General features: G+C 38.2%; 2 protein-coding genes and 2 non-coding genes across 7 annotated transcripts; 2 read left to right on the forward strand and 2 right to left on the reverse strand.

Moving 5' to 3' along the window:
* Positions 1–3,720: 3,720 nt before the first annotated feature.
* On the reverse strand, positions 3,721–13,903 carry LOC130935351 (general negative regulator of transcription subunit 3-like). Of its 4 annotated transcripts, none has more exons than XR_009067857.1 (17): positions 13,629–13,903; positions 13,389–13,520; positions 12,783–12,920; positions 12,624–12,674; positions 12,209–12,298; positions 11,972–12,118; positions 11,259–11,366; positions 10,784–10,864; positions 9,721–10,416; positions 9,168–9,329; positions 8,403–8,550; positions 7,758–7,900; positions 6,780–7,064; positions 6,545–6,679; positions 6,287–6,468; positions 5,264–6,075; positions 3,721–4,097 (listed from the first exon to the last, which is right to left on the reverse strand). XR_009067857.1 is itself a non-coding variant. In XM_057865054.1 (16 exons), the coding sequence occupies exons 1-16, from the start codon at positions 13,719–13,721 to the stop codon at positions 6,009–6,011; spliced, it is 2,676 nt and encodes an 891-aa protein (XP_057721037.1). In that variant the 5' UTR covers positions 13,722–13,903; the 3' UTR covers positions 5,249–6,008. The 4 variants fall into 4 exon arrangements, 1 of the variants encoding a protein (XP_057721037.1); XR_009067855.1 differs by having other exon boundaries at positions 8,385–8,550; XR_009067856.1 differs by having other exon boundaries at positions 3,721–4,141; positions 8,385–8,550.
* A 14,111-nt stretch (positions 13,904–28,014) lies between these two features.
* Positions 28,015–29,079, forward strand: LOC130934483 (uncharacterized). Its single transcript, XM_057864049.1, has one exon. The coding sequence runs from the start codon at positions 28,015–28,017 to the stop codon at positions 29,077–29,079; it is 1,065 nt and encodes a 354-aa protein (XP_057720032.1).
* Positions 29,080–53,837: 24,758 nt separating this feature from the next.
* LOC130938645 (small nucleolar RNA R71) lies at positions 53,838–53,945 on the forward strand. Its single transcript, XR_009069804.1, has one exon. It is a non-coding gene; the product is annotated as a small nucleolar RNA R71 (small nucleolar RNA).
* A 16,903-nt stretch (positions 53,946–70,848) lies between these two features.
* LOC130937528 (small nucleolar RNA R71) lies at positions 70,849–70,952 on the reverse strand. The gene has a single exon (XR_009068743.1). It is a non-coding gene; the product is annotated as a small nucleolar RNA R71 (small nucleolar RNA).
* Between the last annotated feature and the right edge of the window lie 1,137 nt (positions 70,953–72,089).

The following is a 72,089-nucleotide window of genomic DNA, read 5'->3' on the forward strand; positions in this document are numbered from 1 at the left end:
TAAAAGTTTAGAGTTATTTATATAAATATGAAATAAAGTGAAGGTTTAAATATAATTTTATAAAATATTGAAGTCAAAAATAAAATATTAAAGAATTCATGGCTTAGAAAGTAATTAATAAAAGTTTGAAAATAAAGTTTTATAAAATAAGTTTTAAGAGTATTATAAATATTATTTTAAATATTTGTTTAAAATTACTCATTTACATTAGAGTAAATTATTATTACAAATTATTATTTATCAAGATATTATTTTATAAGAATATTATTGTATGAATTATGAAAAATAAAACAGAGTGATAAATAAACAAGTTTTTCTAGAAGCTTTAGAAAGACAAATCTAAGTTAAGAATCTCATGATTCCCTATTCATAAAACATTTAGGGAAAGATAAGGAAAGAGTGTGAAGATAGTTTTTTATGTTAAAAATAAGAAATTAAAAGAATAATGAGAAAAGAAAAGAAAAGAAAAGAATATATTAGTTAAAAGAACTTCTGCCACAGGAGAGCAGAGAACAAAAAATTAAAAGAATCTAAAGAACCTCTTCCACATGAGAGCAGAGAATAGAAAAGAAAAGAAGGAAAGAATGAAAAGAAAAGGAGAGAAGCAGAGATGATTGTTTACCTGCTGAAAACGAGCAGAGACATGGTGGTGAGTCCACTGAGATTTCCTTTCCAGAGATACATCGGCCAATCAAGGGGATAGTCACACCTGTAAGATAGAGGTTGCTTACAGAGGTTATCGCTACATACATTGGCTAGAGAGAGCCTCACCTGTAAGACAAAGGTTGCTTACAGAGGTTATGACGCTGGAAATTGAACTCAAAGAAAGATTGCTGAGTTACGTCAGGAGCGTGTCAAAACCGACAGATGAGCTCATTACCTGCACTAGGGATAGACATGCATCATACTTGTTTGCACATATTTGTTTGTGGGTGTAATTTTCTGTGATTGTGGGTGTGCTAAATGACTGTTTGAATTCTGTGTTCTTTAATTGTTGAATTAGATGGTACCTTGTTGACTGTTATTGCTGACCAAGTATATATAAAATGAACTAAACTTCTAACCCCGACCCTACTAAGAACTCCTCAGTTCTTACCCCCTATTTTCGCCCTCTTTTAGCTACAGGTGTGAAGGCTCATTACGAAGCGGCGAGAGCACAAAGGAATATGTTTATGAGTTGAGTTGTTAGTATTTGTTTTTCTCTCACCTCATTAGTTAGAGTTTTATTTACGGCCTGGCTGGAACACCGCGACGGGAGTACCTGCAAAAAGTACCCCGACACTCAAGTTAAAATAGAGCTTAAGAGAAGTAATAATAAGAAAATCAAAGTGAGTTTCATGACCTGATTCTTTCCAACTTATTTGCTTGCTTATATAGACACGTAGTTTGTTCGGTTGGAGCTTATAGTAATACAAATGGGGAGTTTATATGCTAACGTGGCGCTCATACGTTGAGCCTGGGAATTTATTTGCTTAGGTGTCGTCACTAGAAATTTTTAGAATTATATTTATAAAAGATAAATTATTATTTGCTTAGGTTGTTATTTTTAAATTTTAAATTATTTGTTTGGATTGTTTTACTTAGGTTGTTATTTTTTAAATTTTAAATTATTTTATTTAGGTTGTTGTTTTTAAATCTTTATCTTTATAGTAATACAAATGGGGAGCTCATATGCTAATGTGGCGCTTATACATTGAGTCTGGGAATTTATTTGCTTAGGTTTCGTCACTAGAAATTTTTAGAATTATATTTATGAAAGATAAATTATTATTTACTTAGCTTGTTATTTTCAAATTTTAAATTATTTGTTTGGGTTATTTTACTTAGGTGGTTATTTTTAAATTTTAAATTATTTTGTTTAGGTTGTTATTTTTTAAATTTTAAATTGTTTTATTTATGTTGTTATTTTTTTAATTTTAGCACTATTTTTTTAAATTTGTTGATTCTTCTTTAGCACTATTTTTTAAAATTTTGTTGATTTATTTTAAAAATTGCAGCTACGTCCTTTAATATTGCAGTTACATTAATTTAGAATTTTAAAAATTGTTAATATATTTATTTACTTTATCTACAAATTTAATTCAAATTTAAATTAAAGTCAATCAAATTTAAAAAATTTTAGCTATGAGTCAACTATAAAAGTATAAGTTATGAAACATGTATAGCACCACAATTCAAAGTACATCAATCTCTTTTTTTACATATATCCAAAATTGGCTCTTGTGTTTTGATTCGTGAATTTGCTAAGAGAAAAAATATCTTACCAAATAAGATATTTTGGTGTTAGACTCAATGAAAGTAACTTCAATACTACACATTATGAGTATGTGGTTAATTTAAATCAACGTACCAATGTGCACATACTTCCAGAATCGTCAAGTATCCCACGATATGGATTTAATTTTGTGAGTTTTGACACTCTCAATGCTTTTGGGTACGATTACACCTATTTAGTTTGTAAGTTTATTATTTTAGAAAAAGTATAATTTATTTATAAATTTATTTATTTTATTGATAATTTCGACTGTATTTTTTTTAATAAATTCATTGACAACAAACTTTTTTTTTAATTTTAATTCATTTTAGATGTTATTGGATATTTTGATGGAATTGGGAGTGAGATTTTAAGGTTAAAGAAGATGTTGAACAACTGGAGGAAGAGCATCTCCCTACCTTGAAATTCTGGGAAAAAGTGATAAAATGGAGGTTGAGACAAGAGACTCGAATTTTGAAATACCATATTGGTTTTATGGCAGGTAGATCTACCACGGAAGACATATTCTTGTTAAGGAGAATGATGAAAATGACCCGGAATAACAAAAAAAATCTACAAATTGTGTTTATTAACTTAGAAAAGACAAATGATAGAATACCAAGAGAGGTCCTATCGAAAATTTTGGAGAAGAAAGGAGTAAGAATTACACATATTCGTGAAATTAAGAACATGAACGAGGTTACAACTAGAGTTTGAATCCAAGATAGTGTAACATAGAAATTTTCTATTAGTGTAGAATTACATTAATAGTCATCTCCAAGCTCATACCTATACCTTTTTACATGGGTTTTGAAGGTACTTACTGAGCGCAACCAAGAACCCATACCATGTTGAATGCTTTTTGCAACTCATTGAGCCCAATCAAGAACCCATACCATGTTAAATGCTTTTTGTAAATGACATCATCCTTATTGGATAATCGCAAGAAGTTTTAAATGACAACCTAGATTTGTGGAGATAGGCCCGGAAAGTATATGATTTGCTCACAACTCACGCTAGGTCAAAGTATATGGAGTATAAATTCAGCATAAGAAGAAACACTAGCAAAGTGAAAATTGGGGACATCATACCACAAGTAAAGTGGTTTAAGTGTCTCGGATGCATTATTCAAAACAATAGAGAAATAGAAGAGGGCATAAATCATATGATTTAAGCGGATTGGTCAAAAATGAAGTGCTTTGGGTTTTATACAAGATTTTGAGAACCAAACCGATCATCAAACTATTCTAATTACTAGTTCATTGGTTTACTGGTCCAACCAGTGGATCAATCGAAAAAATCGTTTGAGTAGAATAATAAACTATAAATTTGCAAGTATTAAGTTGACGGTATAGGGTAATATGAAATTTTTCTAATGAAGTACAATTCCTCATCAGTACACAATGTTAAAAGAAATATCTAACAAGAATAAGAAGAATATCAAATGAATTATTATAAATCCAACTAAAAAATAAACATAGTACTTGGATAAATAAATTTGATAACATTATTAATAACAACGTTGGTAGTGGACTAGTGCTAGAAAGGCTTTCACCAAATGAAGGTGCATATAGGCTTTAAGAGACAATAGACGTGGGTTTGTGTAGCAGCATTTTGGATGAGTTGCTTTTAAGATCATTTAGTGAAACTAAACTTTGAATAGGTACAATACAGGCTTCACCAAATGCTCATAACACACAAAGACAGTTTCTCAAGATACATAAATAAGTGCTCATCCTCTGAAAATAATCATCTAAATTGGTATAAGGCAGGAAAAAATGACCATAAGTCTCTTTACCCAAGTCAAAATAAACAACCATATCTGAACTCAACAATCAGCATTCTGCACCAAACATTACAAAACATTAACCAATAATCACACTAAACCTGCAGCCAGCAATTACAAAACAGCAACATTAGTACATTATAAAACATTCCAAAACAGTAATGACACTAAACCTGCATAGTAAATAATCTCAAAGACGATGATTACCAATATCCAGCAAATAAACAATAAATACACAACAACAATTTAGCAAATAAACAAGAACATGACCTAAATAGAAAATCCAACAAATTAAGTCGCAGCAACCTAACAATTTGGCAAATTAAAACAACAGCAGCCCAACAATTTAGCAAATTATCAACTTAACAAGTTCAAGAACAGAAAATCACAACAAAAACAAAAAAAAAATTAAAAGTAACACAAGAACACAAGAACAATTAGCAAATTAACAAGTTCACAATAACAATTAAAATCTACCAGAAGAACACTAATGCAAGTGGAATCATCATGCTAATATGTTTTCTGCAAAGATGTTATTTGTGCAGCTAAAATTTCCTAATTACTATGATCCAATTATTCTAATTTCACATGCAATCAACTTACTAAGTTTCTAAAAGCTAACAATTATAAAACCAACCAGAAATATGGTTAAAGCATTTCATCAAACATGTTGAGTGCGGTAAAATTTATCATCAAATACAATCAATGAGCAAAGCCAATCAATCAAGCACTGATTGAGCATTCTGTTCTGATTCTGTGACTGGAAAGCAACAAATTCAAGTACAGCAACAAATTTAACAAATCCTAGTAAAGTCCCGATTTACAACAAAAAGGCAAATTTAACAACAGAAATTTAAGAGCACAACCTGTAACAGAGTAATTATACCGGTAACAAAGTATTAGTAAATTTGCCACAATCAGAACCAAACTTGAAACAAAACCATACATACAGAACCATGCATACAGAACCATACAATCAGAACCATGCATACAAATTTGCAAATTTGTAAAATTTCAACCATTAGCAACCAGCAAATACAAGACAGAACCAAAAGAAGAATTGAAGAACCAACCTTCAGAACCAAACTTGAAACAGTTGAAACCAAGACCAAAGCAGACTTGAAGAAAAATGGAACAAAAATTGAAGAAGACCTAAGAACATCAATTTCAGAACTAAGGCGAAAAAGAAGAAGACCAGAAGATGAAGACGAGAAGCCACTAACCTGGGTCTGTGCCGAGAAGCCAGCTAAGATGAAGAGCCAAAGACGAACCTGCCGAGTTACTGGGTTCCGGACACGGGGAAGAGGAAGAAGCGGCGGTGCTGAGGACCTGGGACGGCGGTGGCGCCGAGGACTTGGGTTAGGCGGCGACGATGGAGGGCTAGCCGGCTAGAGTTCCTTTGCTTCAAAGAAACATGAATGAATGAATGATTGGGGGAAGAGGGGGGGTTGGGTCACGAGTGGATCACTAGATCCGTTTCATTTTTTTTTTCTACAAATTAAAAAACGGTGTCGTTTTATCAGAACCGGCCGGGACAGGTTTTCAACGGTTTTTGTTCGAGCGGTTATAGGTGCAGGACCGAACCGCTTGCATCACCGGTTCCCGGTTGAACTGGTTCGACCGGCCGGTCTGGTCCGGTTTTCAGAACCATGGTTTCATATGCCACAAAAAATATCTTCAAAACTTAAGGGTAAATTCATCGTACTATCATTAGATCAGCTATGTTGTCTAGAACCAAGTGTTGGGCGGCAGAAGGAGAACATGAACATAAGTTCAGTGGGCCGAAATGAGAATGATTACATGAATAAACAGCCATACACGTATGGCAGAATAAAGAACAAGGATATGAGAAAGAAAACAAATACTTGGAAAACATAACAAGCTTATAAATCAAACAATTATATTTGCTAAAACCCAAGGAAAAAAAAATAAAAACCAAGACATTATTACTACTTGAGTCTGAATCCTCTATACAAGAAGCTCGTCTTCAAGATAATTATATTCAAAAGTGAATTCAGTTTTGATTCTTTGACACCTGAAAAACAAAATCAACATAATTCAAGGGTAACCACAAAGGCAGTTAAAAAATGCAATCATTGCAAATGTGATAGAAACCTAATAAAAGCTGCTACAAATTCTATACTCATTTTATTTTACCATCCAATGATCATGTTTTAAATTTCAAAACAGTGTACGTATATATGCCCAAAGTGATTGCAAATAGTATAATAATTAAGTCTACATACCACCCATGTTGAAGGTCATCATTTGCAATATGGAAATCGAAGTATACGTATGTTCCTTGCTCATATTCATCTGTAGCAACTTTGGGCTCTTCATGACGCTGAAACCATGTGTTATACATTTTGTGGTATCTCCAGGACTGTTTCTTTAGTTCCTTTGCAGCCAAATACTGCTGGTAAGTGTTCTGCGTAAAATAACAGATATAAGCCCCACATAATTGACTCATAGAATAACATTAATCACCGGAATGTTAAAAGTACCTGTTGATAATAAAATGCATAGAACAATGTATCAGTGCCAAATGGTTCAAGACCTACTCTCTCCCAAAAAGCAGGATTATTAACAATAGGAGCCTGTGTCTGAGGATAACTAGAAGGTGTTATCGTTGGGTGCCTCTGCAGAACCACAAGAAAATGGGAAAACCAGAACTCATTATATGGCCATATGATAGATTATGCAGTGAACAGGAAGATGAATATGATTGGCAATGCAGACAGGAGTATAAGCTCTAGGACGTTCTGAGTCTCTGGGTAGAGGAAGTTTGTAGTGTGCTGCCTCAAGCATTTGCAAATTGTATAATTGATCACGCACTCCACTTGGATTAATACTTGAACTTGATCCCATGAAACTATCACCAATGGCTCCAAGATCCGTGCCATTTCTTCTCCCAATGACACCAAGGTTACCAGTAGGTTGATTGGGTTGTAAAGGTTGGCCAGGAGACAAATCAATATCTCTGGATGTTTGACCAGCTTCTGCAAGGGAGACGGATACCCCTGCCTGTAGCATAAACAAAAATAGCTGGCTTAGGTCATCCTTAAGTTCACTACACATACACATACACATACACATACACACACACACACAAAAACAAAATATCCTTTCACATCATGTGCACAGAAATCAATCCAAATGAGTCTTTTTCTATATGCAAGTCAGAAGAGTACAAGTAAGCATATAGCTCTCGCCCAGCTTAACTAGGCCATACAACTGGTTTTCAAATCAGAGGCTATCCAGAAAAAACTCCATATCCTTCAAATATATATAAATTTAAAATTCACTACCTCCTTAGGTAAGCATTAATCATGATTGTAAGTTAATGAGTTTTAGTTTAGCCCATTCCTTGTGCATTATTCTCCTGAAGCTAGTTCCAAGGGGAAACAGTAAGGGTATATTCAGCTCTATAGCAGCTCAACTCTCCCAAGCCGAAGCCAAAATTCAGCTTAACTTTTTCAGCTCCCCTCCCTTACAATATCCTCTCTAATCAAATTGCACCAAATCTCTACTCTCATCTGTCTCCACAACCAGACATTCCATTATGCACATTAACACTTTCATGATTACCTTAGCAACTATTGGACTCATTTTGTCTTACAAGCACAGAAAAGTACAAAACTTAATGTGCTTTCATATGTAATGTAAAAGGATGATATATCTTAAGAATATAAAAGATTAAGAAGTTAGCCAGCATACTGGAGAATCTGCAGCAAATGTTGATTTCAAATCATCTTCACTTATGAGACTCTTGCCAACCCCAGTACTACCAGTAGATTCAACAGCTGAATCATCAGGAAAATTCTGATGTTGTAGATCTTCAATTTTAGAATTGCCAACATCTGCATAATAGAAAATCTAGGAATTAGGATATGTTCCTCAACTTTCATCATAAACCAATCTTGGTATTTTGTTCTGGATATGTTAAATAGGTTTTGATCTCTTGAAACAAATATGTCCACATGTTGAAGTTGATATTAATTCAGTTAACAGTATCGTAATTTGCAGATTCATTCACAGCCTAATACAAAGACGTAATTTCCACTTGATCTCAACGATCAGGTAGGAACTAGAACACGTCATGGTATTGGCTGCATTTCAAGAACAGTCTTTTTTCAGAGATCAACTACTTGAATCAAATGACTTCCAGGCTTATTGTAAACCATGTCATTTAAATATAAGTTATTAAGGGTTTTGTCCACAATTTTTCTTAGTATTGAAACAAGAGAACAGAAAAGGAGGAAAGTAGTCTGACTAGAAAAGGGAATAAAACTTATACATCAAAGCATAATATAGTATAGTATTATGTACAAGTAACACAAACACCTGCATCTTTGGAAACACCTGACATCAATGACTGTTGACTAGATGGGGAATGGACCGAATTGGGTGGCTGTTGTAGTGTAGTAGTTGAAATACCACTAAAACCTGGTGACTGGACTCCAAGGCCAATAGCAGATTGAGAAGAAACAGAGGAACCTTGGGAGTTAAACTGCAAATATTGTAGCATGTCATGCAAAATATATTTTTATCATATATAAAGTCAGGTCATAGAAGGAACTGTGGATTATCATTTAACCAAAATGTAAAACTATAAATATATACAATTGTATATAGAATGGAGCTAAAACAGGATATACATCTACAGAATTCTTTAAAGGATTTTTAAATAAATGAACTTAGGCATGAGACGAACTATCTAGTTGTACATTTAAACAAAGTAAAGCTACCAATCTTCCTACTTTTATGCAAATTTTTCCCATCATTTCTCAAACAGAAGGGAAGGGGAAAAACAAAATAAAATAAAAATCAAAACCAACCCCGCATCCAACAATGTAGGGCTATAAGAATCCCGTGTTAATGCAAGGTCTGGAGAAAGGTCATACCCAAAGGGTGTAATGTAAACAGCCTAATTTAATTGTATCAGTAATTGGTTCCACGGTTTGAACCCATGACCTTGAGGTTACACGAAGACAACTCAACCATAGATTCCATAGATGTAGGTAGTTATTTTTAAAATTAGAATTGTAAAGATGACATTGTTGGAATAGAAAAACTAGACACGACATCTTTGGAACAAGCAAGAAAAGTCCAAAGCAGGAGAAATACCTGTTGCAAAAGTGGATTTTGCTGCTGGGCAGAAAACTGCTTAGGATTTCCTCCAAGAGAAGGCATAGTAAGCAGGGTGCTGTGCCCCTGCTGCTGCACTTGCTGATACTTCTGCAAAAACTTTTCCCTTTGATCTGGAGCTATTTCAGTTCTTTGACGAATCTGCACATGAATATCAAAATGAACCAGCACTGTAAGAGGTAAATATTCAACATATACAATAGCATGCTACATAAACAACCCTTCCATTCAACCAGTCAACAGCAGGAAGAAAAAGAATGTACCTATACTGAGTAAAAGTTTCTAGGCCTAGCAGTGTACCTAGCATGTGATAATCTTAAAATATTCATTCAGATGTACAGATTCAGATTTTAACTTTGAATCTGACACAAAACTACATGTCTATTGGTACTCAGCAATCAATATTATAACACATTCTAATTGCACATACTTCTGGCATAAATGAATCTCTCCTACTTTGAAGCCACACAAAAGCTTGCCAAAGAAAAACATATGACCACCATATAGCATACTAAAATTTAAGACAATTTACCGCATCACTTTGGTTCTGGAATGGACTTCCAGGTCTCCATTGCATGCCAGGAACCACAGATGGGGAGAAAACTCTACTAGATACAGCTGCAGCCTCATTAATGACATTAGAGTCAGCTGAGGCAGCTTCATTAGCCTTCCCAACCTGAGGCAAGATCAATCTGCTATTACTTAATGGAGATACAAGAGGCTGCACCATCCCACTACTTCCACCAAGTCTATCATCAGCTGCCAACATGTTCCTCTTAGTTATTTCAGAGGCTGAAGGGACTGACCCAAGGGTTCCATTGTTAGAAACCATGTTCCCAGCACCAAGAGGGATGCTAGCTGCTGCTTGATTTGAAAGGTTGTTTCGGCTAATGCTCCTTAGTGCTGCATCAGAAAGCGATGGGGATGGTCTCTGGCCAGGGAAACTATTAATCTCTTCTTCCTTCAAAGAGGAAGATTGATTCGCAGAAGGTGAATTCGCAGCATTAGCATTCTCCATGGGACTCCGAACTGAATTCAAACCAGAAAGGACCGATCCAGCAGCTGGTGCACTGGACAAATTATGCGTAGAAACATTCACAGAAAGAGGAGTAGCATGGTTGCCAGCTGGTGTGGAAGTAGCAGAAATAATTCCACTAACTTTCGCAGGTGGAGTTCTTGCACCAATATCAGAATTGCTATCCTGGGATGCTGTGTCATCAGCTTGCTCCTGGAAGAAGAGGAAACACCCTGATGATTAGAAGTCAAAGTTTCCTGGAAATAGAATCAACAATATTGTTCATCAATTTAAAATGGCAGATGCACGCTTGTTTCTACACCCACTAGGTGAGATACCAATAATTATCTGAATATCTTAACTACTATTACTCTTAGTTAGACAGATGCTTTAAGATCACATCATCAAAATTGCTTATAGGCCACATAAAAAGAACGGGATAGCCCTTTTTTTATGGCATGAAAAAAATAACATCCTAACATTTAATCCTCAAAAGTTTTCTGAAACCATTCTTATGTTTTCATATCAACAACATTGACTCCTGCATCCTTCCATATAAATATAAACATGAAATACATACAGATGTTTGTGAGGCAGATGCTGATGCTGATTGTGATGCTGAAACAGCCAAAGTATTCTTCAAGCTGAGACTAGGAGTAGCCTACCAGAAAACAAAACAAATCAGGAGTTCCAAAAGGAATTGTTCTTACAAGTTAAAGGGAATGTTATAGGAACCTAGGGTCAAAATAACCTATAAAAACAGGGTAACTCAGTGCATTAGACTCCCACAATTAAGAGGTTCATGGAGGGTATCTTGTAAAGAGTTAACCACTTCCGAAATTAAAATCCGCATCACCCATCAATTAAATGTAGACTTCTATAATACATTACCATCATAAACTGCATAGCCCAGCAAGGAATCCAGCAAAATTTGCCAACATGAAAAAATTAATCAATGACCCAATGTGGTAAATTGAATCTACATATGCTTCAATATGTATTACTTAATGATCCCTTGTATACTTGCAACAAAACAATCATGAGCAAACAAATACCTTAGATATGCCAGGGGGGAGTGTAACAAGATCTTCAAGAGTCTCCACCTTATCTAAAGGCAATGAGCTGTATAGTTCATCAACATCGCTGAATTCATCAAAGTCCTCCTGCAGAAAAATGAAAAATAGAACAAACAGAAAAGTTGCAATAAGTCGTTCACTATTGCAAATTGTCGAGCATTATGGTATGATATGTTCAGGTGGTTAAGTTTGAAGGGAAACAGAAGGTTAGGTTTTCATTGATACAGCAACAAACACAACAAACAACTACTGAGCCTTGTGTACTGGATGAGGCCAGCTAAATAGCCTCAATATTTCTTCAGTGCCATACTCCTATCAGGAACCATGTCAACAGTCTAAGAAAATTGAGACAAACAGCTGCAGCAGCAGTAGCAACAACGACAACAAGAAAGCCTTATCTTTCTAGGTGGAGTCGGTTACGTGGATCAAACAACGTCATTGTGCCCTTTCATAAAATGATAGTGAAGAAAGTTGTAAAAATGTTTATAAAAATGAATACATAAAGATCGGAAGGTTAAATGACAGCATCTCATTTTGAGTCATCTTCAAAAAACAGAGCAATGTTAATTCAATCCCCTCCAAGCAAAGCATCTCTATCAAAGCATAATACATTAAGCACTCACTCCAAAAAAAGACTAAATTAACAACCAAATCAGTGCCCAACTTTTTTAGGTATGATGAATTAGACAAACCTGATTACGCTCTACATAATCATCCAAGAAATCCTTGACATCATTAATCTGCTCCGGACTTAACTCATCATTGTCTAATAGCCTCAAGATAAATTCACATTTCTTTATATGAGCCTTGTGCCGAGTAATTGATGTCTCTAGATGCGTCTGAGAAAGAAGAAAAACATGACATGATGTAAGTGACCGTTCAAAAGGTCAACCATCATTTTAACAGAACAATGTATGAATGTTTCATACCAATCTAGGTGGCCTGTTCTTTCCTTTCTTGACAGAAAGCCCTTCAAGCTCAGCTTCAAAGTTGTCAATCTGAGATTCTAACTCCCCAACCTACTCAAATATTTTAAAAAAAATGATGATGAGAGCCAGGCACATCATTCAAATTAATATTTTATGAAATTTAAACAACATATCATCAAAGAGAAATGCAACATAAATTTCCAATAAACAGTCAACCTACACAAGAAATTTTATCATGTTGCAATAAGCATAGATATTGGATAATAGATACAAAGCAAACAAAGCTGAGAATTAGCTATCCAACAGTAAGAACACGATGGCAGAAAAGCTATAACCACAAACAAGTTTTAGCCATACTTTGGACGCAAGCACAATAAGCAAACTGGAAAATTATTCAAAGGAATTGACTTCATACCACATTGTTCAACCAATCCCTTGTCTCTGATTTAGCCTTCTCTTTTGGATCCTGTGAGAAAATAGCAAAACACAACGCTCAGCACAAAGAAGGCATAACAAGTAATACAAAACTAGAAAAATAGCAAAGGAGCCTTTTTTTTGGCATAGTCACACTTACAGTCTTAGGCTGTTGACCTAAGCCTTCCTTAGAGAATGCTTTGGTCTTTGTCTCCTTTTCACATATCTTAAACCTTTCCATTTCACGTTCAATTAACTTGCGGGCATCCACTAGAGCTTGCTCATAAGATGCACTAACCTATATCAAAATGTGACAAAAAAGGGAAACCATATTATATTATCACAATGAACCGAGGCAGCACAACCACCAAAACACAAGAGCCCCCATCCCCGCAAGAAAAGGGTATGCAACAAAGCAGGGCAATATACACATTATTATCATTTACTCAATGGGTTCAAAATGACACAATCATACTCATACCGACATACATCCACTGCATGTGAGTTCCTTGAAATCACATCACATCACATTCATCTAAAATTTCCAAGGTTAACTCATTTCACCAACTATCATAATTCAGCTATTCAACATATGTATAAAACCCTCATTGATTAAAAACCCAAAACACTGAAGGAATTAACATTCCAAATAAAACAGCATAAATTCGGCATATCGGTGCGAAATTAGTACAACAAGCACCATTTTTTATTTTTTGTATATTCCATTTAGTATAAAGGGAATTTGAACATGCAGTATATCAAGCACCTTCTTGTCCTTGATTTCGCTGGACTGAATCCAAGTCTTAATTTGGTCCCTGTACCTCTGAAGCTTCTTAATCTCCTTCTTGAGGTCTGCTTCAAACTTCTCCTTCTGGTTGGCATTATCTGTGTCGTAAACCTAACACAACCCAACCAACGCCGCCATTTCTCGCGTGAATTTTCGATCAGCAAAATTTAAAAAGAAAATTAAGATTTTAAATTTGACCCAAAAAAGAAGAGGTAGGACCTTGTTCCAGATACTATCAAAGACTTCAACACCTTCCTGGACTTTCTTGAGAACGCGATCGATCTCTCCCTGAAGCTTCCGACTCGCACCCATTGATTGTGACTCTCAATTCCACAATTCGCTCTATTTCCCCAAATTTCCCCCAATTGAAGCTTTCTAGAGTTTGTTTCTGCGCTCACTTGCTAGTTCAGACTCAAAGTTCAGTGATGAGTGGTGACGCGGAGATTCTACCACGTTTGGTTATTTCTTTCTCTTCCAAGTTTGGTTATCTTCTTTCGTCACGGGATACACGTATAGTCGGGTCGGGTATAATTAAATTGGAATCGGGCCTAAGTTAAATGGAAAGTTTAGGTTAATTAAGGATTCAGATTTTAGTCCACTTGACTAAATATAATTCTATCTTGACTCTAACCTCATTACAATTCTTAAAAGACCTCTTGATTTGTGTATTGGTGCATTAAGTTTTTATTGATTGTTAGATGAAGAGTAAGCCTTAGAAAGCAAGATTAGTAGAGAATTGAGAGAATTGACCCTACACACTTGAGAGTTAGAATGATATACACTACCAGTAAGGGTTCAATGCTTAATTCTATGTTTCCTACTTTCATGAGCTATCTTCTTCTTGCAAGTTATTTGTATTGTATTTTGTGATTTGAATTAGTGAAATTCAGTTCATATTTGTTCTTGAAAGATTTATTTACTTTTTCACTAAGTAGGTAGAATCATTTTAGCATGTAGTTGCATTCACATTCATAGGTTGCATTGCATGAGTCCTGCATTTCCCTACTCATTTATTTTATCTCCTTAAGTTTAGCATGAGGACATGCTAATGTTTAAGTGTGGGGAGGTTGATAAACCACTATTTTATGGTTTATATTGTGTTTAATTGAGTGGTTTTATCAAGCTTTTCACCTACTTATTCATATGATTTCCATGTATTTACAATTCCTTCCTAAAAATATTCTATGATTGAAAACTTGCTTCCTAAAGACTTTTTAGTTGTATATTTTTATTTTCCTTCGTACCATTCGATGCCATTATCTGTGTGCTAAGTGTTTCAGGCTTCATAGGGCAGGAATGGCATAAGGAATGAAGAGGAAGCGTGCAAAAATGGAAGGAACACAAGGAATTGAGGAGATTACCAGCGAGAAGTCATGCGGTCGCATGACTCACGCGACCACGCGAAATGGAAGAAATCAGAGTGACGCGTTCGCGTGCCTGACGAGACCGCACAGATTGGAAGCTACACAAATGACGCGAATGCGTGGACGACGCGCACGCGTGGTACGAGAAACGCTGAGTGACGCGAACGTGTGGACGACGCGGACGCGTGACGTGCGCAATCTGCAAAATTACAGAAGTCGCTGGCACAGATTCTGGGCCGCATTTCAACCCAGTTTTTGGCCCAGAAACACAGATTAAAGTCAGGGAACATGCAGAGACTTAAGACATGAATTCATATCATATCATAATTCAATTTTAGGTTTTAGATGTAGCTTTTAGAGAGAGAGGTTTTCTCCTCTCTCTTAGGATTTAGGATTAGGATTCCTCTTAAAGGATTTAGGATTTCGACTCTTCATCAGGTTCAATGTTCTTTTTACTTTATATTTCTCTTTTACTTCCAGATGCCTTAATGCTTGTATTACTTATGTTGCCTATTTGGCTTATGGACTTTTCATGTTAGGATTTTCTTAATTAATATAATTTGAGGTATTTCAGACTCATGATTGTTTTGCTCTATTTATGATTTATTTTACATTTTGGCTTTGGTTGATTAATTGGTAACTCTTGAGTTGTCAAACTCAGTAGTGATTGAAATGGGCAGATTTTAATTGATCTAGATCGCTCTAAAGCTAGTCCTCCCACAGAGATTGACTAGGACTTGAGGATCAAACTAATTAGTCCACTTGACCTTCCCTTGTTTAATAAAGGATAACTAAGTGGGATTAAAACACAATTCTCATCACACCTGATACGGATAACTAGGATAGGAATTCCAATTCTAATACCTTGCCAAGAGTTTTATTAGTTATTAATTTATTAATTCCTTGCAATCTATTTTTCTCTTGCTCAAATCCTTTCAAAACCCCCAATTTACAAGACTCATAACCAATAATAAGAACATAGCTCCCTGCAATTCCTTGAGAAGACGACCCGAGGTTTGAATACTTCGGTTATCAATTTATTTAGGGGTTTGTTACTTGTGACAACCAAAACGTTTGTAAGAAAGGACTTTTGTTGGTTTAGAAACTATACTTGCAACGGAAATTTATTCTGAATTCTAGACCACGCAAAAGTTCTCTCTTCAAAATGGCGCCGTTGCCGGGGAATTGCAAATGTGTGCCTTATTATTGGTTATTGTAAATATTTTTCTTTTACTTGTTTATTTGTTTTTGTTCTTCCTTCTTATTTCTGATAACTACTATGAATTCTCACCCCTCTCGCTTTGAGTTTGGTTCTACTTTTGTTGCAAGGAATGGAAGCTATAACAGAACTATGCATCAAGGTCTAAGCAATCAAAGATGGATGGAGCCAAGAGGATCTGATCACCCCTTTAGGCAACAACACCCTCCTAAATATCACAGACAAAGACCATTCTACAATGCATACCAAGCTGATAAATATGGTGGACCGCCTAGTAGCTACCAACAAGCCCCACCATATGCTCAAAGACCATCCTCACAACATAACTTCGAACTACCACACTCACAAGCTTCTTTTCGCCATTCGCCACCATATGATCCTTATCCGCCCCAACGCCAATCTAGTTACTCCCAAGAACCACCACTCCCCTATGCACCATGTCCATATCCATCAAGCCAAGAATCACAGGTTCGCTTCAAAGAATCGATAGACCAATTTAACGCAACCCTTCATCAATTGGAGCAAGTAATAAATCAATTATCTTCCAGACGTTCAGACACTCAACAGACTCCTATGGCTTCATGTGGGGAATCTAATGAAGAACGCAGCACGAAAAAGACACTAGAAACTCCAGTGGACAACATAGAGCATAACTTCGTACTGGAACAAGTAGAGAACACTGTCATTGTAGAAGAAGAAGAGTTGGTTGAAGATTTAGGAGATGCTGAACCTCCGCAGGAATCCAGAGTTGTGGAGAATTCCGCCAAAGAAATTACAGCTGATGCTAAGGAGGATAATGCACAACCCCCGAAGCAGATATCTTATGAAGAATTGGATGGAATAACCTAAGACGCATGTTTTCTTGATGATGACAATCACAAGTCAAGTTCTCGTAGCAATGAACTTGCATCCGCAAGTGAATTCTTTGAGATAGAAAAATCTTCCCCAAGTGAATACGAAGATGATGCAGAGGTCGACTTTTCTCAACCTCCCAATTATGACTCAAGTGATGAGGAAGATATCGAAGACTTTGATCAAGACATGGTTGAAATTGAGGAAATTTGCAAAGACATGGAGGAATTCACTGAAGACCACAAGGGAGTAGGTCTTAAAGAACTACTGGAAACACTGATCCCAAGGCCATTACCACCCAACACAAACTTCAAGTGGGTAAAATCCTTAACTTTCATCTTTACTTTTCCACTTGAATATGGTTTACTTGAAACAGATGGCCAGCTTAGAGCTCTTTGCGGCTTTAAGAGCAAAAGGGAAATGGCTCGCACTCAGAGCTGGTATGTGAGATTCAAAGAGGTTCCACACTTCAATTTGAGGTGCAAGGATTGGTGTCAAGCTCAAACGTATGGATCTCGGAATCTGTTTGGTCATTGTAGTGGGAATTCAGATTACTTATCACCCGGCTGGAAAAATACATATCAAAACAAAGACGGGTGTAAAAGTAAAGTTTGGGATCCTGGAATCTATTCTGCCATTCAACACTCCAGGAGCCTGCAAGCCTGTTTGAACTCACCTAAGGGCTTTACGTACCTTGTTCAGGACCCCGGAGGATGCTGGCATTTCAAACACTGGTGGAGATTTCTGGACGAATTCAAGCATAGGCCACCATAGCAGGAAGCTTATCAAATGTCCAACTTAAGGAGTTTAACTAAAAGTGCTGGGTGGGAGACAACCCACCATAGTATGATCGTTCCCTTTCCATTTTGCTTTGTTTTTGAATTTTGTTTGAACCTGGAATTTCTGCATAACATTCATTGCATTTTGCATTCTGCATACTGCATAAAAAAAAAACACGCACGCGACGTGTAAGCGTCGCTGACGCGTCCGCGTCACAAGTGCGTTGGGAAGAAAATAAAAGTGAACAGAGAGTCACACGAGAGCGTGGCTGGAGGCGTGCGTTTGGCACAAATTGGTCCACGCGACCGCGTCGATGACGCGTCCGCGTCACCCACGCGAACGCGTGCCTCAAAATCGACGTAAAAAGGGTGTATGGCCGAAAGTTGAGCTAGAATTGGGCTGGACTCGTGCTAGAAGCACAAGCCTTGCCACGCGTCTGCACCGTTTTCAAATTCAGGCCATCCACGCGATCGCATCAACCACGCGATCGTGTCACCCAAAGATTTGGCAATATGCATTTCAAATAGAGAGTTGCGCGACCGCGAGGCTGTCCTCGCGCTAATGGCACAAATCGATCCACGCGACCACGTGGATGACGCGTCCGCGTCATTTCATAGAAGCGCTATCTGCGTGAACGCGTCACTCACGCGTCCGCATCACAAGCGCCGCACAACTTATCCAGATCAGCCAAATATCTTATCTTTCCTTCCCCAAATCTAAATCTTTTCTTTTCCTTCTTATTTCTTTCTTCCTTCCTTTCTTTTTCTTTCTTTTTTTTCTTTTAATTAGTGTTGGAAATTTATTTGGGTCATTATTTTGCTTGTGGATTGTTAAGAAATTGTTTGACAATTATATATCATTTTTTTAAGGGTGCTTGCATGTTCAATTTAATACTTTCCATACCTTATTTAATATGCATGCTTTGTGTTTGTGAAAAAGCCTGTATGGCATTGCGCATTCTTAATTATTCTATCCTTCTACTCTAATGCCTGTTTTTCACAAAATCCTTTCGAATATTTTATTAATTGAATATAATTGTCAATACAAATGTTATTGTTAGTTTCTCACGACTAATAATACATTATGGCTTTTAATGCTTGATCTAAGCTCTCATGCCTTTTGTCAGCATGCCAATAAACATCTTGCATCTAATTACCTCAATTTATCATGCCCTGTTTCCATTGTTGTCCTAATTTCATGGAATCGCGACCATGTGTTAACGACATTCTTCTTTATTTTGGCATGATTATTACTCGTACTGCCCTCTCCCTTGCTCTATCCCTTTGACTTCATGTCCCTTTCTCTTCTCCCTTTTCAGGATGGCCACCAGTAAGGGTAAAGAGAAAGACTCTACAACGAGCACCGGCTGAGGAACCACAACCCCCGCCCACCTGCACATCTTTTCATGCACCGAGGACGGTGCAATCTTTAAGTGTGGGGAGGTCGATACCGATCTCCACGGGTTAGTTAGTCCCTTCTCAACACCAATTTTTGTTTTTCATTGTTGCATTTGCATGTTTGATTGCATGTTTGTTTAATTTTGTGCATATTTTACCATTACTTGGTTGAAGTAATATTTTCTTTTTCAAGAAAACTTTTTATAGTATTTCACTAATTTAAATTAAAAACTTTTTGAAAAACTTGTTTGAAGAAATATTATTTTGGAACATGATTTAGAGCTCGAACACACAAAACCAGTGAGATTTTGAGCCTACTTGATTGGTTGCATTTTACCAACCAATATTTTATTTTTGGTGTGTGTTTTTCTCTCTAAAATTGTGATCTTTGTCTTGCTTGATTCTATATTTCTATTATTTGATGTATGCATGCACTTACATGATTGAGGCCTTGTTTCACTGAGCTTACATACCCATATGGCCTTACCTTTTATTATCCTTTGCAAACCAATGTTGAGCCTATTTTACCCCTTTGTTCTTTACTTTAGCTCATCACTAACTCTAAGCAAAAAAATAATAATGTCCTTAATTTGAATCCTTGATTAGCTTAGACTAGTGAAAGTGCTCATGAATTAAGTGTGGGAAAAGTGGGTTTGGAAACGTTTGATTTGAGAATTGAGTATGTTAGACTTTCTGTGAAAATGCGAAAAATGTTAAGAACATGTTTATGCATTCAAAACCTTAATCATATGCATTGACAACAAAAATTATTAAGAAAAGAAAAATAAAAAAAAGCAGAAAAATAAAAAGGGGACAAAATGCCCCAAAGTAAATGGCAATAGCAATGCATATGTACTGTACTCAAAACTTAGAATGCATAAATATGTAGTAAACGCAGTTAATGGGTAGTTATTGATTTTATATTACATGGATTGTCCTAAGTTAGGTGGAAAGTTTAGGTTAATTAAGGATTCAGATTTTAGTCCACTTGACCAAATACAATCCTACCTTGACCCTAACCCCATTACAACCCTTAAAAGACCTCTTGATTTGTGTATTGGTGCATTAATTTTTTGTTGATTGTTAGATGAAGAGCAAGCCTTAGAAAGCAAGATTAGTAGAGAATTGAGAGAATTGACCCTACACACTTGAGAGTTAGAATGATATACACTACCAGTAAGGGTTTAATGCTTAATTCTATGTTCCCTGCTTTCATGAGCTATCTTCTTCTTGCAAGTTATTTGTATTGTATTTTGTGATTTGAATTAGTGAAATCCAGTTCATATTTATTCTTGAAAGATTTATTTACTTTTTCACCAAGTAGGTAGAATCATTTTAGCATGTAGTTGCATTCACATTCATAGGTTGCATTGCATGAGTCCTGCTTTTCCCTACTCATTTATTTTGTCTCCTTAAGCTTAGCATGAGGACATGCTAATGTTTAAGTGTGGGGAGGTTGATAAACTACTATTTTATGGTTTATATTGTGTTTAATTGAGTGGTTTTATCAAGCTTTTCACCCACTTATTCATATGATTTCCATGTATTTACAATTCCTTCCTAAAAATATTCTATGATTGAAAACTTGCTTCCTAAAGACTTTTTAGTTGTATATTTTTATTTTCCTTCGTACCATTCGATGCCGTGATCTGTGTGCTAAGTGTTTCAGGCTTCATAGGACAGGAATGGCATAAGGAATGAAGAGGAAGCGTGCAAAAATGGAAGGAACACAAGGAATTGAGGAGATTACCAGCGAGAAGTCATGCGGTCACATGGCTCAAGCGACCGCGCGAAATAGAAGAAATCAGAGTGACGCGTTCGCGTGCCTGACGCGACCGTGCGGATTGGAAGCTGCACGAATGACGCGAATGTGTGGACGACGCGCACGCGTGGTACGAGAAACGCTGAGTGACACGAACGCGTGGACGATGCGGACGCGTGACGTGCGCGATCTGCAGAATTACAGAAGTCACTGGCACAGATTCTGGGGCGCATTTCAACCCAGTTTTTGGCCCAAAAATACAGATTAAAGTCAGGGAACATGCAGAGACTCAAGACATGAATTCATATCAGATCATAATTCAATTTTAGGTTTTAGATGTAGCTTTTAGAGAGAGAGGTTCTCTCCTCTCTCTTAGGATTTAGGATTAAGATTCTTCTTAAAGGATTTAGGATTTCGACTCTTCATCAGGTTCAATGTTCCTTTTGCTTTATATTTCTCTTTTACTTCCAGATGCCTTAATGCTTGTATTACTTATGTTGCCTATTTGGCTTATGAACTTTTCATGTTAGGATTTTCTTAATTAATATAATTTGAGGTATTTCATACTCATGATTGTTTTGCTCTATTTATGATTTATTTTCCCTTTTGGCTTTGGTTGATTAATTGGTAACTCTTGAGTTGTCAAACTCAGCAGTGATTAAAATGGGCAGATTCTAATTGATCTAGATCACTCTAAAGCTAGTCCTCCCACAGGGATTCACTAGGACTTGAGGATCAAACTAATTAGTCCACTTGACCTTCCCTTGTTTAATAAAGGATAACTAAGTGGGATTAAAACCCAATTCTCATCACACCTGATAAGGATAACTAGGATAGGAATTCCAATTCTAATACCTTGCCAAGAGTTTTATTAATTATTAATTTATTAATTCCTTGCAATCTATTTTTCTCTTGCTCAAATCCTTTCAAAACCCCCAATTTATAAGACTCATAACCAATAATAAGAACATACCTCCCTGCAATTCCTTGAGAAGACGACCCGAGGTTTGAATACTTCGGTTATCAATTTATTTAGGGGTTTGTTACTTGTGACAACCAAAATGTTTGTAAGAAAGGACTTTTGTTGGTTTAAAAACTATACTTGCAATGGGAATTTATTCTGAATTCTAAACCACGCAAAAGTTCTCTCTTCATTTAGTCTTTAGTAACTTAGTTAATGGAATAGGTATAGTGAGTTGATAAAGTTAGAAGATCTACATTGGTTTCTTTGGTATACCTAGGATCATTGTATACTTTGTATAATTGTTTGTAATTACTTAAGTTAAATAAATAAAATAGGTACCTGATGCGGATTTCAAAACCACAAACAATGGTTGAGTGATTTATTTAGTCAAACAAGCAGAAAATGAAGTTTTGGTGTTCGAAATCATTAAACAATAACTCAGAGATTTAGAAGACAAACAGTGAAATTGGGTGAAAAGCATGTGAGAAAAATAGTTAAGGTTTCAGAGATGTTTATTTTTCCGGATTTATATTTCTTACCAACTACTTTAATCATACAATATTTAATTCATGGCAAACTGTAATTGAAACCCTAATTCCTTAGTGAGCTAGTCTCCTCTAACCCAATCAACCACAAATTTCTTGGTCACTTAATATAGATTAAACAGTTAGGTTCAATTCTAGTTTATTAACCACAAAAACCCTAATTACCCAAATATAAAAGGATTATATGTCACGTATCCCGTTAAATCCAAGCAATTAGTGATTTAGGAGGAATTACTTTCAAGATTTTGTCCAAGTAAATTACTTTTCTAAGATTTAATAAGAACTTAAGTAGAACAAGGGTTATCTTCCAATATACCCTAATCCCTAAGATGAAGAACGAAAGCAATTCCTTGAATTCAAATCAATACATTAATAAAAGTAGAATAGCAATAGTATTAATCCATGTAAATAAATGGAGTTCCTAACCTCAACCAAGGAGATTTATTTGCTCATTACTCAGAAAAAAACTAGGGTTCAAAAGTGTGTGACAACTAGAATGAGGTAGAAGAAGAGAGAGTCCGAAGGATTAGATCTTATCCCTTTTATATCTAACCTAATTTGGTTTGAAAATAAAATAAAATAATAACTACTAAAACCCAAAAAATTATATTTGTAAATAAAAATAATTAAAACAAAATAAAATACAATTAATTAAAAGCCAAATCTACTGAAGAAACTCCTTTGATTGAACTTGGATCCGTGTTACTGGCGCTAAATGCCAAAATCAGCGTTTAGCGCCCCAGGTGGCAAAAATCTTCCAAACCTTACTGTCTTTCTGGCGTTAAACGCCAAGCTCGGCGTTTAGAGCCCTTCGAGGCAGAGAGCTCGCACATTTTATGAGGCACCTGGCGCTAAACGCCTAAGTCCGCGTTTAGCGCCAGCTTGACAGAATGGCTGCACGCAATCCAAAGTGTTTGGGCGCTAAACGCTAGATGCAGCGTTTAGCGCCAACTCAACAGAATCAAAATTCTTCTCTTTTCTTCAACACAAGCTCTATCAAACTGATCCAAACTTCACCTGAAATAATCAAAACAATAGAACGATTCAAAGTAGCATCCAAATAGGTTTCAAACACTAAAATCCCAATAAAACTAAATAAATTCATATCTAAAATAATAAAAAAATAAAGAAAAAATGCTCACGCATCACAACACCAAACTTGAATTGTTGCTTGTCCTCAAGCAATTAAAACAATATAGAACTGAGAAGTAAACTTGCCTAAGAATTGGGTCTTCAGTTAAGCTCCTATCCATTCACTGAGTGGGGTTGATGACATTGTGATCCTGAATAGTTTCGGCATCTCACTATCCTTTGAAACTCAGAAAATGTCAATGTCCTTCAGAACTAGAACTCGGATAATATTATGAACCCTTTTCCTTTTTAACCTTTGATTAGTCCTTGAACACAGCTTTTTCTTATCTTTTCTTTGGTACTTTGCACCTTGAGCTTAGCCGTGACTTCTAAATATTTTGTCTCAAGTTTAGCTTGACAAAAAATACCACAAGCATTTAACTGGGAACTCTTTGAGTTCTAATTTTTCTTTTTATATTTCCCAGTCAGTGGTGCTCTGAGCCTTTGGCATACTATTTATTTGCACTTGGTCTCAATTCTTAGTGTTTTGTCTCAAGAATTCCTTGACACATTCACACCACAAGCATGTGGCTAAGAAAAAAACTCTTTGAGCTTTTAATCACATTTGATCTTTCTAGCCATTAATGCTCAGAGCCTTGGACCTTGCTCTTTAGTTTCTTTTTTTTTGCTGTTTATTTTGCTTCAAGGACTAATTTCTCATTTAATTTAGAGAATCCATAATACTTGTGTAAATTTTTATACCTCAAGAATCAGCATTCTCAACTTCAAGATCAATTATGCACTATTCTTTGCGTACATTCAGAGCCACAGATAATACCACCACATCAAAGTAAATAAGACAATTCAAAATATATAACTCTCAAGTTCTCATGTAATTACGTCACTTTTCTTTTTCTTTTTCTTTTTCTTTTTCTTTTTCTTTTTCTTTTTCAAGCTCTATGAGCAATACATGAGACAACTTTTTGAAATAAGCATAAAATACTAAAGTAGTTAACTAAGCTACAAAAACAAGAAATACTACTACTCATACAAAGGATTTAAACAGAAAACAGAAAATAAGATATAATAACTGAAAAATAGAAAATAGGAGAAATAACAGATAAGAAACTCAACCACCTCAGTCATGGTGACTGCTCCCTCTCGAGAATCCTCTCCAAGCTCCAAAATCACGCATCAGTTCCTCCATCTCTCGCCGTTGGCTCTACTACGCTCCACCATCTGCTGAAGAAAGGCAGAGTGGCTCTTATGGTCTACCCTTAGCTAATCAATAAATGATGCTAGATGCCCAATGGATGGTCTCAGGTGCTTCTAATAATCTTGAGGAGGGAAATAATGACCTTGAGGTACCTCAAGCTGCTCTTATTGAGGAGGCAGAACTGGCTCCTGAGGCGGTGCTCGGGTATACTCCTTAGCATACTCCATACCCCTCCTAATGATCAGCCTCTCGATGTCAATGGGGGTGTCGCCATCAATGCGCACTTGAGGGGCGTCACATAGGCGGAAGATGATATGGGGAAAGGCCAGTCTGGCAGAAGTAGATGCCTTCGCGTCAAAGTTGTATAACTCCTGAGGGATCACGCGATGCATCTCTACCTTATTACCGAGCATAATGCAGTGAATCATCACTACTCGGTCAATGATAACCTCGGACCGGTTACTCATAGGGATGAAGAAGTACTGAATAAACTCCAGCCATCCCCTAGAAACTGGCCTCAGATCATGCCTCCCCAACTGGTATGGTTGCCCCTTAGCATTACGCCAACACTGTGCTCTAGGGAGGCATATGTCAGTGAGGATCTGGTCTAATCTCTGTTCACTATTGACCCTCCTAGTATAAGAGTAGGGGTTCTCTCTAGTCGGAGATAACTGAAATAGCTCCCTCACCCTCTCTGGACCAAACTCCAAGATCCTCCTTCTGACCATGGTGCGCCAGTTCTTTGGATTGGGGTTCATGCCCTTGAAATACTTGTAAGTCACCCAAGTATTGGCATAGAATTTCTAGACCATCAGATGTTCCACTGCAGTCACAGGGTTGCATAGAACTTCCCAACCACTCCTCTGAATCTGCTCCCGGATCTTTAGATACTCATCCGACTGTAAATCAAACTTCACTTTCGGGATCACTTTCTTCTTGCTCAAACTGACTGGGTAGGGATGGGGGTGTAGGTGGGCCCAACATGTTTTTAACTTTTCAAAAATTTCACCCTTTTCGAAGTAACCATTTCCGCGCTGCTGGCGCTAAACGCCCACTTTAGCGTTTAGTGGCGTAGCGTTTTTTAAAAAAAATTGGGACCAGGGCTCGGCGCTAAACGCACAGGTCCCCGAGCGTTTAGCACCGAGCAAACATAAAGGTTTTTTAAGTTGGTGTCATTTCTAGCGCTAAACGCCCAGCTTGATGTTTAGCGCCATTGAGACAGTAGCTTTTTCTTGAAATTCGTATTTGTTGGCCCTAAACGCTCATGTTCGCGTTTAGCGCCAGTGTCGACATAAAAACTCCTAGGATTGTGTGCCATTTTGGCATTAAATGCCCAGCTTGGCATTTACCACCACTCAAACAGAAAGTTTCCCTTGAAATTTGTGCCATTTCTAACGCTGAACACCCAACCTAGCGTTTAGCGCTAGAGCACCCGAATCTCTTCTTCCCCAGGGTGTTCTGTCTTCCCTTCTGATCCCTCCTGTTCCTGTTTCAAACACTTTGCATGACCACAAACATAAATAAACCAAGGAAAACTATGAATAAAAATTAAAAGTAAGTGAAAATAAAAATGAACACAAAATCAAAGGAATAAGGATTGGGTTGCCTCCCAACAAGCACTTATTTAACGTCACTAGCTTGACGGTTGAGGCGGGATTGATCATAGTGCTTCAACTCTTCACCTCTCACCGTGAATTGTCTCTCTGTGTCTTCATGGATTAGCTCAATATGTTCAAGAGAAAAGATTTTGCTCACTGTTTGAGGCAACACTGGACTTTGAGTCAACACCACTTTCATCCCTGGTGAGAAATCTTTAATAGAGATCTTCTTATTTCTCTGTCTCCTGGGCACTTTCTTCTTAGAAACTTCCTCCTTGGTGGATGTTGCACCCCCAACACCAAACTTAGGGTTGATATCAGGGGCAATTGTATTGATTCCCATCAAAGGAGGTTTAAGCTGCAAACTCTATTTTACCTCATTAAGGGATTCTTGGAGACTTGGATCAGTGAACTCATTCTTTATACAAGTGCTTTCTTCATTTGAATGATCTATGGGTTTAAAAACCTTGAAGGTCAACTGCTCCTCATGCACCCTCAACACCAATTCACCTTCTTCCACATCAATCATAGCTCTCCATAGGAATGGTCTTTTTAGGATTATGGAGGCGTTTTCATCCTCCCCCATGATCTCCTTCTTTCTAGTATTCAAAAAATTAGTTATTTTGAAGAGAACATGGATATATTTTAAAATACATATAATGTTGAAATGTGAATCTCTATTATAGTAATATATTAAAATTATTAAAATTAAGTTTATATTAATAATTGTTAATAATAATATAACTAAGGATAGTATTAAAAATATAAAAAAATATAACATTTTTTTGTTTTCTTGCTTATGGAAAAAAAATTTAGTGGAACTGACATAAAATTTTTCTTTCCTTCCTATTTTTTTATATCAAAACAAAAGAAATTACAATTTTTCATTCATTTTTTTTCTCTCCAACTAAAATAGTATTAAGAACCTGTGATTTATGTAAGGCCCTTATAACCTAGTACAAATTAATATTTCCAATAAGATTGTTTCTTTTAATAAATATTTAAAGACAATAAAAAAAAAGTAGATACATCCGTATCGCTGGTCCTCACTTAGAAGCCTATGATATATGTAAGGCATCAATAACTAGATTCAACTAACAATGTTCATAGTATCATAATGGTTGCACCGTATAGGAAATGGTATATTCAATGATGTATCGTAGAATCCTATTGCAACCATTGAATAAGGACAAGATTAATCAATTTATCTTTCAAAAAGTCCCCAATCATCATCCATGTGGAGCTATTTTTCAATCTTTATATTTATTAATATGCACAAGACATATATTTTTAGTATATTATCTGTACTGTATCCCCTAAGATCTCGGGCAAAACTGAGTCATATCTCGACACGACCTATCATAAAAACGGCTCTATCTTAACAGAACGCTCTCATCAATCTCGCGATGAGATCAGGTGCTAAGATCTCGGACGAAACCAACTGCTAGCTCCACACTAAATTGGGCTATAAAATGACCATGGCATCAACGATAAAGCACACAGCAAATTCATTCCACAATAACATACTACCAAATAGCGTCCCGATCATACACACGCTTTTGTTTAAGTGATTCCTTTACTGACTTGGGCGTCGGAGTCCTTTTTGCAGGTACCACGCTCGGGTACGAGTTCACGAGGATATCCCCGGTTCGGCTCAAGTTATAAAGCATACCAAGCAACGAGGAGTTGACGTATAGCTCGGGAAGAGTATCGTTGATAGAACATTTGACGCTCACCGTGGGGCCAAAGAATTTAAATTCACCCCATCCTGTTATTTTAATTTTCATAACTTATCCATATCTGCCTTGTACCCCTTTTTCTTTGCAAAAAAGGAAGCATGACTGATTTCTCCGAGACTCAGCAACATCCTCGAACCAAAGCCGACCTCATGGCCGCTAACACCGCCCTCCTAGCAGAAAATCAGTGGATGGCCGAGCTGTTAGCAGGAGTGCAGAATAACGGAGAACGGAAAGTCGATAGCAAAGAGACAAACACTGATCAGCACGAAGAGCATCAGTCAGAGTCCAACGTGAAGACTGGGGAAGCACCCCCCAAAACCGAAAGACAACGAACCAACCCGTTTTTTGAAGAAATAATGAATTTCAAAATGCCTAAGAATTGTACAGTCCCTATGACTCTAACACCATATAAGAGGATCGGATATCCTAGAGTTCATGTCACAAAATTCGAGTCTATGATGTTCCTCAATAGTGACTCCGATCCCATCCTGTGCCGATCTTTTCTAACCTTTTTAGATGGAGTCGCTTTATTATGGTTTTCTAATTTGCCTGCAGGATCCATAACCAGCTTTGACGAGTTCGCCAAGATGTTCATCAATCACTTCGCAGCATCCAAAATCTATGTGAGAGACTCGGACTACCTTAGCACAATTAAACAAGGGCAGCATGAAAGCCTAAAGGACTACATGACATGCTTTACAACAGCAGCTATGGATATCCTCAACCTTAATCCAAAAGTGCAGCTGCATGCCATTAAGAGTGGTCTCCGAGCTGGAAAATTCCAAGAAGCTATAGCTGTGGCAAAACCGAAAACATTAGAGGAGTTCCGGGACAAAGCCACTAGACAAATCGAAATAGAGGAATTACGTGAAACTCGAAGGAACAAAAGACTACTATCACGGAAGGAAAAAGACAAGCTGTACAGGTCTCATAACAAAGACTCCAAAAAACCTTTTAAACTAACTCCAAAATTTGATACATATACTAGGTTTAACACCAGAAGAGAGGACATCATTAAAGAGATACTGCGCAACAAACTCATAAAGCCACCAAGCAAAGCAGGAACATACAAAAGCAAACACTGCACATTCCACCAAAAATTCGGGCACACCACTGATGAATGCGTAGTAGCTAAGGACCTACTGGAGCGGTTAGCAAGATAGGGACTATTGGATAAATATGTTAGCTCTAGAAGTCGAAAAGAGCCAACCAAGGATACGGTATGACTCAGATCACAGAGCAAAAGAAACATGGCATAGCCTGGTAGAGATCCATGCCTCCAAAGGAGTCCTAAACTACATATCAGGTGGCTTTGCTAGAGGCAGAGGAACTAACACAGCCAGGAAAAGGAGTTATCAAACTATGATGGCAATGGAAGGATCTCATCAGAGCCCACCAGTTCCGACCTCAGCCGCCTGATGAGCGGATAATTTGTATGCTTTTTGGCATTGTTTTTAGTATGTTTTCAGTATCTTTTAGTTAGTTTTTAGTATATTTTTATTAGTTTTTAATTAAAATTCACTTTTCTGGACTTTACTATGAGTTTGTGTGTTTTTCTGTGATTTCAGGTATTTTCTGACTGAAATTGAGGGTCCTGAGCAAAAATCTGATCCAGAGACTGAAAAGGACTGCAGATGCTGTTGGATTCTGACCTCCCTGCACTCGAAGTGGATTTTCTGGAGCTACAGAAGCCCAATTGGCGCGCTCTCAACGGCATTGGAAAGTAGACATCCTGGGCTTTCCAGCAATATATAATAGTCCATACTTTGCCCAAGATTTGATGGCCCAAACCGGCGCTCAAAGTCACCTACAGAAATTCCAGCGTTAAACGCCGGAACTGGCATAAAATTTGGAGTTAAACGCCCAAACTGGCATGAAAGCTGGCGTTTAACTCCAGAAAAGGTCTCTACACGAAATCCCTTCATTGCTCAGCCCAAGCACACACCAAGTGGGCCCGGAAGTGGATTTTTCTGTCATTTACTCAATTCTGTAAACCTTAGGACACTAGTTTACTACTTATAGGATCTTTTGACATTGTATCCGTACCTTATGACCTCATAACATTTTGTACACGTTTACTTCCACAGTATGAGTCTCTAAACCCCATGGTTGGGGGTGAGGAGCTCTGCTGTGTCTTGATGGATTAATGCAATTACTACTGTTTCTTATTCAATCATGCTTGCTTCCATTCTAAGATAACACTTGTTCTTAATCCGGATGAATGTGATGATCCGTGACAATCATCATCATTCTCAACCATGAACATGTGCCTGACAACCACCTCTGTTCTATCTTAGATTGAGTAGTTATCTCTTGGGTTCTTTAATCGGAATCTTCGTGGTATAGGTAGGACCTGATGGCAGCATTCAAGAGAATCCGGAAGGTCTAAACCTTGTCTGTGGTATTCTGAGTAGGATTCAATGATTGAATGACTGTGACGTGCTTCAAACCTGTAACCTACTGGGCGTTAGTGACAGACGCAAAAGAGTGATTCTATTCCGGTAGGGGAGGGAACCAAACCGGTGATTGGCAGCACTGTGACAGAGTGCGTGCATTAGCTTTCACTGCGCGGATGGGAGGTAGCTGCTGACAACAGTGAAACCCTATACGAGCTTGCCATGGAAGGAGACTTGCGTGTTTGATGAAGAAGACAGTAGGAAAGCAGAGATTCAGAAGATGGAGCATCTCCAAACCTCAACCTATTCTCCATTACTGCAAAACAAGTAACCATTTCATGTTCTTTTGCTTTTCACAATCAATCCTGATAATTTCTGATATCCTGACTAAGATTTACAAGATAACCATAGCTTGATTCAAGCCGACAATCTCCGTGGGATCGACCCTTGCTCACGCAAGGTATTACTTGGACGACCCAGTGCACTTGCTGGTTAGTTGTGCGGGATTGCAAAAGTGTTATTGCAATTTCGTGCACCAAGTTTTTGGCGCCGTTGCCGGGGATTGTTCGAGTTTGGACAACTGACGGTTTGTCTTGTTGCTTAGATTAGGACTGTTCTCTTTTTGTTGGTTTAGAGTCTTTTAGTTGAGTCTAGTTTTACATTCTAAGTTTGGTGTCAATTGCACGCTTTTTGTTTTTCTTCTTTTAATTTTCGAATTTTTCTGGTTCTTAGTCCCTTTTTGATTCATAAAAGTTCTAAGTTTGGTGTCCTCTTTGTGTTTTTCTCTTTAAAATTTTCGAAAAAATTAGTGTTTGATTTTCTAAAATTTTAAGTTTGGTGTCTTTTTGTGTTTTTCTCTTTCCTCTTTTTAAGAATCAAATCTCTCTCATAAAAATTTTTTCAATCATATCTTCTTAATTGCTGTTTTCAAAATCTTTTTCTTTACTAATTGATTCAGTTCTCAATTTGCTTTGATCTTATTTTATTTTTAATTTTCGAATTTTATTTTATTTTTCTTTTATTTTATTTTAAATTTCTTTTTTTTCGGTTACTTAAAAAAAAAATATAAACAAAATTTATCTCTTTGCAATTATTCTCATTTCCCTTTTGTCCATTATGGACTTAAGTGGAATTAATCAGTCCAAGAGGACTCTGGGGTCCTATGCCAACCCCAGTACAGCTGCATATGGGAGTAGCATCTGTGTACCTCCCATCAAAGCAAGCAGCTTTGAGCTAAATCCTCAACTCATTATCATAGTGCAGCAAAATTGCCAGTATTCCGGTCTTCCAGAGGAAGAACCCACTGAGTTTCTGGCACAGTTCTTACAAATTGCTGACACAATACATGATAAAGAGGTAGATCAGGATGTCTACAGACTGTTACTGTTTCCATTTGCTGTAAAAGATCAAGCAAAAAGGTGGTTGAATAACCAACCTACAGCAAGCATAAAGACATGGAAACAGTTATCAGAAAAATTCCTGAATCATTTTTACCCTCCAAAAAGGATGACACAGCTAAGGCTGGACATCCAAGGCTTTAAACAAGAGGATAATGAATCCCTTTATGATGCCTGGGAGAGGTATAGAGGTATGCTCAGAAAATGTCCCTCTGAAATGTTTTCAGAGTGGGTACAGTTAGCATTTTCTACTATGGGCTTACAGAAAAAGCTCAGATGTCTTTAGACCACTCGGCTGGTGGATCTATACACATGAGGAAGACAATTGAAGAAGCTCAAGAGCTTATAGACATTGTTGCTAGAAACCATTACTTATATTCTAGCAAGGAATTCGTTCCACAAGAAGAGGTCATGGCAGTAGTCAATGATCCTGATCCTCAAGAACAGATGAATAAGCTTAATCAACAATTGCTCCTGATGACAGAACAGTTAGCAGAATTTAAAGAAATGCTCCATGATACTAAGGTTGCTAACAAGAGCATAGAACTGCAGTTGAATCAAGCAAAACAGCAAATATCTAAACAAATAACAGAAGAATGTCAAGCAGTTCAACTGAGGAGTGGGAAAACACTGAATGCCACTGCTCAAAAGAGCAAGAAGTCAATTAAGGAACAGTTGACAGTGGATGACCAAGCCACTGTTCAAAATCCCTCTGAGGACAGTAAGAGCCCAGAGAGGAATATTATTGGCGTTCAAACGCCAGAAAGGGAAGGAAAGTTGGCGTTAAACGCCCATTCCTTGCCCAGTTCTGGCGTTCAAACGCCAGAAAAGGGGGAGAAGTTGGCGTTTAACGCCCAAACTTCATCCACTCCTGGCGTTCAAACGCCCAAGGAGAATCAGGCACCTGAGAGTTCTGATGATTATCCCCCTAACAAGGCCTCTTCAACCATTTCTGTAAGGAATAAACCTGCAGCATCTAAGGTTGAAGAATATCAAGCCAAGATGCCTTATCCTCAGAAACTCCGCAAAGCGGAACAGGATAAGCAATTTGCCCGCTTTGCAGACTATTTAAGGACTCTTGAAATAAAGATTCCGTTTGCAGAGGCACTTGAGCAAATACCTTCTTATGCTAAATTCATGAAAGAAATTTTAAGCCATAAGAAGGATTGGAGAGAAACTGAAAAAGTGTTTCTCACTGAAGAATGCAGTGCAGTCATTCTAAAAAGCTTACCAGAAAAGCTTCAAGATCCTGGAAGCTTTCTGATACCATGCACATTGGAAGGCACTTGCACCAAGATAGCTTTATGTGATCTTGGAGCAAGCATCAATCTAATACCTGCATCCACTATCAGAAAGCTTGGGTTGATTGGAGAAGTCAAACCAACCAGGATATGCCTCCAACTTGCTGATGGCTCCATTAAACACCCATCAGGCATAATAGAGGACATGATTGTCAAGGTTGGGCCATTTGCCTTTCCAACTGACTTTGTGGTGCTGGAAATGGAGGAGCATAAAAGTGCAACTCTCATTCTAGGAAGACCTTTCCTAGCCACTGGACGAACTCTCATTGATGTACAAAAGGGGGAAGTAACCTTGAGAGTCAATGAGGAGGAGTTCAAGTTGAATGCTGTAAAAGCTATGCAGCATCCAGACACACAAGAGGACTGCATGGACGTTGACATTATTGATTCTCTGGTAGAAGAGATCAATATGGCTGAAAGTCTAGAGTCAGAGCTTGAGGACATCTTCAAAGATGCTCAAACTGATCAGGAAGAGCCAGAGGAGGCAAAGGAATTTTCAAAAATTCCTCAGGAGGAGGATAAGCCTCCCAAGCCTGAACTCAAACCATTACCATCATCCTTGAAATATGCATTTCTGGGAGAGGGTGACACTTTTCCAGTGATTATAAGCTCTGCTTTAAATTCACAGGAAGAGGAAGCACTGATTCAAGTGCTAAGGACACACAAGACAGCTCTTGGGTGGTCCATAAGTGATCTTAAGGGCATTAGCCCAGCTAGATGCATGCACAAGATCCTATTGGAGGATAATGCCAAACCAGTGGTTCAACCACAGAGGAGGCTAAATCCTGCCATGAAGGAGGTGGTGCAGAAAGAGGTCCATAAATTACTAGAGGCTGGGATTATTTATCCTATTTCTGATAGCCCCTGGGTGAGCCCTGTCCAAGTTGTTCCCAAAAAGGGAGGCATGACAGTGGTTCATAATGAAAAAAATGAACTGGTTCCCACAAGGACAGTCACAGGGTGGCGCATGTGTATTGACTACAGAAGGCTCAATACAGCCACCAGAAAGGATCATTTTCCTTTACCATTCATAGACCAAATGCTAGAAAGACTAGCTGGCCATGATTATTACTGCTTTTTGGATGGCTATTCAGGCTACAACCAAATTGCAGTAGATCCTCAGGACCAAGAGAAGACAGCATTCACATGCCCTTCTGGCGTGTTTGCCTATAGAAGGATGCCTTTTGGTCTGTGCAATGCACCTGCAACCTTTCAGAGGTGCATGCTCTCTATCTTCTCAGATATGGTAGAGAAATTTCTGGAAGTCTTCATGGATGACTTTTCAGTATATGGAGACTCATTTAGCTCCTGTCTTAACCACTTATCACTTGTCCTGAAAAGATGCCAAGAGACTAACCTGGTTTTAAACTGGGAGAAATGTCACTTTATGGTGACTGAAGGAATTGTCCTTGGGCACAAAATTTCAAACAGGGAATAGAGGTGGATAAGGCAAAGGTAGAGGTAATTGAAAAATTACCACCACCTGCCAATGTTAAGGCAATCAGAAGCTTTCTGGGGCATGCAGGATTCTACAGAAGGTTTATTAAGGATTTTTCGAAAATTGCTAAACCTCTGAGTAACCTGTTAGCTGCTGACACACCATTTGTGTTTGATACACAGTGTCTGCAGGCATTTGAGACCCTGAAAGCTAAGCTGGTCACAGCACCAGTTATCTCTGCACCAGATTGGGCATTACCATTTGAATTAATGTGTGATGCCAGTGATCATGCCATTGGTGCAGTGTTGGGACAGAGGCATAATAAACTTCTGCATGTCATTTATTATGCCAGCCGTGTTCTAAATGATGCACAGAAGAATTACACAACCACAGAAAAAGAATTACTTGCAGTGGTTTATGCCATTGACAAGTTTAGATCCTACCTAGTAGGATCCAAAGTGATTGTGTACACTGACCATGCTGCTCTTAAATACTTACTCACAAAGCAGGATTCAAAACCCAGGCTTATCAGATGGGTGTTGCTTCTGCAAGAGTTTGATATAGAAATAAGAGACAGAAAAGGGACAGAGAATCAGGTAGCTGATCATCTGTCCAGAATAGAGCCAGTAGTTGGGGCGTCCCTCCCTTCTACTGAGATCTCTGAGACTTTCCCAGATGAGCAACTCTTTGCCATCCAGGAAGCTCCATGGTTTGCAGATATTGCAAATTATAAAGCTGTAAGGTTCATACCCAGGGAGTACAGCAGTGTGCAAAGAAAGAAATTAATTTCAGATGCCAAGTATTACCTTTGGGATGAACCATATCTCTTTAAGAGATGTGCTGACGGAGTGATCCGCAGATGTGTACCCAGAGAAGAAGCACGAAGGATCCTATGGCACTGCCATGGATCACATTATGGAGGACATTTTGGAAGTGAGCGAACAGCCACTAAAGTTCTCCAGTGCGGCTTCTACTGGCCTACTCTCTATAAAGATTCCCGAGAGTTTGTGCGTAACTGTGACAGTTGCCAAAGAGCTGGTAATCTGCCTCACGGATATGCCATGCCTCAACAAGGGATATTAGAGATAGAATTGTTTGATGTATGGGGAATTGACTTCATGGGGCCATTCCCACCATCATACTCAAACACTTACATTCTGGTGGCAGTGGACTATGTATCTAAGTGGGTAGAAGCAATTGCTACACCCACTAATGATACCAAGACCGTGCTGAAATTCCTCCAGAAAAACATTTTCAGCAGGTTTGGCGTCCCCAGAGTGCTAATCAGTGATGGGGGCACTCATTTCTGCAATAAACAGCTATACTCTGCTATGGTTAGATATGGAATCAGCCATAAAGTGGCAACTCCGTATCATCCACAGACAAATGGGCAAGCTGAAGTCTCTAACAGAGAGCTAAAAAGAATCCTAGAACGGACTGTGATGGCCCGAAGAAAGGATTGGGCAAAGAGCTTGGATGATGCTCTGTGGGCATACAGAACAGCATTCAAGACTCCTATAGGCACCTCTCCATACCAACTGGTGTATGGGAAGGCCTGTCATTTGCCTGTGGAATTGGAACATAAAGCCTACTGGGCAACCAGATTCCTAAACATGGATGCACAGTTAGCTGGTGAGAAAAGACTGCTCCAGCTAAATGAGCTAGAGGAGTTCAGACTCAATGCCTTTGAAAATGCAAAAATTTATAAGGAAAAGGCAAAGAAGTGGCATGACAAGAGATTGTCAACCAGAGTCTTTGAGCCAGGACAAAAAGTTCTGCTCTTCAACTCCAGGCTCAAATTGTTTCCAGGAAAACTCAAGTCCCGGTGGAGGGGTCCGTATGTGATTACAGGAGTATCACCATATGGATATGTTGAGCTTCAGGATACTGATTCTGACAAGAAGTTCATTGTTAATGGACAAAGGATCAAGCACTATCTTGAAGGAAATTTTGAGCAGGAATGCTCAAAACTGAGACTTGAGTGATTCTCAGTGAAAGTCCAGCTAAAGACAGTAAAGAAGCGCTTGCTGGGAGGCAACCCAGTCATTAGGAAGGTGTATGATTAGTTCTTACAGAGGCAAGTATCAAAAATGAAGGAATTCACAGAGTTACAGAAGGATTCAGCTCAAAAAGCAGAGAAAATGAGCTTACTGGCAAAAAAACGCCAGTAAGGGGCATTTTGAGCGTTAAACGCCAGAATGGGCACCATTCTGGGCGTTTAACGCCAGTAATGGTACCATTCTGGGCGTTAAACGCCAGATTGGGCACCATTCTGGGCGTTTAATGCCAGGTGTGCAGCGTCCTGGGCGTTTTGAAAAAACGCCCAGTGACAAAGGTTTTCTGGCGTTTAACGCCAGCCAGGGCACCTGGCTGGGCGTTAAACGCCCAAAAGGGGCAACAAATGGGCGTTAAACGCCAGAATGGGTGCCATTCTGGGCGTTTAACGCCAGCTTGGTGGGGGGACCACAATTTTGTTTTCAACTCAATTTTTTTCAAACTTTCCTCTTTTTAACCATACTCTTCTACATAAATGCACTTCAACCTTTCATTATTCACCTTCAAATCTTCACAAATCAAAACCATTCTTCAAATCTATTTCAAATTAATCCCAAATCTTCTTCAAAAACTCACCCTTTTCTCAATTTCTTTTCATATCTTCTCAAATCTCCTTTCAAATTTTTATTTTTTTCGAAATCTCTTCTCCCCTCCCTTATAAATTCACGTTTGGAACCCCCTTTTGCCCACACCATTCGAATTTTCTCTTCCTCCCCCTCTCTTCTCTCTTTCCTTTTGCTTGAGGACAAGCAAAACTCTAAGTTTGGTGTGCTTTTCCGTGATCACTAAGCCAAGATTCATCAATATCATGGCTCCTAAGGGAAAACAAACCAATTTAAGAGGCAAGAAAGAGAATAATCCAAAGAATCTTTGGAATGAAGAGAAGTTCTTAACCAAAGAACATGAAGACCATTATCATAAAATAATGGGCCTGAGGTCAGTGATCCCGGAAGTTAAATTTGATCTGAAAGAAGATGAATATCCGGGGATCCAAGAGCAAATTCGAAACAGAGGATGGGAAGTTCTAACCAATCCTGAGACAAAGGTTGGAAGGAACATGGTTCAGGAATTCTACTCAAATCTGTGGCTAACAGATAAGCAGAGAATGACTGGAACTGCTTACCATACCCATAGAACCATGGTTAGAGGGAAAGTTATATACTTCCATCTGGACAAAATAAGAGAAATATTCAAGTTGCCTCAACTACAAGATGATCCTGATTCCTTTAATAGGAGGATGGTGAGAGTAGATAAGGGGTTGGATCAAGTTCTAGAGGACATATGCCTCCCTGGAACTAAGTGGATAACCAATTCTAAGGGTGTCCCAAACCAACTCAAGAGGGGAGACCTCAAACCAATTGCAAGAGGTTGGCTAGACTTTATTGGGCGTTCCATATTGCCCACTAGCAACCGTTCTGAGGTCACCATCAAGAGAGCAGTGATGATTCATTGCATTATGCTTGGAAAAGAGGTGGAGGTCCATCATGTGATTGCTTGTGAGATCTACACAATTGCAAATAAGAATTCCACTGAAGCCAAATTGGCTTATCCAAGCTTGATTTCCTTGCTCTGTAAAGAGGCTGGGGTGAAGATGGGAGTAGATGAGTTCATACCCATTGAACACCCAATCACCAAGAAGTCAATGGAAGGACAAGTGCAAGACAACTCCATCAAGAGGAGGGCGCAGGAATTCCTCCCTGAATTCCCTGAAATTGGCTACTGGGCCAACCTAGAAGCATCTATTAACAAGTTGCAAGAGACTATGGAGCAACTGAAGGAAGAACAGCAGAATCAAAACTGCATGCTCTGCAAATTGCTGAAGGAACAAGAGAAGCAGGGGCGTGAAATCCAAGAGATGAAACGCCAGAAGCTCTCCTCTCAAGCTGAGGGAGCATCCACTTCTCAAAATCAAGGTTGTTGAGTCCTAACTCTGTGAAAACCTCTATAATTAGGAGCCTATTTTTTTTTTCGTTTTTCTTGTCTTATTTTATATTTTTAGTTTCATCTTATATCTATATTTGAGTCTTGTTCTTAGTTCATAATTAATAAAATTTAAGTTTATGCCTTGAAGCTATGAATGTCCTATGAATCCATCACCTCTCTTAAAAGAAAAAATGCTTTAATCACAAAAGAACAAGAAGTACAGGATTTCAAAATTTATCTCTGAAACTAGTTGAATTAGTTTGATGTGGTGACAATACTCTTTGTTTTCTGAATGAATGCTTGAACAGTGCATATGTCTCTTGAATTTGTTGTTGTAAGAATGTTAAAATTGTTGGCTCTTGAAAGAATGAGGAGAAAGAGAACTGTTATTGAGGATCTGAAAAATCATCAATTTGATTCTTGAAGCAAGAAAAAGCAAAAAAAAAAAAAATTTTTTCGAAAAAAAAAGAGAAGGAAATAAAGTTGTGATCCAAGGCAACAAGAGTGTGCTTAAGAACCCTGGACACCTCTAATTGGGGACTTTAGCAAAGCTGAGTCACAATCTAAAAAGGTTCACCCAATTATGTGTCTGTGGCATGTATGTATCCGGTAGTAATACTGGAAGACAGAGTGCTTTGGGCCACAGCCAAGACTCATACACTAGCTATGTTCAAGAATCAATATACTTAACTAGGAGAATCAATAACACTATCTGAGTTCTGAGTTCTTATAGATGCCAATCATTCTGAACTTCAAAGGATAGAGTGAGATGCCAAAACTGTTCGGAGGCAAAAAGCTACTAGTCCCGCTCATCTAATTGGAGCTGTGTTTCTTTGATATTTTGGAGTCTATAGTATATTCTCTTCTTTTTATCCTATTTTGATTTTCAGTTGCTTGGGGACAAGCAACAATTTAAGTTTGGTGTTGTGATGAGCGGATAATTTGTATGCTTTTTGGCATTGTTTTTAGTATGTTTTTCAGTATCTTTTAGTTAGTTTTTAGTATATTTTTATTAGTTTTTAATTAAAATTCACTTTTCTGGACTTTACTATGAGTTTGTGTGTTTTTCTGTGATTTCAGGTATTTTCTGACTGAAATTGAGGGTCCTGAGCAAAAATCTGATCCAGAGACTGAAAAGGACTGCAGATGCTGTTGGATTCTGACCTCCCTGCACTCGAAGTGGATTTTCTGGAGCTACAGAAGCTTAATTGGCGCGCTCTCAACGGCATTGGAAAGTAGACATCCTGGGCTTTCCAGCAATATATAATAGTCCATACTTTGCCCAAGATTTGATGGCCCAAACCGGCGCTCAAAGTCACCTACAGAAATTCCAGCGTTAAACGCCGGAACTGGCATAAAATTTGGAGTTAAACGCCCAAACTGGCATGAAAGCTGGCGTTTAACTCCAGAAAAGGTCTCTACACGAAATTCCTTCATTGCTCAGCCCAAGCACACACCAAGTGGGCCCGGAAGTGGATTTTTCTGTCATTTACTCAATTCTGTAAACCTTAGGACACTAGTTTACTACTTATAGGATCTTTTGACATTGTATCCGTACCTTATGACCTCATAACATTTTGTACACGTTTACTTCCACAGTATGAGTCTCTAAACCCCATGGTTGGGGGTGAGGAGCTCTGCTGTGTCTTGATGGATTAATGCAATTACTACTGTTTCTTATTCAATCATGCTTGCTTCCATTCTAAGATAACACTTGTTCTTAATCCGGATGAATGTGATGATCCGTGACAATCATCATCATTCTCAACCATGAACATGTGCCTGACAACCACCTCTGTTCTATCTTAGATTGAGTAGTTATCTCTTGGGTTCTTTAATCGGAATCTTCGTGGTATAGGCAGGACCTGATGGCAGCATTCAAGAGAATCCGGAAGGTCTAAACCTTGTCTGTGGTATTCTGAGTAGGATTCAATGATTGAATGACTATGACGTGCTTCAAACTTGTAACCTACTGGGCGTTAGTGACAGACGCAAAAGAGTGATTCTATTCCGGTAGGGGAGGGAACCAAACCGGTGATTGGCAGCACTGTGACAGAGTGCGTGCATTAGCTTTCACTGCGCGGATGGGAGGTAGCTGCTGACAACAGTGAAACCCTATACGAGCTTGCCATGGAAGGAGACTTGCGTGTTTGATGAAGAAGACAGTAGGAAAGCAGAGATTCAGAAGATGGAGCATCTCCAAACCTCAACCTATTCTCCATTACTGCAAAACAAGTAACCATTTCATGTTCTTTTGCTTTTCACAATCAATCCTGATAATTTCTGATATCCTGACTAAGATTTACAAGATAACCATAGCTTGATTCAAGCCGACAATCTCCGTGGGATCGACCCTTGCTCACGCAAGGTATTACTTGGACGACCCAGTGCACTTGCTGGTTAGTTGTGCGGGATTGCAAAAGTGTTATTGCAATTTCGTGCACCACCGCCCACATCAGTTTCAATACTGACGACTTTAAATTGCAAACACCAAATTTAGATGACCCAGTGGTGATCTCGGTGCGCATTGGAGAACTAACCATAAAGAAGGTCTTGCTCGATCCAGAGAGCAGTGCTGATATCTTATTCTACTCTACGTTCAAAAAGATGCAGTTAAGTGACAAGGCACTACAACCATCAGAGGGAGAATTGGCAAGATTCTCAGGTGAAAGAGTCCTTGTATCAGGTTATGTATGGTTAAGAACAACATTGAGAGAACCCCCAAACTCCAAAACACTAGACATCCAGATATAGATGCATCCAAATGACGAAGATAAGACAGTGTTTGTAACCGACCAAGGTAATTTTTGCTATAAGGTAATGCCTTTCAAACTAAAAAATGCAGAAGCAACTGATCAGAGACTGATGGCAAAATATTTAAAAGTCAAATCGGACGAAACATCGAAATATACGTCGACGATATGGTGGTCAAGTCTAGTTCAGAGAAACAACACGAAGCCGACCTTCAGGAGATTTTCCAGTAACTCCGAACATACAATATGAGACTAAACCCAAAAAAATGCACATTTGGTATACAGAAAGGCAAAGTTCTCGGGTTTATGCTCACAAACAGAGGTATAGAAGCTAATCCCGACAAATGTCAAGTAGTTCTAAACATGCAGTCACCAAAAACAATCAAGGAAATACAACGTCTAATAGGTTGCTTAGCCGCCCTATCCAGATTCTTACCAGTAGCAGCCACTAGATGCTACCATTTCTTCAAAACCATGAAGAAGTCAGATAAGTTCGTTTGGACAGAAGATTGTGAAAAGGCCTTCTCTGAATTCAAACATATCCTGGGGTCATCACCTATACTTAAAAAACCAGAACAAGGTAAACCACTCTTTGTATTCCTTTCAATTTCCACTAACACTATCAATTCTGTACTTGTAACAGAAGCAGGAAAAGAGGAACACCCGGTGTATTTTGTAAGCAAAGTATTACAAGATGCCGAGCCAAGATACCCGATGATAGAAAAATTAGCATTCGGTCTAGTAATCACTGCTCGATGGTTGAGGCATTACTTTCAAACACACCCAATTATAGTTCAAATCGGTCATCCCCTACTATTCTTGCCTGAATGAGCCGAGGTATAGGTCGTCCTCTGGAAAAGGTCGGCAAACTCCCCAGGTGGAACATGATATACGTCGACGGCTGGAGAACAGGCGAGGTGGGTACCTGCAAAGGCACTCCAACGCTCAAGTCAGTAAAGAGATATATGTGTAAAACTTTGCTCTCAAAAAGATTGCGTACCTCTTGAAGCTTTCCCCTCTCTCCTTATATCTGGTTGGATGAAGTTGATCATTTGTCTGAGTCATAACGTCTGGGAAGAAATTTATTGCATATCCGACGTTATTGGATGAAAATTAATGCTGATTATTATGAATAGTCGGTTATGACCGAGGATTATGCGTTTCCAAGCTATAACTCGTAACTGGCATTTACTGGTCATATCACAGCCCCCAAATTTGGCCTGATTTGGAGGAGACAGGTTGAGATTTTTAAATGGTTATTAACGAGTTATAACTCGGTATATGGAGCCCCCAGATTAATGTGGATCATTGAAGTCTACCCTTGGTATGTGAAAAGACTTGGGCACGTGTAATGGTGTTGAATCAATGCCTTTCATGGGTTGCTGTGTGGATTATTTATTATTTTTGTGGGCTGGTGCAACTTCCAATGTTTATATCTAACCATCTAAAGTGGGATATGTTTAACGGCTAGGATTCAATTATGGAACTAAAGAGTTGATTAAATGAGTGGCTAGGGTGTAATATTTCTACATGGTTAATGTGCTTGACTGGGAGGCATCTACAGAAGCTTTTAAGGAAGAATGAGTACAAGAGGTTAGTAACTTTCCTTTGCCTTTTACCATTGTAAGTAACTTCCCTGTTTCAGTAAAAAAAGATGAGTGATAAAAAGAAAAAATTGCTACCCCAAGTCGAAGATAATGGGTCTTATGAATGGGTTGACAATGTCGTTCACATACGGGCTTCTCTATTTTTCGATAAGGAGAGTGTGAATAGAGTGAATTTGGCCAGGATAGTGAGACCTGGATTTCATCTAGAATTTTTGCCATGCAACTGGTCTGATCTCATTTTCCATAGGAGACATGATTTTGAAAGCTTTTATATGTATAGCTGTGTGATGGAAGAATTGCGTGTTAAGCTTCCTTTTTCCAGTTTTGAATGTGATGTGATGAAACAAATGAACTGCGCTCCTTCCCAAATCCACCCAAATGGCTGGGCCTTTATCAAATGTTTCCAAGTTCTGATGCAATTTTTTGAAATTGAAGTTGAAATGGAACTGTTCTTTTCCTTATTTCAAGCCAAAGGGGTGTGGAAGGGTCTGTGGATAAATCTGAATAGTACTTCAGGCTTTTCTGAAAAAACTGTATAAATCGTCTTTCAAAGATTTTAAAGAAATATTTTTGAAAGTAAAGTCAGTAGACAAAGAGTTTCCATTTTACCTTGATGAACACTTGGGGGAAAAATTCCCAATGTATTGGTGTTGTCAACCACAGCACATATTGGGTCCTGAACTTATTAGTGGTCAAAATGAATGTATAATTTCGCTCCTGATTGAGATGGTGGATAAAGGTGGTTTGATATCTGTGTCTGAGTTGCTTCCTTGGGAGGAAGATAAATCAGTTGTATTAAATTACCTTGGTAAGGAAATTGAAAAATGTTTATTGTTGTTTATGTTTGTTATCTGATCTAATGATCACTTTTCATTTATGTTACAACTGGTACATTTCCTGGAGTAACTGCTTCAAGCCTAGGATCCCGATTTAAGAGCAAAAACTTTGAAGGTTCCTCTTCCAACCCGGATAAGGTGGATAGTGGAGCAGAGGTCAACCAGCCCCCAGCAAAGAAAAAGGGAATTGTATTCAAAAAGAGAAAATCGGACGTGGTTATCCAGGATGGTGAACGGAGCAGGGATGAGGTGTTGCAGCTTGAAGATTTATCAAGCTTTACCATAAGGCAAGAAAAATTGCATTCTTTTGAAAATGAAGGGGAAGGATCGTCGGTTTGGAGTCGAAAATTTTCCTTTAATGTCGTCGCAGATGAAGTCGTTCAATCCTCAACAGATATAACCCGGGTGGACGAGGTTGGGGATATAGGGGTTGACCAATTTCTGCAGGTTAGGCATATGCAAAAAAAATTCTTTGTTTTCTCTTTACAAAACATGATTCCTATGCTAATACTAATTCCTAAATTGTAGGTATTAGGATTTCGATTGGCTAGTATTGGTAGTAGTCAGGAGAAAAAACACAGAAGGGTAGTATGTGAGGCTTCTGAAAATGCTAATTTAAAAGAACAGTTAATGTTGATGGATACAGCTTTAACTGATTTGAAAAAGAAATTATCTGAATTAGAGGAGGAATTGAAAATGGAAAAAGAATGTCACGTGAAGGCTGCTGATTTGTTGAAAAAGAAAGAAAAATACCTCACGGGTGTAAACGACCAAGTTGTTGAGTTAACCTAAAAAATGAAAGAGTATGAAAGTAACAAAGAGGGGGGATATTCTGGATGCTTTCGCAGAAGGGTTTGAGCGAGCAGTTAAGCAGGCCAAGTTTTTTGTTCCTAATGGAGAATTTTCGTCTATGGATCCTAGTAAGGCAATCCGTGATGGTAAGCTTGTGGATGATGAAGAAATTGCTGAGGAGGGGGACGACAATTTGGCCAACTAATGCTTCCTTTAAACATATGTTATTATTTTAGTTTCTTTTTTTTTGTTAGTCGTGGAAGACTTTTATGTTTTGTTTTGGATCTTTTGCGGATAACGCTTTTGTGGGAATTGTAACTGTGAACTGTGGTACTTTTGTTAAGAATTTGGTGAATTAGATTTTGATTTTTCCTAATCAGTTCTTATATAGGCATAAAAAGGCCTAATGACTATCTGTTACTATTTAAGCGTCGTTTAGCTTATTTTTGCGCATTCGTATTTTGGTAAGGCGACTTTTAGTATGATCAGTAGCTCCTTTGAAGGATTATGGTGTCTGATAATTGTAAAATTGTTCGGATTTCGAAAGAAATATGCTATTTGCCAGAAGGTCTATAAAATGATTAAAATTTATTAAAAGCAGTACCTATACAACTTTATTCCAGGTAAACCAGCCTCATTAAAACCACCCTGATCAAAAACCCTTTTCTGGGAAAAAATCTAAAGGTAGGAAAAAGAGTACTAGCATGCTGCTTGTTGTTAATTGTAATATTGCTTTAGATAGTTGACATTCCATGTGTTGGGAATTTCGGTGCCGTCTAGCTGTTCCAGTTTATAAGCTCCTCGTCCAAGTACTTCATATACTCGGAATGGACCATCCCATGCTGCTGTGAGCTTTCCGTGGGAGGAGGGTCGGCGAGCCTGCTCAGTTTTCCTTAGAATTAAGTCGCCGACATTGAATGATCTTGGGAACACCCTCTGCGTATATCATTGGCTAAGTTGTTGTTGTAAAGCTCGGTGCTGAACAGCTTCTGTTTCCCGAATCTCTTCGATTAGGTCAAGTTCTGCTTGCCTGGCTTGATCATGGTGCTCGGCTAATGTCCGCATCGAGTATTGAGACACTTCTATAGGAATCATGGCTTAAGATCCATATACCAAGAGAAATGGTGTTTCCTTAGTTGTCGAATGTGCTGTAGTATTGTATGCCCATAATACTTCAGGAACAAATTCGGCCCATAGGCCCTTTGCATTGTTGAGCTTTTTTCTTAATGCTTGTAGGATGACTTTATTAGCTGCTTCTGCTAACCCATTGGACTGTGGATGCTCCACAGAGGAAAAATGATGTTTTATCTTTAAATTATGCAAAAAAATTTTAAAATTATGGTCGGTAAACTGTTGACCATTGTTAGATACAATGTGACCTGGTATACCAAATCTACAGATTATATTTCTCCAAACAAAGCTTATCATCTGGGATGACGTGATTTTTGCCAAAGGCTGCGCTTCGATCCATTTAGAAAAATAATCGATTGTAACTACCAAATATTTCACCTGTCTTGGGGCAGTGGGGAAAGGCCCGAGGATATCGATTCCCCATCTATTGAATGGCCAGCTTACCACTGAATGATGAAGCTGCTCGGCAGGTATGTTGATGATCGGGGAATGCTTCTGACAATTGTCACAAGTTCGAACTTTTTGACTGTTATCCTCCTATATTGTTGGCCAATAAAAACCTGCTCGGAGTATTTTCTATGCCAGGCTCCAAGCTCCAGAGTGTATTCCACAAATGCCTTCGTGAGTCTCGGATAAAACAAGGTCGGCCTCCGACCTGTCCAAACATTTTAATAGAGGTCGAGAATATTCTCGCCTATACAGAACATTATTTAACAAGGTGAAGAAAGAGGCTTGTCGCCTGAATTTGTTCTTATCTTTAACTTCCTCCGGGATGGAACCATGATTGAGGTATTGAATATAAGGCTGCTGCCAACTGTCTTCATTTATAATGTTTAAAATATTAAATGTATCAATGCTCGGCTTATCTAAAGTTGATTGCAAAAGCGTGGCAATGTATGCTTGTGTAGTCACCAGCTTTGATAAAACATCTGCTCTGTGGTTTTGTTCTCTAGGTATATGAATAACCTCAACTTTGAAAAAACTGTTTAGTAACTGTTGAACAACATCCATGTATTTCAATAAAATTTGATCTTTTGTTTGAAAACTTTGATTCACTTGTTGAACGATTAACAACGAATCACAGTACACTTTTAAATTAGCAATATGTAAATCGGTTGCTAACATGAGCCCAGCTATGAGGGCTTCGTATTCGGCCTGGTTATTACTGGCTTTGAATAAGAACCGGAGAGAATGTTCCAGAACTATGCCATCCGAGCTTTATAGTAGTATGCCTGCTCTAGCTCCTTGAGGGTTTGAAGCGCCATCTACGAACAAGGTCTATGCCTGGGCTTCATCTTCAGAGTATGAGTCCGTAAACTCAGCTACAAAATCGGCCAAGCATTGTGACTTAACAGATCCTCTGGGCTGGTACTGAATATCGAATTCTAAGAGTTCAATAGACCACTTGATTAGTCGTCCTGTCAATTCAGGCTTAGAAAGTATCTGCCGAAGTGGTTATCCGGTTCTGACGATGATTGTGTGATTCTGAAAATAAGGTCAGAGCCGTCTTGCAGAGAAAATTAATGTTAGGGCGAGCTTTTCGAGCCTTGGGTAACGAAGCTCTACATTTTGTAGTGACTTGCTCACAAAATATACTGGCTGCTGGACTTTGTTGCTTTCTGTAATAAGAACAGAGCTAATGGCGACATCAGTTATAGACAAATATAGATATAATGGCTCGCCGAGCTTTGGTTTTTGTAAAATAGGTGGTTTTGAAAGAAATTGCTTTAAGCTTGTGAATGCGGCGGCTTCATAGTTTTCATCCCATGAAAATTTTTTTGTGTCATTCCTCAAGCACTGAAAAAAGTTAAAGGATTTGGATGCTAAGCACGGCGGAAATCTGGACAATGCTGCTAATCTGCCTGTTAATCGTTGAACCTTCTTTATCGTCATCAGACTACGCATGTCAAGTATTGCTTGACACTTTTCTAGATTTGCTTCAATACCTCGGCCTGTCAGGATGAAGCCGGGGAATTTTCCCCTCCGAACACCAAAGGCGCATTTCTCGGGGTTCAGTCTCATGTTATATTTTTGGATCTGTGTGAATATTTCATCAATGTCTTGTATGTGAGGATGTCCGATCTTTGTCTTGACGACCATGTCGTCGACGTATACTTCAATGTTCCTGCCTATTTGCTGCTCAAAGATCTTGTTCATTAATCTCTGGTATGTTGCACCTGCATTCTTTAAACCAAAAGGCATGACATTATAATAGTGATTACCATATTCAATTATGAAGGAGGTTTTTTCTTGGTCTGATGGATGCATAAGGATCTGGTTATAGCCAGAATATGCATCCATGAAACTCAAAGTGCCATAGTGGTGCACGAAATTGTGATCACTACTTTTCACAACTCAAATAATCCCCGGTAATGAATCCAAAAACTTGGTGTTCAATACCATGGCATAAACACAACTTCGCACAACTAACCAGCAAGTGCACTGGGTCGTCCAAGTAATAAACCTTACGCGAGTAAGGGTCGATCCCACGGAGATTGTTGGTATGAAGCAAGCTATGGTCACCTTGCAAATCTTAGTCAGGCAGACTCAAATGGTTATGGATGATATATGAATAAAACATAAAGATAAAGATAGAGATACTACATTCATTGGTGAGAATTTCAGATAAGCGAATGGAGATGCTTTGTCCCTTCCGTCTCTCTGCTTTCCTACTGTCTTCATCCAATCCTTCTTACTCCTTTCCATGGCAAGCTGTATGTTGGGCATCACCGTTGTCAGTGGCTACAATCCCGTCCTCTTAGTGAAAATGTTCAACGCACCCTGTCACGACACGGCTATTCAGCTGTCGGTTCTCGATCATATCGGAATAGAATCCAGTGATTCTTTTGCGTCTGTCACTAACGCCCCACAATCGCGAGTTTGAAGCTCGTCACAGTCATTCAATCATTGAATCCTACTCAGAATACCACAGACAAGGTTTAGACCTTCCGGATTCTCTTGAATGCCGCCATCAATTCTAGCTTATACCACGAAGATTCCGGTTGAAGAATCCAAGAGATATCCACCCAATCTAAGGTAGAACGGAGGTGATTGACAGTCACACGTTCATAAGTGAGAATGATGATGAGTGTCACGGATCATCACATTCATCAAGTTGAAGAACAAGTGATATCTTGGAACAAGAACAAGCTGAATTGAATAGAAGAACAATAGTAATTGCATTAATACTCGAGGTACAGCAGAGCTCCACACCTTAATCTATGGTGTGTAGAAACTCCACCGTTGAAAATACATAAGAACAAGGTCTAGGCATGGCCATGAGGCCAGCCCCCCAGTGATCTAAGATAGCATAAAACTCAAAGATAGCTACCAAGATGAGAATACAATAGTAAAAGGTCTTATTTATAAAGAACTAGTAGCCTAAGGTTTACAAAGATGAGTAAATGACATAAAAATCCACTTCCGGGCCCACTTGGTGTGTGCTTGGGCTGAGCATTGAAGCATTTTCGTGTAGAGACTCTTCTTGGAGTTAAACGCCAGCTTTTGTGCCAGTTTGGGCGTTTAACTCCCATTCTTGTGCCAGTTCTGGCGTTTAACGCCGGGCATTCTTGAGCTGATTTAAAACACCAGTTTGGGCCATCAAATCTCGAGCAAAGTATGGACTATTATACATTGCTGGAAAGCCCAAGATGTCTACTTTCCAACGCCATTGAGAACGCGCTAATTGGGCTTCTGTAGCTCCAGAAAATCCACTTCGAGTGCAGGAAGGTCAGAATCCAACAGCATCTGCAGTCCTTTTAGTCTCTGAATCAGATTTTTGCTCAAGTCCCTCAATTTCAGCCAGAAAATACCTGAAATCACAGAAAAACACACAAACTCATAGTAAAGTCCAGAAAAGTGAATTTTAACTAAAAACTAATAAAAATATAATAAAAACTAACTAAAACATACTAAAAACATACTAAAAACAATGCTAAAAAGCGTATAAATTATCCGCTCATCACAACACCAAACTTAAATTGTTGCTTGTCCTCAAGCAACTGAAAATCAAACAAGATAAAAAGAAGAGAATATGCAATGAATTCCAAAAACATCTATGAAGATCAGTCTTAATTGGATGAGCGGGGCTTTTAGCTTTTTGCCTCTGAACAGTTTTGGCATCTCACTCTATCCTTTGAAATTCAGAATGATTGGTTTCTATAGGAACTCAGAATCCAGATAGTGTTATTGATTCTCCTAGTTAAGTATGATGATTCTTGAACATAGCTACTTTATGAGTCTTGGCCGTGGCCCAAAGCACTCTGTCTTCCAGTATTACCACCGGATACATACATGCCACAGACACATAATTGGGTGAACCTTTTCAGATTGTGACTCAGCTTTGCTAGAGTCCCCAATTAGAGGTGTCCAGGGTTCTTAAGCACACTCTTTTTGCCTTGGATCACAACTTTATTTCTTTCTTTTTTCTTTTTTTTCTCTTTCTCCCTTTTTTTTCGTTTTTTTTTCACTGCTTTTTCTTGCTTCAAGAATCATTTTTATGATTTTTCAAATCCTCAGTAACATGTCTCCTTTTTCATCATTCTTTCAAGAGCCAATAATTTTAACATTCATGAACAACAAATTCAAAAGACATATGCACTGTTCAAGGATACATTCAGAAAACAAAAGTATTGCCACCACATCAAAATAATTAATCTGTTATAAAATCTGAAATTCATGCAATTCTTCTCTTTTTCAATTAAGAACATTTTTCTTTTAAGAAAGGTGATGGATTCATAGGACATTCATAACTTTAAGGCATAGATACTAATGATCATAAGACACAAACATGGATAAACATAAGCATGAAAATTCGAAAAACAGGAAAATAAAGAACAAGGAGATTAAAGAACGGGTCCACCGTAGTGATGGCGGCTTGTTCTTCCTCTTGAAGGTCTTATGGAGTGCTTGAGCTCCTCAATGTCTCTTCTTTGTCTTTGTTGCTCCTCTCTCATGATTCTTTGATCTTCTCTAATTTCATGGAGGAGGATGGAATGTTCTTGGTGCTCCACCCTTAGTTGTCCCATGTTGGAACTCAATTCTCCTAGGGAGGTGTTGATTTGCTCCCAATAGTTTTGTGGAGGAAAGTGCATCCCTTGAGGCATCTCAGGGATTTCATGATGAGTGGGATCTCTTGTTTGCTCCATCTTTTTCTTAGTGATGGGCTTGTCCTCATCAATGGGGATGTCTCCCTCTATGTCAACTCCAACTGAATAACAGAGGTGACAAATGAGATGAGGAAAGGCTAACCTTGCCAAGGTAGAGGATTTGTCCGCCACCTTGTAAAGTTCTTGGGCTATAACCTCATGAACTTCTACTTCTTCTCCAATCATGATGCTATGAATCATGATGGCCCGGTCTAGAGTAACTTCAGACCGGTTGCTAGTGGGAATAATTGAGCGTTGGATAAACTCCAACCATCCCCTAGCCACGGGCTTGAGGTCATGCCTTCTCAGTTGAACCGGCTTCCCTCTTGAATCTCTCTTCCATTGGGCGCCCTCTTCACAGATGTCTATGAGGACTTGGTCCAACCTTTGATCAAAGTTGACCTTTTTTGAGTTTGAAAGGAACCTCAAAGATCACCTTCTTCTTGGCCACAACTTCATAGAAGTGGTCTTGATGCACCCTTGAGATGAATCTCTCCATCTCCCATGACTCGGAGGTGAAAGCTTTTGCCTTCCCTTTCCTCTTTCTAGAGGTTTCTCCGGCCTTGGATGCCATAAATGGTTATGGAAAAACAAAAAGCAATGCTTTTACCACACCAAACTTAAAAGGTTTGCTCGTCCTCGAGCAAAAGAAGAAAGAAGAGAGTAGAAGAAGAAGAAATAGAGGAGAGGGAGATGGCTTTATGGTTCGGCCAAAGGGGGAGAAGTAGTGTTTAGGGTGTGTGAAAATGAGGGAGTGAAGATGGGTTTATATAGGGGTGGAGAGAGGGGTAGGGTTCGGTCATGTAAGGGTGGGTTTGGGAAGGAAAATAGTTTAAATTTTGAATGGTAAGGTAGGTGGGGTTTTATAAAGGATGGATGTGAGTGGTGAAGAGAATAGTGGGATTTGATAGGTGAAGGGTTTTTTGGGGAAGAAGTGTTGAGGTGATTGGTGAATGGGTGAAGAAGAAGAGAGAGGGTGGTGGGGTAGGTGGGGATCCTGTGGGGTCCACAGATCCTGAGGTGTCAAGGAAAAGTCATCCCTGCACCAAATGGCGAGCAAAATTGCTCTTCGTGCCAATTCTGGCGTTAAACACCGGGCTGGTGCCCATTTCTGGCATTTAACGCCAGCTTCTTGCCCTTTTCTGGCGTTTAACGCCAGTCTGGTGCCCCTTTCTGGCGTTAAACGCCCAGAATGGTGCCAGACTGGGCATTAAACGCCCATTTGCTAGCTTCACTGGCGTTTAAACGCCAGCAAGTTCTCCTCCAGGGTGTGCTATTTTTCTTTCTGTTTTTCATTCTGTTTTTTCTTTTTCAATTGATTTTGTGACTTCTCATGATCATCAACCTACAGAAAACATAAAATAACAAAGGAAAATAGATTAAATATAACATTGGGTTGCCTCCCAACAAGCGCTTCTTTAATGTCAGTAGCTTGACAGTGGGCTCTCATGGAGCCTTACAGATACTCAGAGCAATGTTGGAACCTCCCAACACCAAACTTAGAGTTTGAGTGTGGGGGTTCAACACCAAACTTAGAATTTGGTTGTGGCCTCCCAACACCAAACTTAGAGTTTGACTGTGGGGGCTCTGTTTGACTCTGTTTTGAGAGAAGCTCTTCATGCTTCCTCTCCATGGTAATAGAGGGATATCCTTGAGCCTTAAACACAAGGGATTCTTCATTCACTTGAATGATCAATTCTCCTCTGTCCACATCAATCACAGCCTTTGCTGTGGCTAGGAAGGGTCTGCCAAGGATGATGGATTCATCCATGCACTTCCCAGTCTCTAGGACTATGAAATCAGCAGGGATGTAATGGTCTTCAACCTTTACCAGAACATCCTCTACAAGTCCATAAGTTTGTTTCTTTGAATTGTCTGCCATCTCTAGTGAGATTCTTGCAGCTTGTACCTCAAAGATCCCTAGCTTCTCCATTACAGAGAGAGGCATGAGGTTTACACTTGACCCTAAGTCACACAGAGCCTTCTTAAAGGTCATGGTGCCTATGGTACAAGGTATTGAAAACTTCCCAGGATCTTGTCTCTTTTGAGGTAATCTCTGCCTAGACAAGTCATCCAGTTCTTTGGTGAGCAAAGGGGGTTCATTCTCCCAAGTCTCATTACCAAATAACTTGTCATTTAGTTTCATGATTGCTCCAAGGTATTTAACAACTTGCTCTTCAGTGACATACTCATCCTCTTCAGAGGAAGAATACTCATCAGAGCTCATGAAGGGTAGAAGTAAATCTAATGGAATCTCTATGGTCTCAGTGTGAGCCTCAGATTCCCATGGTTCCTCATTGGGGAACTCATTGGAGACCAGTGGGCGTCCATTGAGGTCTTCCTCAGTGGCGTTCACTGCCTCTTCCTCCTCTCCAAGTTTGGCCATGTTGATGGCCTTGCATTCTCCTTTTGGATTCTCTTCTGTATTGCTTGGAAGAGTACTAGGAGGGAGTTCAGTAATTTTCTTGCTTAACTGTCCGACTTGTGCCTCCAAATTCCTAATGGAGGACCTTGTTTCAGTCATGAAACTTTGAGTGATTTTGATTAGATCAGAGACCATGGTTGCTAAGTCAGAGTGGTTCTGCTTAGAATTCTCTGTCTGTTGCTGAGAAGATGATGGAAAAGGCTTGCCATTGCTAAACCTGTTTCTTCCACCATTATTATTGTTGAAACCTTGTTGAGGTCTCTGTTGATCCTTCCATGAGAAATTTGGATGATTTCTCCATGAAGAATTATAGGTGTTTCCATAGGGTTCTCCCATGTAATTCACCTCTTCCATTGAAGGGTTCTCAGGATCATAAGCTTCTTCTTCAGATGAAGCATCCTTAGTACTGCCTGGTGCAGCTTGCATTCCAGACAGACTTTGAGAGATCATATTGACTTGTTGGGTCAATATTTTGTTCTGAGCCAATATGGCATTCAGAGTATCAATCTCAAGAACTCCTTTCTTCTGATTTGTCCCATTGTTCACAGGATTCCTTTCAGAAGTGTACATGAATTGGTTGTTTGCAACCATTTCAATTAGTTCTTGAGCTTCTGTAGGCGTCTTCTTCAGATGAAGAGATCCTCCAGCAGAGCTATCCAATGACATCTTGGACAGTTCAGACAGACCATCATAGAAAATACCTATGATGCTCCATTCAGAAAGCATGTCAGAGGGACACTTTCTGATTAATTGTTTGTATCTTTCCCAAGCTTCATAGAGGGATTCACCTTCCTTCTGTCTGAAGGTTTGGACTTCCACTCTAAGCTTACTCAATTTTTGAGGTGGAAAGAACTTTGCCAAGAAGGCATTGACTAGCTTTTCCCAAGAGTTTAGGCTTTCTTTAGGTTGTGAGTCCAACCATATCCTAGCTCTGTCTCTTACTGCAAAAGGGAATAGCATTAGTCTGTAGACCTCAGGGTCAACCCCATTAGTCTTGACAGTGTCACAGATTTGCAAGAATTCAGTTAAAAACTGATGAGGATCTTCCAGTGGAAGTCCATGGAACTTGCAATTCTGTTGCATTAGAGAAACTAATTGAGGCTTAAGCTCAAAGTTGTTTGCTCCAATGGCAGGGATAGAGATGCTTCTCCCATAGAAGTCGGGAGTAGGTGCAGTAAAGTCACTAAGCACCTTCCTTGCATTGTTGGCATTGTTGTTATTTTCGGCTGCCATAGGTTCTTCTTCCTTGAAGAATTCTGTTAGGTCCTCTACATAGAATTGTGCTTTAGCTTCTCTTAGCTTTCGCTTCAAGGTCCTTTCAGGTTCAGGGTCAGCTTCAACAAGAATGCCTTTGTCTTTGCTCCTGCTCATATGAAAGAGAAGAGAACAAGAAAATGTGGAATCCTCTATGTCACAGTATAGAGATTCCTTGAGGTGTCAGAGGAACAGAAAAATAGAAGGAAGAGGGAGAAGAATTCGAACTTAGTGAGATAGAGTTCGAATTGTGCATTGAGGAGGAGTGTTACTCCATAAATAGAAGGATGTAAGAAGAGGGGAAGAGTTTATCGAAAATTAATTAAAAAAAATTAAAATCATTTTGAAAAAGATTTTGAAGAAGATATGATTGAAAACTTTTTTAAAAAATATGTGATTTAAAAGTTATGGTTTTAAAAAGATGTGATTGAGAAGATATGATTTGAAAACAATTTTAAAAAGATTTGATTTTGAAAATTAATGACTTGGCTAACAAGAAAAGATATGATTCAAACATTAAACCTTTCTCAACAGAAAAGGCAACTTACTTGAAATGTTGAATCAAATCATTAATTGATAGCAAGTAGTTTTGAAAATGGAAAGAAATTGATTTTGAAAAAGATTTGATTGAAAAGATATGATTTGAAAAAGATTTGATTTTAAAAAAATTTTGAAAACCTGAAAAAAAAATTGAATTAAAAACAGAATCTTTCCTCTTGTGCCATCCTGGCGTTAAACGCCCAGAATGGTGCACATTCTGGCGTTTAACGCTCAAAGCACTACCCTTTTGGGCATTAAACGCCCAGCCAGGCACCCTGGCTGGTGTTTAAACGCCAGTCTGCCTTCTTCACTGGGCATTTTGAACGCCCAGCCTTTTTTTGTGTAATTCCTCTGCTACATGTACTGAATCTTCAGTTTTCTGTATTATTGACTTTGAAAAATAGAACCAAAATCAAATAAACAGTGCATGTAAGACACCAAACTTAAAATAAGACACTATACTCAAACAAGAAATATTTTTGGTTTTTATGATTTTGTAAATTTTTTTTTGTGCTTTTTCGAAAATTATGTGGAAAAGTAAAATAAAGGATTCAAAATTCTTAATGAGAACTCCAGGAATCATTACAATGCTAGTCTAAGACTTCGGTCCAGGAATTAGACATGGCTTCACAGCCAGCCAAGCTTTCAAAGAAAGTTTCGGTCCAAAACACTAGACATGGCCAATGGCCAGCCAAGCCTTAGCAGATCATTGCTCCAACAGCAAGATTGATAGAAATCAACAAGATCTTGTGATGATAAGTTGAAACCTCGGTCCAATAAGATTAGACATGGCTTCACAGCCAGCCAGACTTCAACAGATCATCATGAAACTCTAGAACTCATTCTTAAGAATTCTGAAAAATACATAATCTAAGCAACAAGATGAACCATCAGTTGTCCATACTCGAAACAATCCCCGGCAACGGCGCCAAAAACTTGGTGCACGAAATTGTGATCACTACTTTTCACAACTCAAATAATCCCCGGTAATGAATCCAAAAACTTGGTGTTCAATACCATGGCATAAACACAACTTCGCACAACTAACCAGCAAGTGCACTGGGTCGTCCAAGTAATAAACCTTACGCGAGTAAGGGTCGATACCACGGAGATTGTTGGTATGAAGCAAGCTATGGTCACCTTGTAAATCTTAGTCAGGCAGACTCAAATGGTTATGGATGATATATGAATAAAACATAAAGATAAAGATAGAGATACTTATGTAATTCATTGGTGAGAATTTCAGATAAGCGAATGGAGATGCTTTGTCCCTTCCGTCTCTCTGCTTTCCTACTGTCTTCATCCAATCCTTCTTACTCCTTTCCATGGCAAGCTGTATGTTGGGCATCACCGTTGTCAGTGGCTACAATCCCGTCCTCTCAGTGAAAATGTTCAACGCACCCTGTCACGACACGGCTATTCAGCTGTCGGTTCTCGATCATGTCGGAATAGAATCCAGTGATTCTTTTGCGTCTGTCACTAACGCCCCACAATCGCGAGTTTGAAGCTCGTCACAGTCATTCAATCATTGAATCCTACTCAGAATACCACAGACAAGGTTTAGACCTTCCGGATTCTCTTGAATGCCGCCATCAATTCTAGCTTATACCACGAAGATTCCGGTTAAAGAATCCAAGAGATATCCACCCAATCTAAGGTAGAACGGAGGTGATTGACAGTCACATGTTCATAAGTGAGAATGATGATGAGTGTCACGGATCATCACATTCATTAAGTTGAAGAAAAAGTGATATCTTGGAACAAGAACAAGCTAAATTGAATAGAAGAACAATAGTAATTGCATTAATACTCGAGGTACAGCAGAGCTCCACACCTTAATCTATGGTGTGTAGAAACTCCACCGTTGAAAATACATAAGAACAAGGTCCAGGCATGGCCGTGAGGCCAGCCCCCCAGTGATCTAAGATAGCATAAAACTCAAAGATAGCTACCAAGATGAGAATGCAATAGTAAAAGGTCTTATTTATAAAGAACTAGTAGCCTAAGGTTTACAAAGATGAGTAAATGACATAAAAATTCACTTTCGGGCCCACTTGGTGTGTGCTTGGGCTGAGCATTGAAGCATTTTCGTGTAGAGACTCTTCTTGGAGTTAAACGCCAGCTTTTGTGCCAGTTTGGGCGTTTAACTCCCATTCTTGTGCCAGTTCCGGCGTTTAACGTCGGGCATTCTTGAGCTGATTTGGAACGCCGGTTTGGGCCATCAAATCTCGGGCAAAGTATGAACTATTATACATTGCTGGAAAGCATAGGATGTCTACTTTCCAACGCCGTTGAGAGCGTGCCAATTGGGCTTTTGTAGCTCCAGAAAATCCACTTCGAGTGCAGGGAGGTCAAAATCCAACAGCATCTGCAGTCCTTTTAGTCTCTGAATCAGATTTTTGCTCAAGTCCCTCAATTTCAGCCAGAAAATACCTGAAATCACAGAAAAACACACAAACTCATAGTAAAGTCCAGAAAAGTGAATTTTAACTAAAAACTAATAAAAATATAATAAAAACTAACTAAAACATACTAAAAACATACTAAAAACAATGCCAAAAAGTGTATAAATTATCCGCTGATCACATAGCCACAAGAATTATCTACTAAAGTGTCAATGCAGGGTAAAGGATAAGCATCTTTAGGACAAGCCTTATTTAAGTCAGTAAAGTCGACGCACATGTGCCATTTACCGTTATTCTTTTTTACCATAACGACATTGGCCAATCAGGTCGTAAATTGGATCTCTCGGATGAACTGTGAGTCGATGAGTTTGTTGACTTCCGTCATGGAGGCCAATCGCTTCTCGGTTCCGAGATTGCGTTTCTTTTGAGAAACTGGTCGGGCTGTTGGACTCACTGCTAATTTATGTGTGATTACTGACGGATCAATCCCTGGCATATCCCCAGAAGTCCAGGCAAATAGGTCGGCATTCTGGCATAATAAATTAATCAGCTTTTCCTTGTCCTCACTATCGATTGATGTTCCGATAAAAGTGAACTTCGTTGGATCTTTGGTCAAGGTGACCTTTGTTAGATCTTCGTTTGGCGTGGGGCATTCTTGAAAGTCGGTCCTCGGGTCTAGCTCGGCTAGGTTTGGTTTGGTTTGTCAAGATGTCCATGCCGGGCCAAGCGCTCTAGTAGATCCTTAGCAATTACACATTCGTCAGTTGTATGGCCGTGTTTCTGATGAAAGGTGCAGTATTTGGATTTGTCAATGTTTTTTGGTTTAGGGTAACTGCATGCCTTTCAGGGAGGTTTAATCTGCTTTGAGTTCAGTATTTCCTTAATAATGTCATCCCTCTTAGCGTTGAACTGGGTATATGATTCATAGCAAGGAACTGGTTTGAAGCTCTTCTTATTATCACGAGGTTTTTCATCGTCTTTGGTGGCCGATTTGTCTGCTTTTTGTGCCTGGCGGAGCTCCTCAATGTCTATCTGTCCCTTGGCTTTCTCACGAAACTCGGCCAAAGTTTTGGGCTTAGTGACGACGATGGTCTCTAGGAATTTACCTGGGTGAAGGCCGCTTTTGATGGCATGAAGGTGAACTTCGGGGTGGATGTCGGGTATTTTCATAGCCACCTTCGTGAAACGGGTGATATAATCTTTTAGGCTTTCTTGTGGTCCCTGTTTAATGGTCGTTAAATAATTAGAATCATGGAGATATATTGCAGATGCTGCGAAATGGTCTTCAAATTGCTTAGCCAACTCTTGAAAACGTGATATAGAATCTGCAGACAAAGAGCAAAACCAGTCAAGTACAGGACCATCTAAGAAAGACGGGAAACAACGACATAAAATAGGATTAGATGCACCGTTAACAATCATAATAGATCAAAATTTTTTAACATGTTGCTTCGGGTCCCTCAAACCGTCGTATGGAGTTAAAGTCGTCGGCAGGGTGAACTGTCTGGGAAGCTGAAAGTTCATTATGTCAGCTGTGAACGGCCCTGCAGAGTTGTCGGGCTTTTCTTTCTCATCATCGGGTTGGGCTCTTTCACTCTGATGGCCCCTGTCATTCTCACTCTGAGGTGTCTCAGAGACATGAGTTGGTGCCGATTGATGCTCGTCATTCCCCTGCCGCTCGTGGTGATCGTTATTGTGCTCCAGGCGAGCAATAACTAGTTGCGCGATTTGATTTTGCATTCTCTGATTCTCCTCCACCATCCGTTGGTTTGCTTGTTGAAGCTCGGTCACCATCCATAGAAGCTCGAATGGGGTGGGAGGAGGAACATCAGCCATAGATAGTTACGAGGAATTCGGGGCTTATGACAAATGATATCTTAAGTTCGGCCCCACGGTGGGCACCAAATATTCTTGCCTAAATGAGCCGAGGTATAGGTCGTCCTCCGGAAAAGGTCGGCGAACTCCCAGGTGGAACGTGATATACGTCGGCAGCTGGAGAACAGGGGAGGTGGGTACCTGCAAAGACACTCCAACGCTTAAGTCAGTAAAGAGATATGTGTGTAAAACTTTGCTCTCGAAAAGATTGCGTACCTCCTGAAGCTTTCCCCTCTCTCCTTATATCTGGTTGGATGTGGTTGATCATTTTGTCTGAGTCGTTACGTCTGAGGAGGGAATTCATTGCATATCCGACGTTATTGGATGAAAATTAATGCTGATTATTATGAATAGTCGGTTATGACCGAGGATTATGGGTTTCCGAGCTATAACTCATAACTGACGTTTACTAGTCATATCACCTACGAAACATATTATCAAAGCCAGAGCTAGCAGGATGATTGAAAAAATGGGCAATAGAGCTCTCTGAATTCGATATATCATATCAATCACGAAGATCACCTAAAGCAGAAGCATTGGCTAACTTCATCTCAGAATTCACAGAAAAAGAGGATCACATTAAAACATGGGAATTATACATAGACAGAGAATCAAACGAAAACGGATGTGGAGTAGGAATCCTCCTAAAAGACAATAATGGAGTCCATGCCGAACAGTCAATAAAGTTTCTTTTTGAAACAACCAATAACCAGACCGAGTATGAAGCTCTAATGGAAGGCCTAAGGTTAGCCAAGGAAGTAGGGATTTCCAGTTTAAAAGTACATTGTGACTCCCTCCTTATGGTAGAATAGGTAAATGGTCATTTTTAGGTACGAGATTCACTTCTAGAAAAATATTTGAACTCGGTCAAAACCATAATGAAATTTTTTCAAAATTTTGAAATACTGCATATACCTAAAGAACAAAATTGCAGGGCCAATATTTTATCCAAATTAGCTACATATAGGGTAACAGATCAAACAAAAAAATTGAACCATCTTACACTAACGGAATCTAGTTTAGATACAAAATTTGTTTTAAGTATGTCACAGGAAGAAGATTGGCGAAGCACATTTATTCGCTACTTAAAAAGCGGAGAAATACCCGAGGGTGAAAACCCAAGGACATTCAAATACAAAGCAAACCAGCATACCCTATTAGGGGCGGACCTATACATGCGAGGTATATTCCGACCTCTTCTGAAATGCCTTGGCAGCAGAAGCAGAAACCGCCATGGACAAGCTACATGATGGGATCTGCAGACACCATACCAGAAGTAGGAGTTTGGCCACAAAAATACTCTGAGCAAGATACTTTTGGCCGACATTAAGAAAAGATTGCAGAAATAAGGTACAAAACTGCGATGCATGTCAGAGATGCGCCCCGTACATCCACAACCCAACCGAGCTATTACATACCTCAGACGTCAGCTGGCCGTTTCACAAATGGGGGATAGACATACTCAAACTATTCCCAGTCTCAACAGGACAGGTAAGGTTCCTTTTAGTAGCTGTTGATTACTTCACAAAATGGATAAAAGCATAGCCTCTTACCAAAATAACAGCAGAAAAGGTACAAAATTTCATTTGGAAATCAATTATATGTAGATTTGGTTTACCTAGGGAAATCGTATTTGATAATGACAGACAATTTACAGATAAAAAGATCCCATCATATCTAACTGACCTGCATATCAAACATTGTTTTTCCTCTGTCGAATACTCACAAACTAATGGGCTCGCGGAGGTGGCTAACAAAGTTATCTTGGAGGCCTTAAAAAAGAAATTGATAGATGCTAAGGGACGATGGGCCGAGCTTATACTGGAAGTGTTGTGGAGTTATAACACAACACCCTACACAACAACAAATGAAAGCCCATTCCGACTAGTCTATGGTGCAGACTGTATGATACCCATCGAGATTAGCCAAGAGTCCAATTGGACCGAATACTTTGATGAGCGGATAATTTATACGCTTTTTGGCATTGTTTTTAGTAAGTTTTAGTTACTTTTTAGTACATCTTTATTAGTTTTTATGCAAAAATCATATTTCTGGACTTTACTATGAGTTTGTGTATTTTTCTGTGATTTTAGGTATTTTCTGGCTGAAATTGAGGGACCTGAGCAAAAATCTGATTCAGAGGCTGAGAAAGGACAGCAGATGCTATTGGATTCTGACCCTCCTGCACTCGAAGTGGATTTTATGGAGCTATAGAAGCCCAATTGGCGTGCTCTTAACTGTGTTGGAAAGTAGACATCTTGGGCTTTCCAGTAATGTATAATAGTCCATACTTCATCCGAGATTTGATGGCCCAAACTGGTGTCCAAACACCCACCAGAGACCCTTCTCTGGCATAAAATGCCAGAACTGGCACCAAAGCTGGAGTTAAACGCCCAAACTAGCACCCAAGCTGGCATTTAACTCCAAGAAGAGCCTATGCACGTGAAAGCTTCAATGCTTAGCCCAAGCACACACTAAGTGGGCTCCGGAAGTGGATTTCTGTACTATCTGTACTTAGTTACTCATTTTTTGTAAACCTAGTTTACTAGTTTAGTATAAATATCACTTTTTACTATTGTATTCGTATTTTTGGATGACTTTTTGATCCTTTGATCAGGTCTTCTTCCCCTATTTTTGAATTCTTATGCCATTTGGGAGGCTGGCCAATCGGCCATGCCTAGACCTTTTGTTCTTATGTATTTTCAACGGTGGAGTTTCTACACCTCATAGAATAAGGTGAGGAGCTCTGCTGTTCCTCATGAATTAATGCAAGTACTATTGTTTTTCTTTCAATTCGCGCCTACTTCTTCTCCAAGATATACTCTCGTACTTAATTCAGTTAAGTTAGACTGAAGGGGTGATCCGTGACAATCACCCACTATCTTCAGTACTCGCTTAGCCAAGATCCGCGTGCCTGACAACCACAAGCGGTCTACATGATGTTCAACGTAGTCATTGGATGCCAACTGGAGTATATTCTCTTGGGTCTCTGATCCATGCGTTTGACTAGCATCTCCTGGCAACAGAGCATTAAAATTAGTGAGATCAGAACCTTCGTGGGATAGGCTAGAAATAATTGGCAGCATTCCTGAGATCCAGAATGTCCAAATCTTGTCTGTGGTATTCCGAGAAGGATCTGGGAGGGGATGACTATGACGAGCTTCAAACTCACGACTGTTGGGCGCAGTGACAGTGCGCAAAAAGATCAATGGATCTTATTCCGATACAAGTGAGAACCGACAGATGATTAGCCCTGCGGTGAGAACCGTAGCCGGACCATTTTCACTGAGAGGACGGATGGTAGCCATTGAAAATGGTGATCCACCAACTTACAGCTTGCCATGGAAGGGAGGATGCATGATTGGAGGAAGACAACAGGAAAGCAAAGATTCAGAAGGAACAAAGCATCTCCAACTGCTTATCTGAAATTCCCACCAATGAATTACATAAGTATCTTTATCTTATTTTATGTTTTATTTATCTGTTAATTATCAAAACCTCATAACCATTTGAATCTGCCTGACTGAGATTTACAAGATGACCATAGCTTGCTTCAAGCCGACAATCTCTGTGGGATCGACCCTTACTCACGTAAGGTATTACTTGGACGACCCAGTGCACTTGCTGGTTAGTTATGCAGAGTTGTGAAAAGTGTGATCACAATTTCGTGCACCAAGGTTTTGCCGCCGTTGCTGGGAATTGTTTGAGTTTGGACAACTGACGGTTCATCTTATTGCTTAGATTGGGTAATTTTAGTTTTATTTTCGAAAAATACAAAAAAATTTAATAAAATCATAAAAACGAAAAAAATATAAATAAAAATATTTTGTGTTTCTTGTTTGAGTCTAGTGTCAAATCCTAAGTTTGGTGTCAATTGCATGTTCTCAATTTTCCTAGGTTTTCGAAAAACTTCATGCATTGTGTTCTTCTGTGATCTTCGAGTGGTTCTTTATGATTTCCTTTGCCTGATCTTATGATTTTCCTATTTTGTGTTTTATGTTGTTTTTCTCTCTTTTCATTAAAAATTCAAAAATAAAAAATATATATTTTCAAGTAAATAATACAGAGAAATGAAGATTTAGAACATAAAGCAAAAGAATCACAGAGAAAAAGAGCTCACTAGCAATAAAACGCTAGTAAAGAGGCACTTTGGGCGTTAAACGCCAGAATGGCTATCATTTTGGGCGTTTAACGCCAGTAAAGCTATCATTCTAGGCGTTAAACGCCAGAATGGGTAGCATTCTGGGTGTTTAACACCAGAAATGGCAGCATTCTGGGCGTTTAAAAAAAATGCCCAGTAAAGAAGGATTTATGGCGTTTAACGCCAGCCAGGGTATCTGGCTGGGCGTTAAACGCCCAAAGAGGTAGCATTCTGGGCGTTAAATGCCAGAATGGATAGCATGTTGGGCGTTTAACGCCAAGATGACATAGGGGAGGTAATTTCCACTACTAGAAAATGGCTTAATAAAGACAGATTTGGTTTATATTACAGACAAATTTTTGGTTACCGACGGAATTACCGACGGATTTTGTCCCTCTGTAAAAGCCTCGTCGGAAATTAGTTACCGACGGATTTTTTTCCGTCGGAAAATTACCGACGGATTTTTACCAGTTACCGACGGATTTTTCCTCTGTAAATTCTCCCTCCATTTCCTGAAGACGACGAACTTTCTGACGGATTTTCAGACGGATTTTCCGTCTGTAATTACAAACAGATTTTCCGACAGATTTTCCGTCGGTAATTACAGACAAATTTTCCGACAAATTTTTCCTCGGTAATCACAGACGGATTTTTCGACAGATTTTCCGTCTGTAATTTTTTTTAGATTACAGACAAAAAATCCGTCTGTAAATCTGTCAGTAAGATAAAATAAAATTTTTTTTTAGATTTTTTCATTGTAAAACAAACCTGTTTTATACAAAATAATATAAATTTAATAATTACAATTTTTATCTAATTAGTATTCAAATATTTATAATATTACAAAAAATAAACAAATTCATCATATTATAAAGCTAAAAGAAAAGTATTATAAACAAGCAAGTCAATATAATTCAAGACATAAACAAAGTGTATTATCAACTATAATCCTCAGTATATTGTTCAACCATACTAAATTTATCAACTATAGTCCTCAGTGTCATCTTCATCCCCATCATCATCATAGTCTTCATCCGAAGAGATTGAAGGTGGCGGCGGTGGCGGTGGCGGTGGAGCAGTAGTGGAACTACTTGACGCTCTAACCTTCTTGTAATAGCTAACATAAGCCTCATTCCATCTCTTCTGTTTCAGCTTTTCCTTCTTGGCCTTTCCAATTGCCCGTTCTAACTTTTCTAACTTCTTTTGAGTCTTTTCCAAAGGAGCCAAGCGTGTATCTAACAACTTACTAATACGCTCATCTGTCTGTTGAGTAACACGTTGAAAAAGCTCTTCATTGAGATTATGAATCTGTTCTCACAAATCAGGAACAGAATTTTGATTTGTAGATGCTCTTTCAGATACAGAGTTGGCAGAAGTGGTTCTAGACTTAATAGAGCTAGAAAAGAATGCTCCTTTTCCATAAACTCGATTCTTCTTTTGCCCACCACACACTTCCTCCCAAATCAAGTCTTCATCAATTGGTGGTAGCTCCATTCCTTGTGCTTGAGCCTCGACATGTTGGGCTTGAACTTCTGCTAACTTTTTTATAAACTTCTCCTGTTGCACAATGATTATTATCAAAAGAAAAAAAACCCTTAAGTAGTTAAGTTGCAGCTGTAAGTTGCCCCAAGAGAAAATATAGAAAACAAAAGACACTTCTGTGATGAACTAGTTCTTTAAAACATACAGAAGATTTTCACAGTTCAAATCATCAAATGCATGGCAGAACAAAAATCAATTATAACAAGGTGAAACAAAATACAATGCTTGCTTTTTAAGAAACAAGAACTTTACTCCCCTAAAAAATTAGTTAAACCTATATTAGATGCTTTCTTAGGTTATCATCCATAAAACCACAAGTTAATCAATATGCCACAAACTCAGAAATCTAATAGAGCATGAGAAGTAGGTCCAAAACCAGCAAGTACATATATTGTCGTATAGAATTAGACACATGTTTTTCAGATATGTAAATTAAAACACATGTTTCTTTGCTCAGATCTGGAAGAAATTAGAGTTTCATTTTGCTTGAAATGTTAAAAAACAAAGGTACTATAACTCTGGTTTTTGGATGTAATTCTGTTATAAAAACAAAACTAAAAAAACACAACAACTACTACTAATAATAATAAGTAACAGAGAAGAAACTAAATAGTAGTAGTGAAAAATCTATCTACTTAATATTTATACTATATCTCACATGAGTGTCTTGAGAGCGTTTGTCCACCCATTTAGACTTGTCACTTTTAAGTGTGTGGGTTTCCTTGAAGACTTCCTCATGAGTTGGTGTACGGTCTAACTGCTTCTTCTATTTCACATAAACACAGAATAAAAAAATTTTATATAAATAAATGTCTATTAAATAAGATCTAAAGCCACTTAAATTATGTTACCATCCTCTCTATAGTTGAGCTCAGTGGAATAGAACCACCGCAATGGACAGAACCACCTAAGAGTGACGCTCGATTCTCCCTCGCTTTTTTCCTTATATTTTTCCATTTCTCATCCGTTTCCCAGTATTTTTCCAACAACTTTTTGTAAGCAGGAATTAGCCATTCGTGGGTTGTATCCACACCCTCACGGATATCCGACATCATTTGGCTAAATTGCTTACTTGTCCTATATTTGAAAGCCTTCCAAAAAAATTCCTCATCATCGTCATCAATAAAAAAATGGCTCTGCACATAAAAAAGATACTATAATATAAGATAAGACAAGAAAATAACACAGTATTAAGCTCTTTTTGGATACAAGAAAATAACTCCAGTTCATGATTCTAAATATTTAAAATAGAATTGAAACTAAATATTTAAAATAGAATTGCTCATATCTAATGTCAATATCCTCAGCTATATGATGGTGTGAAAACTCTGGTTCTAGTGCAGAGTTTTAATACAAGATGGTGTGAAGCCAACTACAATAATTTCAAAACAGAATGAGTGCAAACTTACAACAATGAATTTTTTTAGTATTTTCTGGCTTCTTTGCAATCCCAATTGCAGTAGCTAATAATTTTCCAACAATGTTTTGTTATAGTTTATAAGAATTCTGAGATGGTAAATAATCAAGTTAAATAAGAAATCAAGTATATCTATGTGCAGATTTATTTTAACTATCAAGCTAAATATATATATGCTAACATGTGAAGAACAAAAGGCATCTTAAGATTCGAATTTTGTGGGAAACTACCAACAATATATATATATGCTAATCATGATAATACAACCTACCAAACCATGAGATAATAGCGCCATGATATTTTGTGGGAAACTACCACGTTACTTATCAACTTCCATTAACTAGGCAGAGGAAATTAAGATTGAATTAATATGCGTTTACAATTGAAACTGAAAGAAGCTAATTTGGATTGGACCAATTGCCTTTACCTTCCTTTTCCAAAACGACAACACTGAAATTATTAAAATAGTATCTCTGATTTTCCTACTTGGACTGCATCAGAGAGTGGCGTTTATAGAAAGGATTTCTCTTAAATTGGATCTCAACAATGACGGGGTTAAAAGAAAAAAAGAAATCAGAATGAATATTATTCTATTATTTTGCATTTAACGCACATGGAGTAAAAACAAGTCTTCGTGTAGCATTGGAGGATTGAGTGGGATAAATAAGTAGTTAGCTGAGGCTAAAAACATGTTACAGTAGTGCAGAATTTAAAATATTTTGAAGGGAACAAATAAATGAATTCAATCTCTCACTAATAACTTCAGCTTCCACCAAATTTATTTTAATGTAGCAAACTAAATATTAAGCTTGTGAATAATCTATCAGGATTTGCTTTTCATTATCTAAAATGACATTTTCATTTCATTTCAAAATCTGAGTGTAAATATGTATATACATTTTTGTTAAGAAAAAAAAAAGAACAAAGCTACCATCCAGTATCTTAGTAACATGGATGAATCTAAAGCAAGCATAATCAGCAATATGCTGCATTCATTTGAAAAAAATAGAAAAAAAAATTCCTTTAAATAAATTAAATTTTAAAAATAAATAAAATTTGAAGTGCATCCTACCCTGTATATTTTTAGAGAATGATAAAAATCAAATACTCCAGTACCTGGTGATCCAATCCAATGTCCCAACAAAGACCTTTTTGTTATCAACAGTTGCTACTGCACCAGAACCAGGTTCTTCAAGGAATGTTCCATCTGTAACCTGCAAATTTGTAGTACGCTAACATGAAACTTACCTTTATGACAATATATTTAACATGAATTACAGATTTCAGCCATTCACAAATTACCACCAAAAGGTTCTATTTTACAAAAGTACATTAGTCAGTGAATCTTACAGCCAATAAACATTGCCTATTAATAAGTCAATCTCATATAGATGGCATATACTGACAGTAAAAAGGGGCACAAAACAAAGTTAAGTACCCAGTCGTTTCTCCTCTACAAGAGAATAGCAACTCAATAGCAATTAGCCAACTGTTATTAGAGGCAAATTAGCTCATGAAAAGCCAAAAATCCACCAGTATTATAAACTATGATATCATTCCCTTTCTGACACATACACACTCAAACGCATAGATAAACCAGGTAATATAGTAAAGAGCAGGATCGGCAAATATAACAATGTTATTATCTTTTTATTTTAATTTTCAAATAATTTTGTTTATTTATTTCCATTATTTAAGTAAAATATATTTTATTAATATAATAAACTAATCAATAATTTAAATAAACAAATAAGTAAAGTTTGTCACAGAATAAAGCAATGAGAACACTTGATGTCAGGATGGAGAAGTTGAATAGAAGATTTTATAAGACAAATTAATCCCTTTTTCGACTAAAGTAAATTTTTTAAAATATAAAAATTTATTGCAAAACAAAGTGTTAGTCCAAAATTTCTCGTGGGAAAAAAATTACAAAACTTAGCCTTCGATCAAATCAACGCGGTGCCCCTAATTTCAGTCCCTTCCGGGATTCAGTTTGTTATAGACTTCTATTAGTAGGCTCCTAATATATACAAAGGTTCCTATATATTTGATTATTTGTTTCTTTTACAATGCGTAAGATATATTATCATGATGATAATTAAAACAAGGAACCAAGTGAGAACCAACAAAATGATGATAATAATGTAGTTCTGGTTCCACCTGTCCATGCTTCCAGACTTCCAGTTACATTAAACGGAGTTTGATGCATATATATTACCTATCATGAAAGGAACTTGTCAATTAAAAATAATTAATTAACATTAACCCTAAAGGATTGAACTAATTTCAGTACCATACCGAAACAAACACTATCTTCGATATGAGGTCACTACTAAAATTTTGATCAAGATTTTTAAAGTTTAATTTCCGTAATATATAGGATGTAACAAGAACGAATTTAATCACGTACCTTGGATTCAGCTCCAACCCAGCTCAGAAAAACTCCATGTTCTGTTTGTTCAAGGGACCTTCACAGAAAACCACTGTGTAGTTAGAAGAGCAAGTATGTTTTCTTATGAGAAAGCACATAACAAGATAGAAGAATGTTTCGGAGACTTTTCATCAAACAGCTTACATGCATCATTCGAAATGCTTTGATTAAATAAAAAATTCATCACAGCAACCAAATAAATCACAAAATCAAAAGCAAACCCTAGCTTAATTCCAAATCGGAAATGAAATCAAGCAGCAATCAAACTAACTGGAAGAAAATATAGTCACCATCGGTGTTGGATTTGAAGAGAAGAAAAAGTCACTGAAGGAGGATTAAAATTTATACTCATAAAAGTAGAGTTAGGTTTACCCAGAGAGTGATGATTGACAATGACGACGAGAGTGATGGAAGTCCCAAAGGTGTTGATGATGGAAGAATGCGGTGGATGACTGTGGTTATGGAACAGCGGTGATGGAAGAATGTGGCACTGAGGAGCAAGATTTGGAGTGTGAATGGAGTCTGAAGCTGCTTGTGAAACTGTGGAGTGTAACTGTGGAGCTCGAAGGTATAGAAGCAACGTTTAGGTTTAAGTCAGTATTACCGACGGAAATTTTTAAATTAAAGATGGATTTTTCCGTCTGTAATAATTTAACAAAACGCACCGTTTTTGTCCATTTAATTACAGACGAAAAATCCGTCTGTTTTTCCGTCTGTAACCATTTCCCACGAAAAAAATTAATTTTTCCGACAGAATTATCGACGGATTTTCTTTTCCGTCTGTAATTTATGCTAATTCATTTTTTTTATTTTCCGACAAAAAATTCCTCTGAAATTCCGTCTGTATTTCCGTGGGATAAAATCCATCGGAAATATCCGTCTGTAATAACTAGTTTTCTAGTAGTGTTCGTTTTAAATTCAATTTTTTTTTCAAATTTTCATGTTTTAATTCATAATTTTAAAATCTTATCTTTTCACATTTTCCAAAGTCCTTACTAACAATTAATGTTTTGATTCAAAAAATTACAAGTTTGTTACTTTCTTGTTAGGAAAGGTTCAACCTTTGAATTTTAGAATCATATCTTTTAATTTCTTGTTAGTCAAGTCATCAATTTTAAAAATCAAATCTTTTTCAATCATATCTTTTTAAAATCAAATCTTTTTCAATCATATCTTTTTCAAATTTTGATTTCAAAATCTTTTTTCTGACTTCTTATCTTTTCAAAATTATTTTCAAATCTTTTTCAACTAATTACTATTTATTATCTTTTTCAAAACCACCTAACCACTTTTTCACTTCCAATTTTCGAAAATCACTAACCTTTTTTTTAAATTCTTTTTAATTAACTACTTGTTTTAAATTCAATTTTCGAATACTCTCTCTCCCATCTCTTTCTATTTATTTGCTAGCACTTCTCTTCTACTTATAATTTGAACCCTCTCTCTCTCTCTCTCTCTGTGTTCGAATTTTTCTCATTCTCTCTCTACCCATTCCTCTATTCTTCTTTTCTTCTAACACCTCAAGGAATCTCTATACTGTGACATAGAGGATTCCACTACTCCCTTTGTTCTTTTCTTTTTCATATGAGCAGAAACAGGGATAAAAATATTTTTGTTGAAGCTGATCCTGAACCTGAAAGGACTCTGAAGAAGAAGCTAAGAGAAGCTAAACCACAACACTCCGGAGAGGATCTTACAGAAAAATTCAAAAAGAAGTAGACATGGCAGCCGAACCCAACAACAATGCCAGATATGCAAGGAAGATGATTGGTGACTATGCTGCACCAACTTCCAATTTCTATGGAAGAAGCATCTCAATTCCTGCCATTGGAGCAAACAACTTTGAGCTTAAACCTCAATTAGTTTCTCTAATGTAGCAGAATTGCAAGTTTTATGGGCTTCCATCGAAAGATCCTCATCAATTCTTAGCTAAATTCTTGCAGATCTGTGATACTGTTAAGACCAATGGGGTTGATCTCGAGGTCTACAGACTTATGCTTTTCCCCTTTGCTGTGAGAGACAGAGCTAGAACATAGTTAGACTCATAGCCTAGAGAAAGCCTGAACTCTTGGGACAAGCTAGTCAATGCTTTCTTGACCAAATTCTTTGCACCTTAAAAGATGAGCAAGCTCAGAGTGGACGTCCATACCTTCAGACAGAAGGAAGGTGAATTCCTCTATGAAGCTTGGAAAAGATACAAGCAATTAACCAAAAGGTGTCCTTCTGACATGTTTCCAGAATGGAGCATCATATGTATATTCTATGATGGTCTGTTTGAAATATCCAAGATGTCATTAGACCATTCTGTTGGTGGATCCCTTCATCTGAAAACACTTGCAAAAGCCCAGGAACTCATTGAGATGGTTGCAAATAACCAGTTCATGTATACTTCTGAAAGAAATCCTGTGAATAATGGGACGACTCAGAAGAGAGGAGTTCTTGAGATTGATACTCTGAATGCCATATTGGCTCAGAACAAAATATTGACTCAGCAAGTCAATATGATTTCTCAGAATCTGACTGGATTGCAAGCTGCATCTGGTAGTTCTAAAGAAGCCTCCTCTGAAGGAGAAGCTTATGACCCTGAGAATCCTACAATGGAAGAGGTGAATTACATGGGAGAATCCTATGGAAACACCTATAATCCTTCATAGAGGAATCATCCAAATTTCTCATGGAAGGATCAACAGAAGCCTCAACAAGGCTTCAACAACAATAATGGTGGGAGAAATAGGTTTGGCAATAGCAAACCTTTTCCATCATCTTCTCAACAACAGACAGAGAATTTTGAACAGAGCCTCTCTGGCTTAGCAAACATAGTCTCTGATCTATCTAAAGCCACTCTCAGTTTCATGAATAAAACAAGGTCCTCCATCAGAAATTTGGAGGCACAAGTGGGCCAGCTGAGTAAAAGAGTTACTGAAACTCCTCCTAGTACTCTCCCATGCAATACAGAAGAGAATACCAAAAGAGAGTGCAAGGCCATAACTACAACCACAATGGCCGAACCTGGAGAGAGTGAAAAGGCAGTGATTCCCAGTGAGGAAGACCTCAAGAGACGTCCACTGACCAATAAGAAGTTCCCTATTGAGGAACCAAAGGAATCCGAGGCTCCTACAGAGACCATAGAGATTCCACTGAACTTACTATTGTCATTCATAAACTCTAATGAATATTCTTCCTCTAAAGAGGACGAAGACACAGTTGAAGAGCAAGTTGCTCAGTATCTAGGAGAAATCATGAAGCTAAATGCCAAGTTATTTGGTAATGAGACTTGGAAGGATGAACCTCCATTGCTCATCAATGAACTGAATACATGGATTCAGCAGACATTGCCTCAAAAGAAACTGGATCCCGGAAGGTTCTT

This window comes from Arachis stenosperma, chromosome 6, assembly GCF_014773155.1.
Source record: "Arachis stenosperma cultivar V10309 chromosome 6, arast.V10309.gnm1.PFL2, whole genome shotgun sequence".
Classification (NCBI taxonomy): Eukaryota; Viridiplantae; Streptophyta; class Magnoliopsida; order Fabales; family Fabaceae; genus Arachis; species Arachis stenosperma.

What these genes read in the sequence shown, in the direction of transcription:
- LOC130934483 (XM_057864049.1), top strand. Translation starts at nt 28,015, where the DNA reads ATGACTGATTTCTCCGAGACTCAGCAACATCCTCGAACCAAAGCCGAC.
- LOC130935351 (XM_057865054.1), bottom strand. Translation starts at nt 13,721, where the DNA reads ATGGGTGCGAGTCGGAAGCTTCAGGGAGAGATCGATCGCGTTCTCAAG. An exon ending in TTGATAGTATCTGGAACAAG is followed by an intron (nt 13,521 to 13,628) that starts GTCCTACCTCTT and finishes GGGTTGTGTTAG; the next exon opens with GTTTACGACACAGATAATGC. An exon ending in AGGTGTTTCCAAAGATGCAG is followed by an intron (nt 7,901 to 8,384) that starts GTGTTTGTGTTA and finishes TCTATTATGCAG; the next exon opens with ATGTTGGCAATTCTAAAATT.